A 72089-nucleotide genomic window follows, 5' to 3' on the forward strand; every position below is an offset into this window, starting at 1 on the left:
AGTTGAAAATGTCATCATTAACATGAGGTATTTTATTAATTAAAAAGTATTAATATAAGATCAAAATGGGTGCTTACGTTTATTTATCAAATACTGTATAAAGTTATTGGTCTCTGGTTTATGAGATTGAAAAATATTGATAGATGGTATAGCTTAATTACTATATTGATTTATATACGTAAGAAATATCTTTTTATCACATCGTTCACATTATTAGTAAACTTGTATATTAGCATATCTGCAAGTATGTTTGAAATCCATGAAATAATATGTTTTAAATCTGTTCCAATTCTATAAAACTATTTACTTATAAATCTGGATCTGATAAAAACGCAACATAGCCCCAGTGAAATACTCTGCAAGCCCCAAAAGTAGTTTACATGGAACCACTCTTATCGCAAACCGGATTGCGGGCTGACAACGGATCAGTTTTGGTTTTTCGGAAAATATCATCCCGGATGAATGGGAAAAGCCATTTTCCAAAACGCTTCAAACAGGAGTGAATCACTTTGTCAGGAAGATAAATCGTTCGGGTTTTTAATTCACGCGACAAAGGGTGAACAGGATTGCTGGGAATTGAATTAACAGGTTCGCGTAGTCGCCGGTAGGAGCGCTAGTGTCGCGGCGGGCGGTCCGGCAGTCAGTTAGTTGTGCGGTGTGGGGCGAGTGGTGCGCTATCTACTGGTGCGCCTTGCTATAACTGTTCAGTGCTGCTGTCGTTTTGTCGTGACGTAGTGTTCAGTGATTGGACTAATAGTGGTGAATCAAGGTAAGCTGCGTACCCATACTCAATTAGACATAATTTACTTATAATATGTGAATAATTGCAGATATAATTTTCATGGGTGTGGGTAAAAAATGTAATTTATTATGAGAATAACATAAGAAATATGAATGCTCGTATAATCTTTTTGCTTTTATAATGAACATTATTTTAGGGGTTTTGATTTAATTTTAAATCTGTGGGTACTGAGTTATGCAGTTTATTGATAGAGTAATAATGTACTTGATGTATAAGGAGTTCTTTAGTATTTCAATGAAACAGATGATGTTTTAAAATGTTATACTTTTAAAAGAAAAACATCCCAATAAATGACATTTAATTGTAGTTAAACTAAGGCGTGCGAAACACCCAGTTTCAATGTATATTTATTGTATTCTTTGTTGGGTGAGTGTAACAAAAATTAATAGCAGTCGCATTTAATTATTTATATAAGGTGTTTTGTGACATCTATATGTCAACTATTATTTATAATAATCAACTGAAATTACTATAATATGTATGTAAATTACCTATATTGGTCTTATTATTTAAGTAGTTAATTGTATATATAGTGGACAAAGATTTTTGGCTCTATATTTTTTATTGCCATACTTTAAATAATTTTAGTCTTCCATGGAAAAGGATTTCCGCCAACTGGATCCGTTTGCTATATAACCCCTATATTTTTTAATTTAATTTGACCGATATAATGCCGATACAATCCTTGATATGTATGTCTATTTCATTTTTAAATCCGTGATAATTTAATTATAACTAAGGTAAATCCTAGCATATAGTAACGATGTACCATCAGTATAATGTATAGTTATGCCTCTAGATTTGCGCCATAAGATAAAATGTAGGTTATAAAAAAATACAAATAAATGAAATTCTAGTTATATTTTAATTTTGTTTTTACATTTGTTATATCGTACGCAACTCGTAAAGAAACAATATTTTAGCATTTGTGGTTATGTTTTGATATAACAACAAAAACGATTAATAAAAGAATGCTTTAGAAAACATATTTTTAATTTTCTTGTAACGTTAAAATTTTTTCTTCTAGCAAAAATAAAAACATATTTTCTCTGACAATCATAATAGTCCAGCTCAATGTTTCTTGAACGCTAATGAAAGCTTACATTTAGAATTCAGAGTAAATAACATCCCACTCCATTTAAGCAGATTAACATGTAAATACGATGTGGTATTTCCACTGCTATCATAGAATAGCAAAATAAACATTATAATGCACGTTTCTGCTGCTACTAGACGTTCATATTTTAAAGTGTTTTGTCGAATTTTGTCAAGTATTTATAATTGCTTCAACAACATTGTATTGTGTATAGTGGAAGAACGTTCTGGTGTTATTTTGCACTTATGTGAATCTGTCACTTATACAGTTTTTATTATGTTATTCCAAATTCCAGGATAACAGATAAAATCAGCTTTTTATACCTGATATTTGGTTGTCGTAATGGTACACGTACATAACTAGAACAGAAAACTGGGAAGTTTATTTCATAATCTATTTACTGTTGTTTAAGTTATACAGTATCCCACTCAAAAAGCCGTTTGCCACTGAAAATACTGGCTACTTTCCATAAGAAGGCTTAAAAAACATTTCAATATATTAATATATGTTAATTGTGTTTAACTGTTTAAATTATTAGTGTAGCCGAAAGTTTAGAGCAATCACCTTCAAGTCTGGACATTGCGTGTTTGGATCTAAGCAAAATCGTTGCTGGACTGACATTTGTTATGGGGAAATCAATGCTATAGGGTGTCCCGTAACTCTCTGGACACATGTATATAGCGTTATTGCTTAGGTCAAGACAAACACATTTCACCGTAGGAACATGGGTCTGTGGTGTCTAGTTTACCAACTGTCGGCATTTATGTGTTTTTTACAAAAACATTAATAACTCCTAAACGGTTTAAGATACTGCTTTGATATATTGCAAACATGTTAATCTTATTAAGACCTATTATCGTTAGAAATTATTAAAAAAATCATTTACCTTTTCAAAATGGCCACCATTTAAAATATATGATGCCAAATTTCACGAAAACGGTTAACTTTACAAAGAATTTGCGAGAGACAAAAAAGTTTGTAAATTCTATGTTGTTGTCAATGATACCTTATTTGTTAAGATTGGATAAATAATAACACAGAAACGTGTTGTTTTCGTAATGTATGACCACTTTTCTCCATTTAAACAATGCTAAACAACGTTAAAGGATTATCAAAGTTGCATCTCAAACCGTTTAGGAGTTATTAGTTTTTTTAACACATTAATAGGCTACCGGCAGTCGGTAAACTAGACACCACAGACCCATGTTCCTACGGTGAAATGTGTTTGTCTTGACCTAAGCAATAACGCTGTATACAAGTGTCCAGGAAGTTACGGGACACCCTATAACAAAAGACCGACAGTGACCGAAAACAAGACTAGGATTTGTACAATCCCTTAAAAAAATAAAGGTACAAAATGTAAGACGTACAAACGCACTTATCTTAAACCTAAATAGGATGAAGAACTCACTATTTCGTCATATTCTGTAATATCATCACACAAGATATATTTTTCTTGTGAAAACAGAATGGCACACATGAAGATCTGGCTCTCCACGGTTTTTATCGTTCTCGATAAAGCTGAAAGACTAACATCAATCACAGAGTATCTCGATTACGGCATCACTGCTGGCTTCAGCGTTCTCGATTTGATTTGTTTTCTTCAAATAAAAATATATAACAGAAGTGAAACATGACTTAAATTTCAATAGGCTGTTTAGTTTTGTTGAAAATATTCTGTCTGTTATTGATAAAGCATTTTACCAATGGAACATCAAGTATAGGATGCTACAGTTGCCATCAACGATTTAATGGGGCAGCGTATGTTATATACTAATGACATTTTAAACTAACAGTAATTTTTTACAGGTAAACTATTTTTAATTTGAACCCTCAAAACCATGATGAATATGCTAAGGAAATAATTGTGATCAATGTTAAGTTAAGTTATAAAAAGAATGAAAATCTGAAATCTATATAATTATTGGACTAAAGGTAACATTTTGCGAAACTACTTTTTGTTCCCTTCCGTACAATAATAGTGGAAAGTTAGCTGGTCTAGTGGTACATCGAGGGACTTCGGTTCCTGAGGTCCCAGGTTCAAATCCTGCTAAATCACCAAAAGGTTTTATGTAAGTGATAACGCTGCAACCCCTAGGTCTAGTATTAAGTAATGTAAAAAAAACGATCCCCCGCCAAAGTCAAGCGTCCTCGGACAAAAGAATTATTGCACAACCATATTGTAAACCTTGGAAGAAGTGGTATATGTAAATATTTAGATGAAAAAATTGATTTCCTACAACTAAGTGTGTTAACTGTCCTAAGTGTATTATGAGGTAAAGAAGTTCCCCCCGTTTTACCTTACACAGTTACTCAAAATTTTACCATCCTCAAATGTATCACAATGCTCGATTCTATTGTCAATTTATTTTGAAACCCCCCCACACTCCAATTATAACGAAAAAAATTATGATATAAAGAATAGAAATGTATATGTTTATTTGTATATATTACTTTATAATAACTGCAACATACTTTATTTTTACTTTATAATAACTATATTAATACGACAGTTACATATTCAGTTCTTGAAGATGATTAAATATATCTCAATTATATGCAAGGAATTTGACTTTAAATGATAGGGTATCTGATTTCAGTGCATACACCCTTATAAAATTTGTGCGAGTTTTTATTTAAAGAAAGTTAATTTAAAGAAAGTTGAATTAGGAAATGATAGAAACTTACATAACTTATATGTGGAGACTATAAATAGATACATATTATTATATAAAATTAATTCCAAGGGTTTTAATTTAGAAAATAATAAACGTGCTATATATTTTATCACGCTATTACCTCTTTACCTTGCTACTTAACATTGAATCAATAACTTTCTTTACAATAAAACATTTCCAAGATACCTCTTTGTCTTGATTTTGGAGTAAACCTTAACACTTCTTCTCTTCTGCATTCTTCTCTAATGCATTTATTTACTAATAAATTGTTTATTTTACAGAAAAAATTAAAATAAAACAACTGTTCCTTATCTATGTGTCATGAGTAGGCTAAAGCGTTACTTCAAGTAAAGTAGTAGCAACTTACCGCAGAGTATATCTAGTGAAATACATCCAAGAAAAAGACAGTCCCCAACGCAATATCTGAAGCTAAACTTCTACATTTACTAAGTTATAGGAGATTACGAGGTAAACCACGATAAAGTGGAGTTTCCAAGGAGTTGAATATATCTTCTTTGTGCGAGTAAACTCAATTTTAACTTGAAGCAACATGGTTGTCAATTGTTTTGCACTAAAACCACAGTTTAAACGAGTTTCATAATTGATGCGATTGAGGATTAAACGATGCATATTGGAGTTCGTGCTTGAATTATGTTCTCCTGACATAGAAAATAGGTGAATACCAAAATAAAATTATTTTTTGAACAATTTTATTTATTGATTAATCGTAGAAAATTGTGGCATAATTATAACATGGTCAGATTATTTACTCAACTAACCGCTTTTTGTCAGTTATTAAATTAGGAAGTTGAATTCAAGCAAGCTACGAATTTAATGTGTAAAACTATCTTCATTTTTATTAAATATTTATTGCCCATGAAGGTACCTAAAAACTCATAACTATGATATAACTACATCGTGAAATTACTCAGATTTGATTAAAAAATTGTTTAATTACCTTCAGTCTCTAGTTCAAAATAACTCGGTTACTTCGACCTAGGTTTCAGCACAAAATTTTGCTATCAGGTGTTCTGTCTTATTTTGAACTAGAAACTGAAGGTAATTAAACCAATACATCTCGACCAGTTCAGGGGCAGTTATAATTTTCATGAAGTAGACGATATTTCTTTACTTTAGTTCGTGAATATTCGTGAGTATTGTAGTTGAACACTAAAGTGAAGCTGGAATTGTAGTAAAGTATTTTAGAAAGACAGATAAATACGTTTAAAACATCAAAATGTTAAATAGAAGTTGGCCATCTTGAAAACCACTCGGGGTACTTTTTGATAAACACGAGAAACTTTGGATAAGAATGACTGGAAATGGCTGAAGTCTGCAGATAACTTAATTTAGTACATTAAGGTTAACTTTCAAGACACTCCTGACAAGTTTTTACAACTCTGAACTACTTTTATTTACCTCTATCTATTACATTTTTAGAAGTAAACGACTTATCGTTTTATCTTTATAAAAAACCTGTGTTTTTTATACCATTTATAATATATTTTTTAAGTTCTTTTACCGGAATTATGTATTTTTAAATTTATTTTAAAGTGACCATTAAAAATCTAGATATATAAAAATGTTGGTTTCAATTCTATTATGTCTTTAGTATAAATGAATTAACCTAAAAATTTGTCCTGAATACACATTTTTATATACGATTTTTAAAAGACATTCACATATCTCCTAAAATACGGTATTTATAGCTTCATGATACATGTAACACGAAGACGATTCCCCAGAAATCCAAGAAACATGTTAGTAGTAACTTGCTTTTTTACAATCAATTATGGAGTCCAAAAATATAAATATGCTCCCTCCCATAGCTGCGATTTCATATTTTTAGTTTTCGATTGATTGGGGCTCACAACGTGAGAGATAGTGTTGATTTTGTATTTTTTTTTTATTCCCGGTACTTTCCTGTTAAAGGGAACATTCATTATTATCGATGATTTTCGTCTCGATATATCGATATTTTTGTTTACCGATCCATTACATATTTACAACTGATCTCGTTTAGGCTAAACTAGTCTATGGATTAAGAAATTAAACTGTTCTAAGCTAACCTAACATAACCAACCAAACTTGCTGTACTATTTAAAAATTCCTTTTGATAATGATAACGGAAAAGGCAAGTTAAACATGGAATGTTACACAGCAAGTTTGGTTAGTTATGTTAGGTTATTTTTTTTTATAGTTTCATTTCATTATTGTTTGTTGATACTGAACAATATTTATCGTAGTTGTCAGCTGATATGTTTCAATTTGTTAATATCGATATATCGAGACAAAAATCATCGATAATAATGAATGTTCCCTTTAACAGGAAAGTACCTTATTCCCTTTACCATTTATTATTGCCCGATCACTGGCAACGGTTATATTGAGTTTTTTGTTTCAAAATACAAAAAGATTATTAAAATGCAGTTAATAGTAACAATTAATAATTATTTTCCATCAATAATTTTTGCTATCAAAGAAGCAATACTGTATCAAAGAATAAAACGTATAGTTGTGATTGATTTGCACAGGGTGTTATTTTTGTATTAAACTGAAAAAGAAGAAGTACAGAAATTTGCCGTTTGGGGACAAAAGAAACTCATCAGTTGTCAACCTTGCTTCCTTCACTTCATTACCGGTCAGCTGATACACATTGTTGTGTACGCGGAGAAGTGCCTTTGTGATGTAATGATTTTATGGTGTGATAAGTCTCAACATAGATTTTATCTAAAACGCAATCCATGTTTAGGATTGCAAATCGTACAAACATGGAAATATAAGTTTTTTTTAGTTAATCTAAAGTATATAGCCTGCAGTTTATTTATTTGTAATCCAGTATTTCATCCAAAAATAAAATTTAAAAATATTTCTGAAGTATTTACTTTTAATGTATTATTTTATCATTTCTTGCTCATTAGCTTGCAAAAACACCATGTTGAGCTTTATTCACTATGAGTATCCAATAACACTGAACTCTAAGTATAATCTACGAGTATAAAATCAATACATATTAGCCCATACCCAATCAATTAAAGGAAGTAATTTCTTTCTTTACTTGTAATTTAAATGACATATTAATAAAATCCTGCATATCTTACAATCCACCTGTTTTACATAATTCCATTGTTGTAAAATAGCAATGCAAAACCTAAACTGTATCAACACCTATAAAATGGGCACCTTCCTCAATATTTAAACAATTTTTAAATTAACTAAGGTTGGTTAACCCATATCATATGAGTCACGCAGAATATTGTTCATTTATGTCATTGGTAAAAATGTTCACATCAAAATAAAGACTTTTTCATGAAATTAAAACACAACGTATTGCATCATTTGTGGTTATAAAACGTATTAGCAATATCTACCAAAAGATAGAAAATTTATGATTTTATTGCTTATTCACGTATGTAAACAGCTTATATACCTATCAATAACATAATTATGATGTATATGATTCCAAACACGTTACTTTTAGTGTGCCTGTTTTATTCGTTTCAAAACTGATATTTTCTCTCCAGAAAAACCTAATTTAAATCTCACAAAATAATATACATTAGCTTCTTCGTAATACTGTGATCTGCACACCTTCTTATTTTTTTAAAATCTTAGATTTACTCATAAACAAACAAAAATAGTTATTAATTAGTTCAAATTTTATACTCTATATTTAAAAATGTTACAAAACAATAAAGTACTAATTTAACTATAATTTATAAAGTAAAATTGATAAGGAAGGAAGATCCTTTAATCAAAATGATTTATTTCAGACATCTTCGAGGTAATTAGTCTGTTACGCCAGATGCCAGTCAAACTAAAGTTGAAACCGGATTGCTTTCTTTTTTCGTCTTTTCCACAATCTACCACCAAATAATTAAATAAAAATGATTAGCTTCTCAACATTAACCATAAATTAACTTAACTGATTTCGATGATATTAGCTTGCTGAATTTTATTAGTGGTTGACAGTCTTTTCAACGTTACTTTTGCTCGTCATAATAAGCCTAATAAGATCCCCCGTAGGTATTCACGTAAAAGCTTTTAAAAAAGCAAGTTGTTACATGATTATATAAATTTAATGTACTTTCAACAATTTAAGAGGATATCGAGAAACCAACCCAACACATCGCTGTCCTGGATTCACATTATATTATGTTATTTATTAAGCCATTTAAAATGATCAAACTGTATACAAAAAAACATAACCGTAGTAAAAAAAAACACATTATAAATTATGATAATCTGTATATGAAAAGTAATATAAATGTTTGAAATACAACTGGTTTTAGCGAATATCCCTATAGGGAAGTAGCTATTACCGTAAGTCTCATGGTAAGACCTAGGCCCGGGACCGATTTACTTTTTCATTTTGATGTCCCAGAGGCCAAAAACACCATTCGTACAAATTTATATATATATATATATATATATATATATATATATATGTGAGTCCATCCGCACGATAACTTGAGTAATTTTTTTCCGATTTTGATAAAATTTGGTTTGAAGGTGTAAGGCGGGATAAACTTGAATGAGTTCGCGAACCAGCATGATCGGACTATGGGAACGGGGGTTTATGGGGGGTTTTATGGGGTAAAAAAAGCTTTTTCCCATTTTCGACCCTAAAAACACAAAATTTCACAATTTTTTCTAAACCATTATGTAAAGCTTAAAAAGACAAATAATTTAGTATATTGGAGCGCTGTCGTATGCCTAACGGTCAGGGGGAAAGTGAAAAAATACTGTAATTTAAAATTCTCATGTTATTTTATGGAGAAAATGAAAATTGTTGTAGTTTGCTTGTTTATGAACATATTTTAATCAAATTTGGAAAATGCATTTATTTCATACTAAACTATTACATTTTACAAAAAAATACCTTTTTACCCTCCCTGTTGCAGCAAACCTAAGTACTCGTTAAACTAATTCTGTTTAAATAGGGAACAAATTTGATATTTTTAAGGAGACGTTTTAGTGTAAATCCAATCAGGCAAATGGAAATTCGCTAAGTCTGCAGGTTTGCTGCGGCAGGGGTATTTTAATACATCGTTGTAATGTGTATAAGATATGAACCCAATCGACTTAGTGAAAACATGTATTTGTGTCATACAAAAAGTAGCGAATGTCAGTATGAAATAGACTTAAGGAGCAATATTTGTTGGATGTTTCATGATCCCATCAGCATAAGTAAATTTCCAAAGCTAGGATGAAGTGTAAAAATTAACGATGGTGTATGCAAGAAAACGTATGATGATTGTATAAATACATAAATAACGATATTACAGAATGATATGATATGTATAAACTAGTTAAAGTTTTGTAAATTGTTGTCTTTTAATTTGGTTTACATGTTTTCCATCCATTTTACGCGTCAGGTAAAAAACATGTTATCTTTTGTAATGCCATTGAGCCATCATAAAATTTCATAAAGCAAATAAAATGAATTAGTTTTATGTTACAACGATAACTATAAGCCAATGAAAGATTCACACGTCTTTTGAAAAAACACGAACATGATTTCATCACAGGTTTGTCTGACGTAGATGTAATGTGAAGTAACTCAATCGAACACAATCCTTTTGAGCAATTCAGCAATGTTAACAGAACCTTGTACAGGCCTGGTAAGCAATGTTTAATGGCTTTGAAAGCTATTCACTGACTCATACACGCTTTGCATCACTAAATAGTTTATAAATACCATCTTTTTAATGCAGCATTGAATACCTACTTCTCATCTTTCTTAAACATTTCCATATTTTTAGATAATGGCTGAACAATTATCTTTATATTTTTACGCCAAGGATAACATAAATAAAAACAGGCCCGAATAGTTGTTAACTATAAGTTGTGTTAAACGTTGCCCCTTAGGCCTATATTTTAGTCGATAACTTGACTGCTTTTAAATCGTTTAGTTTTTATCTCTCAGCTAACTTGATTTCTTTTTCTATGACATTTTGACTCAACATGATTCATTATCATAACATATCTAGCAGCTTTTACTTTTAAGTTCCACAAGTTTAGTAAGAGTTATTGGTTTGCAATTCCGTGTAGGAAAATATTTATTGTTTGGCATATTATTTCAACGTCGTCTAAATCCCCACAATACTATGTAAACAATTTAATATTTAGCATTTACACTAGACCCATGAACTCTTTTAGTAACCTCTATACCAAAACAAATAAAAATTACTCATCATTATACTATACTCAATATTATAATATATTACTCTATATAGCAAGTACTATATTGATTATAATCGTTACTTTTCTCTCAAACATCGGCTAAAACGAATTAATATCAATGTGTTAAAATTACAGAATGATGTATAGTAAAATGTCCATCATAACCCTCTTTTTTGTAGACAATTGTTGTATACGCTTTTTTAATTAAATATACTCGTTGGGAGGATAAAATTAAGAAATACCTAGTATATAAATTATGTACGTTACCTACATTATTATACAGTGTGATTGGTTCTGACTGTGACAAAATTTATTTTGTGTAATTATAAAGTAAATGAAGTATGATGATGCATATAAGAGGTTCCAAGTCTTAAAATTGGCTTCGCAAATAATAATTTTATAAAAAAAACATGTTTTTAAACTTATTACAGCAATTTTTCAATTGACTGTAAAAGGATTCGAGTAGATAATGTCATTTTCGTGTTTACATAGAATTTAAATAAGAATAATAGAAAACGATGGAGGATGAATGGTAAAAACTCCATTGTAAATAGATCCAAAGATAAAAATTAAGGTGATGGTAAAAATAAAAATTTATAAAATATTAGTCTATTGCATTTTTCCACACCCTGTATACAAGAGGGTGGCCATATAATAAAAAAACTGAGCCATTTTAAAAACTTTCCAACCATATGCTATACTATTGAGCTTTTTACTACTCGTCCTCCGTCTTTTTATATTATTCTTATTTAAAATTTAATTTAGAAAACAAAAATGACATTGCCTACTCAAATCCATTTACAGGTAATTGAGAAACTGATGGTTAAAAATATTGTTATTTTTTAAAACTTAAAATATAATTCTTTGGGAAGCTAATTTTTAGACTTGGAACCTCTTATATGCATCATCACACTCCATTTACTTTGTACTTATGCCAAAAAAAATTTTTCACACTGAGTACCAATCATATCAATCATTGAGATTCCTGGAATATAAATTAACGCGGAATGACGTCAGGTTTAAAACACACGGTGACTGAACAGAAGCAATGTAATTGAACATGGCGCTTTGAACTTGGTCGATGTAACGCAGGTTGCTGTGATACGCCATAATGAACCGACCCTGTTGAACTTTGTTTACTGACAGATGCATTTAAAAAAAGTAATTCGAGTTTTTTTGTACAATTTTAATACCAGTGACGTAATTTTAGTTACCATTATAGATATATGTATCTACTTTATTTTGATCATTGACATATTTAAAGGGAAATTTTAAATAGTAGGAGCTGTAATCCCAACTAAAAAATGAATTGGTTTTCAATAATTTGTTATATATTGATATATATATATTAATGTATATATGTATATGCGTACAATATGTATATATAAATGAACGTACCAGCTTTCTTACCCGCAAGATTTCGTCATTAATCTAATAAAAACTAATTTCCCCGTTAATGGTATTTTCATTAATTGCTGTTAGCTTTCTATGTTTAAGAGGACGTTTTCTAAAAGATAAAATATCACCTGTAAACGATATCATAAATCTAATACGAATGCCAAATTTACCTGTTGATGAACGGTGGGTTTAGAAATTTGCTGTAGTGCCTTATGAGAGATACCATTTACGAGTAATAACAATTTAAATGAGTTTGATTTGAGTCAGGTTTGTAGATCCATTCGGATTCCTTCTGAAACAATATAGGAAACGAAATATCCTATCTACACCACACAGTCAAAAAGTACATGGATGAAATCAGAAGTTTAAGCAGATCATTTAAGCAGTTTTTATCAACTTTGCCACAATACCGCAACTTTTTACCTACTTACTTTACCTTAACTATGTTATAGGCTTTAACCTTTTGATATTTATTAGACTTAATTCATAAACAACGTGTTAATATTTTAGATTATTCAAACATACATAAATATCTAGTGAAATAAATCAACTGGTACATATAAAATCTGTTTAATGCAAAGGATTAATATCAACCTTTAATGAGTATTTCCGATGTAATAATTCGTATATTTTAAGCCCAAATAAAATAACTAAAAAAATACCACAGTAAAAATAATTAAAAACACAAAAAAAAAAAATATTTTGAAAATTATTGCTGACTAAGAAAAGAATGCTGAACTTGAATAATAGTCTTACGATTGTTACACATTGACTTAATTAATATTTTGCTTATATTTAAATATTATAATTAATATTGCATGGAAATATCACAACTTGTGTGACATTCTGTATGTACGGTTTGCCAATGTTTATGATCTCTGCTATATCTAAACAAATATGTATCCAAAAATACAATTTATGCAACCGATTTTATGTATTTCTAGTTTGGAATAGTACAGATTCTTTTATTATTGTGAAACAAAATCAAACTAAAGGACCCAACAACTTTAAGCACCGATTACATTTTATATTAAGAAGTGGAATATTTGAAGATTTCCTTCAAATGTTCAACACAACAAAACTCAATTAAAATCTTCAGCCTTTGATGTAAGTTGTATTTGCTGTCACATTTGCCCTTTCATGTTGATAAATGCGAAATGCAAATCTCTTTTCGAAGCCACTTCACAGCTTTACGTCCAAAAGCCAAATATGTTTATTTGCAGTGTTGTAGCTAAATCCCTTCATATTCGATATAAGTAAAGATGCATTAACTTTTTAGCAATTATTTTGTTTAATGGGTAGTTATTCCTTGTTAAAGAGAGGAGTTCAAACTATTGTGTTCGAAGTATCATTCATTGTTGAAAACCGGGTGTGTTCTATTTGTGCTTTCATACTATAAACATATTTATATTTTCTAATCGAATCTTCGATACAAATTTAAATTAATAACTTATACAAATGCAGGGAACAATTTTAAACATTTTAATTAATCTTTAGTAACATGCTATTGTAGGGAAATTGTTTTATATAATAATTGTTTTTTTATTAACAGTTAAATTGTTGTTTATTATGTGAAACAATTGGTCAACGTTTAATTTTACCTATTTTCAAATAAAAGGTGTTGCAGTGAATTGAATTGCTCCAAAAACATCTATTTTTAACATTTGCGTTATGTATTAATGAAGAAAATGTCATTGAAATAATGGTATTATTATGTGATAAAATTTGTTTTATTTCGGGCTTGGATATTGTAACAATCCTACTTCGAAGAGCTTAATCTCTTCTCATAACGTGTGGATATTAAACTGCCAGATAGAATGGAGAAAATTCTCAAATTCTATACCTTTATCTTACGAATTACCAATTTACGTTTCACGATGGAAACTAAAACGAAAGTAAAGTAGACAAATGTCAAAATCTCAATAACACTTGAAACCACTTTTTAAAATATCTTAAAAGTTTTTCTACGCTTAGCATTGTTTGGAAAGCTGGGTGAAAGTAGTGTTCTTGAAGTAATACGAGTTCATCCTTTGGCAATAAATTACATTAGTAAACAACGCAGGCAACTCTTTTTGAACGAGATTTATTTTCTTCGAATACATATTAAGTCATGTTTTAACTGCATAATACGATAACATAATTTAAACAGCAGCTCATCTTGTCTATTGACATGCCGTATTTTTAATCCTTTATAACTGGATTGAAAATGTATAAGTTTATTTCTTGGTTCATCCATATTTGACATTGGAAATATACGTAAAATGATAGACTTTCTACTGTATTTTGAAATGTTGAAGTGTTCTGTTATTACTTAACTAGTATATGAAAGCTTGGTTATTTTATTATGCAATACTTCAATCAACACTTAACAGCGGTATTGAATGATTTTAGTACTTAAATCCAGAAATAATTTCTCTGGTATAAATTAGATTTCATTGTTTGTTTACTTCCCCACTTGTAAAATATGATGTAAAAATTGCCTAGTCTGTCGTTAAAATCAGTTAAATATTACATTTGGATTCACATTTATACTCAACTTGTATATTATTTCTTGTGTGGATGTAGAAAAAAGATTATACCACAAAGCTAAAATCAGTTGGGTTGGTTTTTAAAAATTAATTTAATGAAGATTATCATAAGTAAGATAACCTAGTATTGAGCCTTTAAGGTTATAATCCGTTCAAGTACAAATCGCCTGGCATATGATATATTATACAGGGTATATAGTTGTAAAGAAAAAAAATACAAAACTGGGGTGGACTCATGGTCCAAGCACGTCAACCGAAGCTTATTGTGCATAAAGCTTATTGTGCTTTTAATCTTAGTTTTATATGATAAATAGTTAGAATACATGGTAAATCATGGATTTTTTAGCAGGTTTGGATCAATCAATTTGCTATGTTTTTTTGTGGCATTGCAATACCTATGGAAGTTTCAGTGTTATTTTAATATTCAGGTCAATCACATTCATTATAAGCCAAGTTAAATTAATCACCAACACTCTAGTGAGTCAAAAATTCCTTATAAAATATTGTAGTAGAAACTTTTTTAGAGCGTCTTAAGGTGAAAATACAAAATTTTTCTGTATACCTAGTTATAAAATTATAACAATCCTGTATTGGATCTCTTCAAATGGTACAAAAAAAAAAATTGTCTGGTATATTGCAAGAACGGTACATGCAAATATCTCATTTAACCTTTGTAGTGATCACCTAAATACTTACTGTTAATTGCTCTTTGCTCCATACAACTGAACTTTGTGTGCGAATCAAACAAAATGACATAAAACCGATTGAAATCTGTCCTTTGATGTGAAGTGAGTGTTTGACTGTCGCAAAGGTCATTTCATGTTTACAGTAAAATACGAATTTTCCCCAAAACGTTACTTCACAGCCTTCGTTTGGGTAAAATATTGTGTTTCTTTGCATTCTTTCTTGGATGAAAATAGTAAATAGTTTGAATGAAAACAAGTATTAAGATATTAAGTTACATTTAACGAGGTCTTCGTAAAAACAATGAGACAAGCATTAGACGTATAGAGACATATTTTGTTCAAATAATCCACTTGACGTGAAAAAGTATTGTAGTCATAATTTTAACATGTTTTTTTAAGATGTAGTCATAATGATTTGTACATAACAAGTAAAAAAAAACCCTTTAAGTAATGTTTAAAGCTCAAAGGTTGGTAGAACCTTTTCAGTAAATGTTGAGTAGTGAATGGTTCAAACATAATTACTTAGATTAACATACCTACATACATACCTACATCTAATTTTAGACTATACATACAGTTTACATAATATAAATATAATTTATTCTGAATCATTACGTTTCACATGTTTGGTGTGTAAGATATAAAATATGCATAAAAGTTCAGAGATTTCAACTATGCATAGTAGGCCATAACTACAAAAAATCCAAACTAATACTTGATGTATTTTATGTACTGTAATAATTGTAACTTACGGCTACGCAAATCTTTTACACTAATTGTAAAAAAAAGATGAAATAGCTTTATGGCAATAAATATCTAGCTTATATCACATGTTGTATTTACATTTAAAATAATAAGTCTGATTAATTCAATAATATTTACATAATCACATGGACATAAGGATATTGAAATACAGTATTGAGAAATTGAAGTCTAATTCTTATACTTTCACTTACTAGTTATGGTAATTATTATTTTATTACTTGCATAAAAAATAGTGAATATCATACATTATTGATACAATATTGATATTATTGAAATCTTTATATAAAATATAATAATATAATCATCAGTTATCCTCGAAACGAATGAAGAGAGCCTTGTTCAATATTATGCCCCGTGTAATGCCTAAGATAAGGTAATTTCTATTATTAAACGTAATGCAATTTCTAGGTATTCGTTTTGTCATAATATTAGTGACCTATTCTCACCCTGACATTAATCATTATCAAGTCAAATTGTGTTTGATCCCCTAAAAGAGGGTTCTCTAATGACACAGAAATTCCCTATCAGAAATACTGATGTATCCTTTAATGATTTTTGTCTAACCAATTTGGTAAAATATACTCCGGACCTCCAATGCATCACTGTTATAAGATATTTAAACATCAGTTATAAAAAATAGTGATTTTAATACGAGTCGAGATAGATATACCTTATTTCCTACAATTATACTGACTAATAAAAAAACATCTATAAACGCAAAAGTTTTTATAATTCATAAGAGATAGGTTTTATATATAGATATGTGTGTGTGTAACGAAAACGTATTATTGTCCTCAGGTGTTGAATGTGGAAACTGCGAAGGACATTATCCTGCCTCGAAGGACCTTGCGGAATGTGAGAGTTTATCACCAAGATGGAGTTAAGCGGGTTTGCAGCCCTTATTGTACTTACTGCCCTTTGCGCAGGTAGGTTGATATTACTTACCTTCTGTAAGTAGGCTGTAGCTTACAACTTTATCCTTTGTAATAATTACCTCTGTAATTGTGCCTGCATGGGTAATTCATCGGATATCCATATGTGTTTGCATAGTTAGTTAACAGTTGTGCAGAGATTTAAGAAAACTTTTTTGTCGTTTTGGATTTTTAAATATGTATTTTTACCTTGTTAAGTTCCTATGACTGGAAGTAGCAGCCAGAGAAAGAATGGAATTTGTAAGGAAGAAACAGTAGTAAATAAAACATAAAACATAAAACTAAACTATTAGACAACAAATGGAATGTACAATGCTTTTCTTTTCACAAATTGTGTTTTTTATTTATTTTTTATTTGGTTGGATAGCATTACAATCACAGTGAATTCTGATTAAATGCACTGATAGCATTACAAATAATGCGTTGTTCCTCTGATTTGTCGATGGAACAACCAGTTCCACTGTACAGGCGAATAATTGTTACACCGACAAAACTAGCAGCTCGTGTCATTGTTGATAGATATTAATTGAATGAGGGATACAAGCAATCTGAAAACCGGATTTGTCTGTCAAACTGATGTTTATGGTAGTGGAATATTGTGTTGTGATTGGAAAGATATCCGATTTTTCGACGTTCGTTAATATTTGATCATAACCGGTAATACACCAATATAATACAAGTAAGTTAAAAATCTGTCTAAATTGAACAGTTATAGAATTGCTTTTGTAATGTCACAAGTGGTGTTCTATCCTACAACGTAAGTGGTATTTTTCCGCTATTGATGTTTTAATTAATTACTGTATTACTAGAATTACAAGATAACAGGCACTGAAAGATGTAAATATGTAATCCAAGCTAATTAAAACTAGTGAAGCGAAAATAAATAATATGGTACTGTCAGTGATAACCGAAATCATACAAATATAAAAAATAATGCAACTAACAATAAATAACTGACCGAGACCTTAAGAAAAAAGATAAATTACAAGATAGACTATTCCTAGTAACAAATAGTGGACTTTAAAACAAGCAAAAAAAAAGTCATTAATACCAACAAAATATACGAAGGAAATTAAGACTTAAGTTTGATTGCAAATCAAAAGGAAGCTATTCAGTTGTGTAGTTTCTTTAATGTTATGTAGAATTGTGTCAACCATTCCGTTTGAACTAATTTTATTCAGTCCTGCCAAGAATGTCTGAAATTCAGAATATTGATAACATATTAAATGTTTCCTTTAATAGGAATTGTCCAGGTTTATACATCGATCTTTATCGATAGGTTTATATTTTCAAATAGGTTTTACCTATGTTTGATAGATACATGCATGTTCCTAGACCATTGACGGATTTAATTTTCATAATAATTTTTTTGTTCTCTAGACCGGTGGCATTTTCAGTTAGAGAAGAGAGAGTGTTAGCCAAATGCTTTTTGGGAATGTCGTCCAAACCCATAAGATTTGTATGATGTGCCTGAAATCGAACCCTTTCTTTCCGCACTGAAGTCTGAATCGCTAACCATTAGGCTAGCAACACACAGAAAATAGCATAGCATTTAATACAACATTCAAGTATATTTAAGTTCAATATCTATATTGGGCTCAAAACCTATTGCGATTTCTGAAACTTCTTGTAGTTGTTTACAAAAAAAACCTTGTTGCATTTTAATTTCTTTGGCAAGGATAATATATTTCCATATTATACATTCGCTATATTAGTTTTACGTTGGGAATGATGGGTAAATCTAGTTATAATAGATGAGGGGGTTGTGAGTGAGGGAGAGTATAGTAGAGATATAATCAGTAATCAGGGCGCTTCTGACAATCACTGACGTTTCCATCCCCTGTTATTGACAGCTTGTGGTGATGCCTCGTCAAATAATTGAAGCATAGGACCCCCATGTATATCTAGCTGTATGGCTTTTGAAATTACTATATTCGACAAAAACATAAACTTAAAAAGATCGTAAATAAAAAAACAACCTAATTTGAAGTCTTCATTTTCTTAGGGGTGTCATAAAATAAACTTACTATAAGTAAATGCAACTCAATTATTGGGAAATTAAACAAATCTGCTATTAGACCGGGTTAACTTGTGCAATTTATAAACAATATCATCACTGGTCCAAGAGCCAATGTAAAAATCGATATAAAATAACGTGGTAATCTGTAAGTTATCAAAACAATTTTATATATTTGTATAAATAAATAAAATTAATTATTAAAATATAACGATGTTACCATTAATCGTACAGTACTTTAGGGGTCAATATTTACTTCAATCAATGAAAATCAACTTTATCATAAAAATAAAAACATACCGGAAAATAAATGGAAAACTGCACTGATGTATGTCATAAATAAAAACTCATTTCACGTATTTTAATACAAATAAAACTGTTTCAAGGTGTTTTGAGTTCAGAATATGCCAGGCTGTTTAATCAAAACCACGCGTATATGATCCAGTGTTATTTATGCAGATCTTGTATAGTAGTTGGACCTCACGCTCCAGGGAATAATGCTGTATAATAGTAGGAATAATTCCCTATATCTCCGGAGGTGTATTGTTTTTGTATTCATACATTCACAATATAACAAATTGAACAATTTGAACTTATATAACATTTAGTTTATTGTAATTGCTAATTAAAGTGACATATTACTTCTAAATACAACTCATCTATAAAACTCTATACAAAACCTAAAGACAGGAAGTTAAGTTAACATCCTGATTATGATACTTTTAAATTTAATCAGTTGTCTTTATTATATATTCCATTTGATAATTTTATATTTATAATTACATATATGCTTTACAGTTACATAAAATCTTCTAAAATGTAATTTATATGCTTTAACATGGAACTAAATGTTAATACGATTATTTTCAAATTAAATAAAAGCCATTCGTAAAAAGGAGTCAAAATGAATTAATTTGAATCTCGCTTTTTGAAGATGGAAAGAGAAACTCACTGCCATCTACATTATGCAACTTTGAAGTGACAATTCGCACGTAGCTTGACTTTAAATTGTGTTACAAACTTTCAACTCCGCCTTTTACAGCCCTGCTATGTTCAGTTTTGGAACGCAGATTTGAATATGATTTATAACTCTATGCTTTATTCTTTTAAAGATATCTTAATGTTTAATAGTATACATTTTACAACGTGAATGGGCTTAGTCTTAATTCGTATGCAGGGTGTTAAAAAAAGGTGGGAACATAAATACGTAGTTCCTCTGGCTAAAATAAAAAAAAAAACATTATATAAACCTGTCGTATCTCGAAAATACTCGTTTTTAAGCACCTTTCTGAATAGATGTGTGAAAAAATCATTCTTAACTTCTTAACGATTTGAAATAAAGCATTGAATTTCTGCAAATATGATATTATTCCGGATTCATTTAAACAACAATCCACAAAATAGATATAGTCTATAACCTCGAAATAATGGTTAGTGTTAAAAAATACTTAAGGATATCTTACAAAATAGGGACAAACATATATGATAAATGTAGTCCACAAATGTATTAAGCATTTTAAACGAGCAAAAAAAAAAAAAAAAGGTTACAGCAGACATTATGGCCACATTAAGAATAATCGAATTTAAAAAAAGATCATTCATCAACATAAAATTAAAGTAAAAACTGCACAGTCCGGAAACCAAAAGTATCTTTACAAATATGTTTTTCATTATCAGATTCTATATCCAGAATCTTTTATGCGTATATTCTAATAACACGTGATAGGGAATTAATTTAGAATATGTTAGAATGTGTACTAAATATCCACCTACAAACATAAAATAATAGTAAATATTTTTTTATGCATAAAAAGACGGAAAAGGAGTATCTATTGAGCATCCTGCCGTCACTCTCTCTGGACGATGCTTTGTCAAGTTCAATGCCACTGTCGTCTGACCACAGTGTAGTGTTGAGTGTCTAATGTGTAGCTGTAAACTAGAGTTTACCTCAGTGACGTCACAAGATGTATGTCGTATATTACAAGTAATTACATCCTGATGTCACTGTCTCTGGACGATGCTTTGTCAAGTTCAATGTCACTGTCCTCTGACCACAGTGTAGTGTTGAGTGTCTAATATGTAGTTGTAGACTTAGAGTTTTACCACAGTGACGTCACAAGATGGATGTCGTCTGTTACAAGTAATTACATCCTGCCGTCACTCTCTCTGGACGATGCTTTGTCAAGTTCAATGCCACTGTCGTCTGACCACAGTGTAGTGTTGAGTGTCTAATGTGTAGCTGTAAACTAGAGTTTACCTCAGTGACGTCACAAGATGGATGTCGTATATTACAAGTAATTACATCCTGATGTCACTGTCTCTGGACGATGCTTTGTCAAGTTCAATGTCACTGTCCTCTGACCTCAGTGTTGTGTTGAGTGTCTAATGTGCAGTTGTAGGCTAGAGTTTAACCACAGTGACTTCACAAGATGGATGCCATTTATTACAAGTAATTACATCCTGCTGTCACTGTCTTTGGATGATGCTTTGTCAAGTTCAATGTCACTGTCCTCTGACCTCAGTGTAGTGTTGAGTGTCTAATGTGTAGTTGTAGACTAGAGTTTTACCACAGTGATGTCACAAGATGGATGTCGTCTATTACAAGTAATTACATCCTGCTGTCACTGTCTCTGGACGATACTTTGTCAAGATAATTGCCACTGTCCTCTGACTTCAGTGTGGTGTTAAGTGTCTAATAATGTGCAGTTGTAGACTAGAGTTTTACCAAAGTTAAGCCAGAAGATGAATGTCGTTTATTACAAGTAATTACAACCTACTGTCACTGTCTCTGGCCGATACTTTGTCAAGTTCAATGTCACTGTCCTCTGACCTTAGTGTAGTGATAAGTGTCCAATGTGAAAATTCATTAGTATAATCAATCATAGATGCGCTACAGATTTAATAACTTGTAACTGTAAATGCAGAATTAATTTTTAGCGACATGTATTCTCTATTGACTTTACAACTGGGCATGATTTAGTTACTATTTCAACAATACATTGTATCTAAAATATTTATTGCTTAACAATTTTATGCTTAACCAGTAACGAATTAAAAACAAAAAAGTTCAACATATCTAAAATGAAGGACAATGTTTTAACTATAAAAATAATAAATAAATAATAAAAGAGAAATTTAAAACATAAAACGTATAAAAATATAAAAATATATTTTTGTACTTGAAGTTCCTTTTTTAAAAACAAAAATGGCAGAAAACCGCTCCATGTGGGGACAAGGCAGATTCAAATTTCATGACGAAAGCAGGGGTCATGGTATTACCCAATTAATTCTTGGTTAATTTTGTATAGTACATTTTATTACAAATATCGACTATGCGGTGTGCTAGTCAGTTATAATTGAAACAATTAAAAATTAACTCTTGAATTTCACAGAATCATTCACTGTTGCGATGTGTCTTTGGAAAAATATGCTCAACTCTAACAATATGGAGCTAACACGTTTAGTTTCTGAAAACATGTTTATTCTATTGGTGGCTATGTATTTATAAAAATAACAATACCGTTAGCTTAGTTTTTGCCCCACAATTAAAATAATCTACCTATTTACAGGCTATGGAATATTTAAAATGCAGTACACTTATTCTGAAATTCAGTTTATTATTAGTGCAAACGACATAAACCAATACTCGATTCGTTGGGTTTGCGGTTGTATTTGAATGTCCTATTTCAAATCGGTCTATTAATCAGCTTCTCGCAAACCAAAATGCTATCACCGATGTTGATGGACATTAATTAAAAGAGGGACGCAACAGATCCTCTGATGGGATTGGTCCGTGACACACCACTATGGTCATTTATGGTTTATGGTTGTGTGATTGTTACAAACACAATACACGTCATTCACATCACCCTGTTTCTGGATTCCCTACAGCAACGCTGCCTTATTAGTTAACGTGAAGTTTTCATCAGCACAAAACAACTAGAATGCATATTTGTACTCTACGTGATTTAGATTTTACTCTTTTGCATATTAATACTTATTAAAAATAATATGTTTACGAGTTATTTTTTCATTTAGACATCAATATCGGATTTTTTGGGACCTAGTAATTATAAATGTGCAATTAACTTTACTTATTAAGTAACTTCCCTCATAGCATTAAAGCAATGTAGGACAACCAACACAGGGCCTTAAATTAATCTAAAGAAAAAAAATTTAAATCTGGTCAATATTTTAATCATAACCTCTTTGGTATGTACTCCAGGCAGTATAATAAGTAGGTTTGTTGAATGGAGTGAAGTCATGTGAACAGTACCTTACGTGCCCAATTGGGTCTAAGCGAGGGTCATTTATTAAAACCCCAATGAAAACTTGTGCTATTTTAGATCCATAAAAAGGTTTTTGAATTATCTAAGAATATATCCTGCTACCATCTGAATGTTTTAAAATATGCCAACTAAATGTCCAATTATGAACCCTTTAAAATGTAAGCATGCTGTTTTACAACATTATTCCTGAAACAATTAATTGCTGATGATGCGGTAGTAATAAATTTGTAGTGATCTAATTTTTAGGGCTGCCAAAACAATCAGCCTGAATCAGTGTAGATGCTGCTGGTATTGACACCAGCCAACTCCTCATCACCACCCACTTCCTTTAATTTATTATTAATTTATTTTTAATTTATTTTTATTAATTCTACTGTAATCATATTAGTAGACGTTTGTATCGTACAGGGTGAATAAAAGGTCAACACCCCCCTCTAATATTTTTCTAAGTGATATACAGAGATATCCTTTTGGTGTTCGTGCAATCTTAGCAGAAAGTTTCATTTTGTGATATTGATATTTTTGAGTGTCCCCAAAAAAGGAGGATTTTTAGGGTCAACTCAAAAATATTAAATGCAAACTCCCTTCAAGTGACACTTCATTTTAAAGTGTTTACAAAAACCTAAGGAATGGAGAAAACCAGAGCTCTTCTCTATCTAAAATGGCAGCCCGTCAAATTTTATGGAAAATCAATGGTAATTTTGGTTCGTAATGGTAATATTGGCCACCATTTCGGAAAGAGAAGAGATATTGAACTCTGGTTTTCACCATTCAAGTTTTTGTGAACACTTAAAAATGAGGTGTCACTTGAAGGGGGTTTACATTGATGTTGTTTGAGTTGCCCAAAAAATCCCACTCAAAATTTTTCAAAATCATAAAATGGAACTTCCTGGCAAGGTTGTCTGACCACCCAAAGGAGAACTCTGTAATATTTAATTAGGAACAAATTTGAGGTAGGGAAATTCCTTTTTATTACACAAGAAAATATATGTAACAGTAACGTCATTAAAATTTTGACAGGCTACCATTTTGGATAGAAAAGAGATAGCGAACTCTGGTTTTCACCATTCTTTAAGTTTTTGTACACACTTAAAAATGAGGTGTCACTTGATGGGGGTTTACGTTTAATATTTTTGAGTTGACCCCAAAATCCTCTCTTTTTAGTTGACACTCAAAAATTTCATAATCTTAAAATGAAACTGTCTGCTAAGATTGCATGAGAATCAAAAGGATATCTCTGTATATTTACTTAAAAAATATTAGAGGGGGGTCTTGACTTTTTATTCACCCTGTATGATACACACGTCTACTAACACGATTACAGTAAAATTAATTTTAAAATTAATAAATATGGGCTGTAAGATAAGAAACCCAATAGAATTAAATGCGCTATAAATGAGGTTATGGATGAATGTAATTGTTTGCAATACATAATATCCACTTTTCAGATTAACTCGTTACATAGTAACAAATCTTATCCAAACCATATCAAAATGAATATTTCGAATACTACCACCTAACATGATACTCAGTTAGTACTGTGTTATTTTCAAAGCTCTGACTCATCAAAGCCTGCCAAGGCGTTTCGTGTTAAGTGAGAGAGTAATTTGACTCATGAGTCAAAAGGATTAGTAAATTGGGCAATATACATCAATTAACTCCTCGCTATAGAAGCGGCGCCGCCATAAGACACCTACACTTTCCTTCGTGACACGTCATCAGTGAAACATCCACTCTTCTATGTTTGTTTGATGCTTGAATGAAGCTTGTTTTATCAAGTAGTTAATTAAATATAGTTTGTGATTCTTCATTAAGTGTTCGTTATAGGCATTTTAATGATTGTTTATTTATCACTATGTTTGAACAGTGGCGTTATTGAAACACTTGGCTTAAGTGAGTCTCTGGCTCAGACGTAGCGTATGTTACTTCAGGATCTTGTCGTGGGTTCGATTTTGGGTATATGCCACTAATAAGTACAGTTCACCCTTGTACTAGTTCCGGCACGTCACAGTTCAACCACATCAGACACGTCGCAGTAAAAAACAATATTTCTTATATAATTTTATTTTATGCTATGTACACTCACCCGGCGCAGTTCCGAGTCAGGTCCGTTAGTCACCTTATCGGTGTCCGTCAGCGACTTTCACATTTCTTCCCATCAATATTTTGTGATTGTTCAGAGTCCTGACGGTTGTATTATGTATTTGTTTGACATTAAAATATAGTTTTTTTTGTTATTTAAATAGTTATTGTGTTTACATTTCAAGGACTGTTGATAACTATTACAAGATAGGCGATTAAAAATGTTAAGAATATTGTGTTTAAGCAACGAAATTCTTGACTGTAACATCACTTGAACTGACGGAAGACTGACTGAAACCAACTAGTTGACTGAGGATGCAAGAATGGCGGATGCAACTGAGACTGAACTGTGACGGAAATGTGACTGGACTTGTGTGTGAAACTACCTTACTCGCTACATTTCTGGAATCGTTCCTCGCACAGGCCCCAGGCATATGTGGATGGTTAAAAGCTAGAAAAAGAGGCCGCCAACCTTTTAAAAATATTTGAACTATACATTAAGCAGATATGCTTTCGGTAACTACTAGCATTGCTTTTCATTAGCTGAAAAAAACACCGTCAACTAGTTTTATTTTGATTGGTATAGTACAGTTTCATATGATGTTATCATATCAAGGTTTTTTTATCATATGTAAGGTTTTTTCTACTGTTTTAATATTTTATTTATTTTTTAGATGTTGTCAACAACTTCTACAACAACTATATGTTCTTTATGATTTTCGAGCCATAAGACATTGATTATTTTTCACAACACCCTTGTATATTTGATTTAAAACATATTTTTATCCGAAAAAAAGATAATACAACTAACTTTAATCCTTATCGAAGTAAGTATTTAAAGAAATGTCCTATCCCATTGAATGTATTAAAAAAATGTATTTAATAAAAATTGTTATATTGTTGATTATTTTTTGTTTAATCAAATCATAATATAACTATTGAAGTATTAATATGGCAAATAAAGTAATTATCCCATGATACCACTTTTAGTAAATAATGTAATCTGTTTTAGTTAAATTTGTCAAACCGCTGAATTGTTTTTTCCAAGACCACAAAAAATTTACCATGAAACTATTTCATGTTTAAAAACTAGTTACTAACAAACACTCATTGGGAATTATATGCGTAAGCATTCCATACTTTGTAAAGTTAAAAACTTAAAATTCCTTCAATAAAAGCCCTTACTAAATTAGGTATTTCGTAATAGATGTATTCTACTTAAATTAAGTAGTCTTAGATGCAAGTAGAGCGAAATTTAGGTAGACAGCACTAGTTAACTTTTCACTTCGACGGTCTACTATTGTGACCTACAAACATGAAAGTACATTAACTCAACCTTAACTTAGTTCACTGAAATATTTCTTGCTGCATCCCTCAGTGCTTAGTGAATGTAACTATTTGATTCACATCCAAACTTTACTTTCTTGGCTAAAGTATATAGTTTTTTCGTGAATACAATGTCCGTGACGTGATATATATTTAAATACGTTTTACACTATATTATATTTATAGGTTTTAAAAACAATACGGTAGAAGATAATTTATTTTTAAGGCAAGCCTGTTAAGTACAATTGTATAGTGATCTAACTACTAACCATGAAAATATATATTCAAACGTTGCACCTTTCCATTTCTTACAAACGGAAAAAAATAAAAGAAATGTCTTATAACACTTAAAACATATATTTACGCTTATACTGTTACTCACAAGACGGTAAATATACAAAAAAAAGATGGTAAGTGGTAATCGATTTCAATTGGAGTGTCAAATCGAAATCAATCACCACTTACCAACTTTTTTGCATATTTACCGTATTGTAACAGTATAAGCGTAAATAAACATTGAAGTGTTGTAAGACGTTTCTTTTATTTACATTCCGTAAATTTAAATAACACGTACAATGCTGATCAAGAAGTTATTTCTTACAAACTAATATGACTTTTAAATGGGAACACGACATAAAGTTGAAGTTAATCTATTAAACATAATCAAGAAACTTTTATATTAGTATTGCCGAATGTAAGATGAAGGTATCTTTTCAATCTGTTGTATTTCAAGAGGTAAAAAAAATTAAACTACCCTTTTAATAATATTCGTAAAATATTGAAAAATGGAAACAAACAGTCTAGTATTCCTTTTCTCTTATGTTATTTTAGAAAATCTCTCTTTAGGACTTTTAAATCACAGTGGGAGGACAACATAGAAACTGGTAGAAGGCAAAAGTAATTCCGTTTAAGTATGTTATCTTATTTTGCTAAATTTCAGTCAATTCAGTGGCTTTCGAGATTTTAAATTACAGCCCTTCTTTTTAGTCATACAACACATGTATTGCAATCTTTCATAACTAGTCCCATACTTAGATTATGAATACAAATTCTAAGTTGTATTATTTTATGACTACACTTTACTTATTATGTCGTCATAATACTCTTTTATACAGTATACTCTGTGCTATTTTATTTCTATACACTCCAATAGAAAAACTACAAAATGCATTTGAAATTGTGTTGCTGCAGAAACAAATATTTATATTTCAAAGTGAACACCAATAATCCATTAGCCTGTCACAGGTTTTATCACCCTAATCAAAGCAAGTAAAGTTACTTAGATCTTCTTTACTACTAGCCACTAAAACCAGACCTTAAATAAATAATAAGATAAAGTTAGTTACTTCTCTCACGGGGTTTCAACTCACAAACTACTCTTTGGCAATATATATCCCTCCAGTAGACTATAACAATAGAATATTATTTTCACTTTTATCTTGAGTGCAAAGTTCTTTCCATAGTTGTTTGTTTCTTAAATTAACACCATAAAGAATTTTTTTGTTAGAAAGTGTGTTGGAAAATGAAAAGTTATTTAAAATGAAATAAAGACCAATTTAATTTATAAATACATACCCCGGAATAGGCATATGCCTATGTTAATTTCTTCACTAGTTTTAATAAAATGTCATCGCATTTTATTAACAATTTAGAATATAGATTGCCAAAAGCAGATATCAAGTATTGCAATAAATGAAAGTTGAACAGATAGTTACAAAGTGTCCTGCGTAGCAGGTATTTTATTGTTCGCTATGTATATATTATTATTATTAAAATACGGCTTACATTTTAAATTATCCAACAATTCCCATAGAAGCATCTGCATAGCATTAAGTAATCCTATATAAAATGTTTAAACTTAAAAAAAAATATCTTGAGTTAAAGGCAGATTCTTTAATACAAAATTAAATCAGGAAAAAGGTAATTACATAAGCAAACACTTGATAATGCCAATTAATTTGAATAACAAACTAGCTCTCGAATAATGTTTGCCTTATCATGATTGTTACAGACTTAATTAGATCTAAATGAATTGATTTTGTTTTTCTAGTTTAATCATTTAAAAATGCTACTATTAAAACATTCTAATTTTTTTATCCATTAAAACAGTTTTAAATAACAACTTATCATTTTTTATTTAAACGACTAGTACTCAATTCATAGTGTGTAAGTTTATTTTAAATTTGATTTCATTTAAGTGTATATAGTAAACAATTTTTAAATTGAATTTTACCGATAAAATAATATACAGAAAGTAAATAAAATAAACGTCTTATAACACTTAAAACATATATTTACGCTTATACTGTTACTCACAAGACGGTAAATATACAAAAAAGATGGTAAGTGGTAATCGATTTCAATTAGACACTCCAATCATCATCAGACCCAATAGGCGAATGACATAAATAATCTAAAAATAAAAATTAATAATCTAAACTTTTTTTGTTTTGACTGTTTTTTTTAAGTAAAGAAACAAGCTATTACATAATTAAACTCCCAATTTAGCTTTACTAGTAACAATAGTTTTAAAATAATAAGAAAACTCAGAAAATGTTTAAATACTAAGGGAGTTTATTGAAATACAGCTCTTGAGAAGTAAAAATATAACTACCAATTTTTTCATTTGATTTTTTTTAGTAAAGAAATATTTTATTTATATCAATACAGCTGATTTAGGCCTAATGTTTACCAAAATATTAACCTGGATTGTTACGTTCATCACGTTTATTTTAAAAGTGATCACATTACGAATTTTTAATTTGGTGTCAGTATTATGTCATATGTCAATAATTATTTACCTACCCAATGAAATTAATTGTAAGTTTTGAGCAAAAGTTTCATTTGAAGATGCACAAAACTATTACAAGAAAAAGAACTGTAAGGGAATATCCTTTGTTAGTAAGTTGAAGCAAGTTCGTTGCTGCTCTGACATATATAAAACACGTCAGAGGTGGTAGTTACGTGCTTGCAATGCAAATGCAAACTGGTTACTTCGCATTTACTTATTATACAAACGAATCTTTGACAGTGTAACCTAGTTTGTGGCTTACATTAACATAGAATAATACGGAATCGATGTTATTGTAAACAACTCAATCCAAATTTCTTAGTAAATTAATAAAAAAAAAAAAAATTTTGGGATTTATAAAAACTTAACTATTGAAACAATACCCTAAAATTGTGTTTATAAATTGTTTTAATCAGTCAAATAAACGAAAGTAAGAGACAAGAGAACCCAAACGTTATGTAATTTGTGCTAATTATATACCAGGACTACATTCCAAATGATATACGAAACGTGAACGTATACCAGTTGGTTGCAGCAATAGCCTTAAAATAAAAAGGTATCTGGATTTATTCTAAAAGATGTCCATTCAGAACCAATATGCCATTCGTAACTATCAATAAAGCTGTCAACCAAAAGGCCAACGTCCAGTACAGTTGTCTTAGGAAAAATTACATTCTAATAGTTTGGCTATGAACACGATATTAATATATATATAGTTGTTATTTTTATATACTCACCACTATTTTTTATATTATTTTCAGTAACTGGTGGACTACGTCAGGTAGAGCTCAGAGTACCGGCAGCTGTTACAACAGGCAGCACAGCCACATTGCTGTGTAACTATGACCTCGAGAACGACCCCTTGTATGTCGTCAAGTGGTACAAGGGTAGAAAGGAGTTTTTCAGGTTCATGCCTAAGGAGAAGCCAAAGACAAGCGTGTTTCCTCTTGACGGCGTCAACATTGATGTAAGTTGTGTAGTTTTACTTTTCATATGAGTAGGGGGAAGCGAGCTGAGTAGAGTATGAGCTCATAGCTTTAGTTCCCTGAGGTACTGGGTTCGAATCCCGCCAATCACTAATGGACTTTATTTAACTGATAATGCCGCGACTCCCTCTAAACCTAGCCTAAAAGTAATGCTTAAAGAAATTACGGGCCAGAACCCAGTGGAATAAAAAAAATTATAGGAGAAGTTGTAAAAACCTAAAGATTATTTGAAAAAAGTTAAAACAAAGAGTTTTGAAACAAAAAATTTGAGACTTCATACAGTTATTTTGCAGCTTATTTACACATTTTTATCAACGGTTAGAGCGTAAAAATATATGGAGTCCTATTTACGTGGATATAATGAATGATGTGTGATGTAATTAAACAACTTATTTTGGTATCAAGTGCTGAACTTTGAGGAAAAAATCCCGAACTGGTTGTCTATTTTTGTCATATATCATATTTATGTCTTATTTCGGTAACATTACACAATGCACAAATGTCTTGAAAGGAATTAGGGATATCATTGGCTATTTTCACAGTAAGGCATGTGAATATTATTTATTGTTAAACCTGGGTATTATATAAAAAAAAAAAAATAATATGCCGGTTGAATACTAGTCAGGCGACATTTTCCCCAACTGTCACGCTCCTTTGCATGACTGTTCTACCACTACCTGTTACTGAGTTTGTTAAGCTACATAAAACTCAATAAAATGTGTTACAATCTGCAGCAGAGCATGTCAGACGCCAAGAAGGTCGTGTTGAGAGAAGTGACCAAAGAGTTGACCGGCAAGTATCGGTGTGAGGTCTCGACGGACTTCCCTGACTTTCACACACAAGTAGTGTCAGCACACATGAACGTCGTTGGTGAGCTTATAATTCTACATTTATAATATTCTAACTTAAGTAATATATGCCCAGTTATAGGTCATCAACATCTTAACTCAGTGCTTGATTTACTGAAACACGACGAGGCTGTTAAAGACTTGATAACCTCTATGTTTGTTTTGAATGCACGTTAAATAATATTAGTACAGTAACTATTTATTAGACAGAACTTAAAAGGGGTATGCATAAAAATACTGTTTCTATTATTAAAAACAAGGTAAATATGTTCAAAATAAATGGAAACATCTTTACATGATCCAGTTTGCATCTACGTTGATTCTGCTGAGATATGGCAGTAAATAAGCTTCTTTGATAAAAGGGGATTATCTTTTAGAGATCTTTTATAAGTGATAAAAAAACCTTGTAACTGTAATGCCTTGTGGTTAAATGGGCATTATGAAAGTGTTGAAATAATGTGTTGAACTGTACAATCAACATTAAGGGTTATTCTCAATAGAGAATACTTGATGTCGTACTTCGTTATTGTTAATTAAGAAAGGGGGAGGCACAAATTGAGCCGATCTTGTATATTCTGTAGTTTTTATGTTTCCAAGTACAATTAAGATTGTTAGGCTGTAATATGCTCACGTAAGTAGTAATTGGCAAAAGATGACAGTGATTTCTACGAAGCAAAAAAAAAAAAAAATTCAAGTCTAGTACTTTTACAAATATTACATTTTATTTAGATACTGAATATTGCATACATCTTAAATTGCTAACAGTAATATTATTTTTTTTTCAACATTATTTTTCTAGATATAATCATAAAATATAATACAATTACTAAGTAATATGATTAAATTCCCTTGAAACCATTTAATTTGTTGCTAGAATTAAATGTAAGAATTTTAAAACCGAATACTGCATATATTTACACATTTAATACAAACATTACACATGTAAAAACCTTAGTAGTGACATTATTTTAATACCAGATGAATACAAGTTTATGCAAACGTACTTTTTATGCTAACGTAAATGCTTTGTGAGAAAGTAGTGTGTGTGACCACCGTTATTAAAAGCAATAATTTCCGCTTACAAAGCGCTAAACCAGCATATCTCACTGCCCGGGCCAGCTCCCCAGGGCTAGCTATAAGTTTCAAGAAAATTACCCCAGCGGTTGAAAATAATAGAAACTAATTACATTTGTGTTTTTTATAAAAAAATAAAATAGATATCCAACCATAATTCTGTTGGTTTTTAAGTATTTATAGTATGAGAGGAATATACATTATATACACGTTGTGTTAATCATCAAATGACAAATTGTAAGCAATTTAGATGTTTCTATTAGTACAGTCATAATGTTCTAAGCAATCATGTAAAATAGTAACCCTGCACTCGTTTACATTGAGTAATAATACTTTTTAGTGTAATGATGTTCCATAAATTGGTATGACACAAGAATCCCAAATGATCAACCTATTTTTTAACATAGTAGCAGTTAAGTGATGGCCGTATCAATATACTGATCCTGGATATTTTATAAACGTAGTTTTTTCCCTAAATACTTAGTTTTTGTAAGAACATATATCTTAGCAGTTAACTTGCAACCGTATTCGCAACTTTATGGGTTTTATTTTATATGATCTAATGTTTTGCCGTTTATAAATCCTCTGAAATACTCTATACATACAGGTCCACATATTAAATTTTATTAAATATGATTATTTGATTTTATTCGACACGATAACATTGTAAATTCAAGCAAACGTTGATGTTTAAGATGCAATTGAGTTATTTGCATAAACAACACGAATCACACAGAGAAACAAAAAACAGGAACAAATATTTGATTAAAATTGCTGGTGAAGTATAAAAAAATTTGTTTTAAACAAATATAGAGTTTACGTTTTAATCAGTATTAAAATTAAATATTTGTGTGCGTAGAAACTCTTTGTTTGAAAAGTTAAATGCCAGAAGACAATAAGAATCCCCCAGGCGCATATAAATTCCCTTTCAGACTTAATAACTTTTTGTTTCCAGTTTTAAACACGACCCCACATCTTTTCTCTTGGGATGACATTAATCCTACTCTTCAACTTAAAAACATTGTATCTGTTGTATAATGCGAATTGTATTGTCTTTGTTGGTTAAATAAGTTAAGGTTTGCTTTAGCGATTTACATCCAACAAATATCCGTAAGTAAGTTTAACTTTACTTTAGATATTTATATGTACTGAAAATAAATAATTAACCAGGCTGCAAAAAATCAACATGTCTTTTTGTGTATGGGAAACGTATATTTCATTGACGGTAGTATGTGCTATTTCTGAATGCAAGACCTTAAATAATGCAATTGCTTTGAAAACAAAAATATTAAAATAACACGTACGCTAAAAACTCTGTAAGAAGAAGAATGCATTATGTCTTTTCCATTTATTACCATACATTCACATTTCACTTTAGTGTTTAATCCATTATGGTTTTTGGCGTCAACATGTAACTTTCTGACAGACCTTTTATCCTCACTGTGAACAGACACATTCTTTGGCTTATCAAGTTTGTTGAACTGTGAAACTTTCTTTTAAGATAAATATGTCTAAGAATATCACAATCTCCCAACGCATTATTTTAAGCTTCACTTTTGAATTTACTAAGTTAGAGGAGAATATGAGGTGAACCAGAATAAAGAAGTGTTTAAAAAAAGTTGGATATAGGCTATCCAGGTTGGTCAATCCTTTTGCTCTCAAGGGTCCCACGACGAAGTTGACATTAAAACCAAGGATTCACATCAAATAGGCATCTGAAGCCTTCGTTTGAGGTCTCTTTAATGCGTTTGTGTGCATGTAAATCTTATCAGTATATTCCGAGTATCAATGCTAAATAATAATACGAAACGTTTCTTACGAAATTAACGGTGACTAATTTGTATGTTGACTTGTTAGTTTTCATTTTTGTTTGTTTCCAGATCCATTAAAGAAGGAACCAGTTCTGATGATGGAGAAGAGCAGTTATTCTGTTGGAGACACTTTGAGGGGTAACTGCACCACTCCCCCCTCCAACCCCACTGCTAACATCACTTGGCTGATCAACGGACAGAAGGTAAGTTACTATTGTAAACCTAGGACAAGATAACAGGTTCTAGCTTAAAGATTGTTTGTGTAAACTCTTTAGTAAAACAATATCAATAACAGAGCTAAGCATTTATGTTTGATGGCGATCCAAAAAGGTTTAAAACCTCAGATTTAAATTTAAGATTTACTGATCAATGTTTCCTAGACAACTTATTTCCTTAAAATACATATAAGTCCCGATACCAAAGCACGTTTTAATTGGTGAATTGGTGGGCCAGTTGGTCAGTTAGTAGCGCGACGAACTTTGGGTCCAAGGCAGCGATGTCCTGTACCTGTGTAGGAGTGGTTAATGTGTTCGCCTAGCAATTCAAAGGAAGCTGGTTAGATCCTGAGAAAAGTCAGTGTCTTTTTGACCGAGCTCTGCCCGGTCAATGGTTCCATGACAGATTTGTTACCTTAGCCTATGTAACAAACAAAATGTTAAAAGAAGCACCCAACCCCCTTAAAAATATTTGCTATTAATCACACCAAATAAAATACTGGAAAGGATATTTGGTTAATCAACTTAATACAAATTATTTTGTATGTTGCTTCCTAACAAATGATTATATCCTTATCACGACTACTGAAGTATAATTTCTCCATTAGTAGCATTGTGGTTACACAAACCTGGTATTTTATATTCACGTTACAACACACAGTTGATACTTCCCAAGAACTAAGTGTTTGAGGTCTAGCCTACGGTAATGTGAAAAATGATCCCCGGCTAGAGGCTAGCGTCCTAGGACAAAAAAACTATAAAAATAAATAAAAACTTTTTTCCGCAGGTGAACGCGTCATTCATAGTGCAGAGTGTGGTGGAAGGTCAAGACCCTGTGACCATCGCAGGGCTTAACCTAGGGGTCAACACGTTCCTGGGGGGCAAGCTGACCATCGTCTGTGTGGCAGACTTGTTCGGGGTGTACAGCAGTCGGGCAGAGGTCACCTTAGATGAGGAACGCCCTAGACTGGCCTCCGTACTGGGAAACCACCATCAGGCTCAAGGTCAGAGTGCTGCAAATTAACTTTTCCTACAGTTACCTAACAATGTACATGTTCTCTCACTGATTTGAGAAAGCAAAGTGGCCAATTCGCTCATCAGTGAGACAATGTTAACATTGTCTCACTCTAATTACTTTGTCTCACTCCAGATTTGCAACGTGAAGGCACGAAATAGTGAGCGCGTAACCTGCAGGTAACGTGTTATGCGCGCGAAATACGTTGGCAGCACTGGCTGTAAATCAGCTGGTCAGCTGTTGTACTGTTGTATTTGTCACTTCACATTAAATGTTATATTAAAAGTTCACTTTTGTGTAAAAATAGGTTATGTTTCTTCACAAATTTATTTGTTTTATGGTAACTGTAGGAAAAGTATAATGTGCAACTCGAAATCAAAGTACAATTGCCTCACTCGAGAAACCATTCCTCACTCGCCTACGGCTCGTGAGTAAGGATTTCTCTCGAGTGAGTCAATTGCTCACTTTTCTCACTAGTTGCACAAATAACTATTGTATATAGAAAGTTGAAATCAGCTGATAGCTCTATTACGTTCAGTAATTTTAAAACCAATAACATGTTTTAAGTCACTTAATTTTTTCGTTTACCTTATTGTTAAATGTATTACTTTGATTAATATTGAATTTGAAATGCCTACATTACTTGCTTAGTTATTGTACACTATTTTGTAAAATGTGTTTATTGTAACGGACATAAAGTAACACATGAAATGTCCGTCATAACATACAAAATAATTAATATTTTAGTACACATGAGGTGTTTAAATTTCAATACAGTAATCAATCTTTGTCTATAGGTGTCAATATATCCAACTTGAATGAGCTATGCTCTAATTTGACATAAAATAGCTACGTCACACCGAGTGTGGCATATAAGGTTGCATCGTTGATATCCTCAGTAATTCCGTCCAGCCATTCAATTATGATCGACGTGTGACTGAGGAATTTTAAAGTGTAATCGTGTTTACTGTCACTACAAAAAAACCACAATTAATTATTTACACTTCACTGTCCACGTTTCGTAACAAATATATGATTTTCATTTCGATTCATTTACCAAATAGGGTCATTGGTTGTAACGTAAAACTAAATCAACCACTAGTGTTTCAAAGTAATATTTTAACAATGTCATCCTATCAATGTAGCTAATTATGTATTTATAATAATAAAAATAAATTATTTTATCCTGATTACTTATCTTTGCAGGAGGTGCCAGCTGTTCACTAGCCTGCGCCCTTCTCTCCTCTACAGTAGTCATCTTGCTGTCGTTTTTCAGATAGCAGTAAATAGTCTACTTCACTTTGAATTTGTATTTGTACATGAAATAATTTATTATTTTAAAAACAGGGTAGTATGAAATTTAGTAGTTTAACTTAAATTTAGTAGTCGACAAACCACTGTAATAATGTCACCCTAACGCAAACCAACTGTGTGTATATTATAATAAATAATGAAATAATTTGATAAGTTAAATAAAATGTATGTAAAATAAATTGTTAATATAGCATAATTTCTTATATAAACATGTGTATATTAATTAATCATATGCAGTCGTGATTCCTGGTGCTTTTGTAAACAAACTAACTTATCACGTTGCTGGGTTTGTGATAGTAATCGCAAAACAGTTTTGAAATGTTGAAATGTTTGATGGATTTATTTTTGTATATGTAGTTTAAATATTTTGTAAAAGTAATATTTTCTTCCATATTACTTTTTTCTGTACAAATATGTTTCCCTATTTTAAACGTAAGCTTATATATTTTTGTAAGTGGTTAAGTAAACTCAATATATATTAGTTAATATTTTAAATTATGGATTCTTTATATCAATTTAAAATATATATACATAAATAATTATAGATTTATTTAGTGTAGTATGTTTACTTTTTTCGTGTACGTTTTCTGTTTACTAAGCATTATTAAAAATGTGTTTGTTGGTTATACATTTTATAATAAGTTTAAAGATTGAAAAACTAGATGAATAAATATCATCAACGCTTGTATTAATTTTCATCGTGACTCATGAACTCTTATACGTTAAAACTTACTGTTTCTTAGATTAATTACACCTGTATGTTTGAAGAGAAAAAATACTAAATTAAAACAAAACTGTTAACACTGTTAGCACCATAATACTCATAATCATGTTATCTTAATTTAATTTGTGAATCCATTGTACAGTTTGTGTTGTTTCATACGTTTACAATAAGCTGACCGGAAAAGATACATCAATGTATAGTCTTATAATACAACACATAATATGTAAATATATGATAACGTAGATCCCTGGTGTGAAAACCGACCTATCCTGTTAGTAAAGAGGTCTTTCATGTTACTGTTACCTTATATTTACCTTTGTAACTGTACTACGTTACCGACATTAATCGTAAGTGTTATAAGATATTATGTTAATGTTAGTTATGTTGATAAATAAAGATCTTTTATAGGATGTGAGAATTAATTTGAGGTTTTCCGCTCCAACCGATCAGCTTAATATTATAATAATATATAGGATTTTGAATTTCTAAATGGTTTATAGGCCTATACACCACCGAAAAAAAACACCGAATAAAACATGTCAACAGACTTTTTATCATAAAAACGTAAAATATATATATATTTCTGTAGGTAAAGAGAAAGTTTGTTTCAAAGGAAATATGTCTAACGATATCGCAATCCCCCAAAGCAATATTTAAAGTGAAAGTTTCAAATTTACTAAGTTATAGGAGATTACAAGGTAAACCAAAATAAAGTAGAGTTTCTAAAAAGTTCAATTTAGCTTACGTTTTTTATCTACGTTGTGCGAGCAAACTCAATTTTATCTCAACATTTTCTACAAAGGTTTGTCAATTTGGTCTAAGACTAAGGTTTTAAATAGTTTCCTAAATAAGTAGGCTGAAGTATAACCAACGCAAGTTCGAGTTCCATGCTTCGTATAAAAAATCTGATTTATTTACTGTATCTTTATTGCAAATATGTGTAGTATTAGCTAGTTATGATTTATTTTTGTTTTTCAGACGAAACGAATGGAAATGTATGGATTAGGTGCAAGTAAAGAATAGAGTTAATGACCTCCATTTGAATTCAAATTTCAAAATTCCTTTTTATAAGATTGAATTAAAATATGAACTGAAAAAGATTAACCTGTTCAATTAATGTCCATACAAAAAAATTACTTAGCCTACTTTAGCAAAATATGGTTAGCTTCATACTTCACGGGAATTACATCCAGAGGTACTGATTTAACGACACGAATAATTTTCGACAAAAGTATTATAATATTATATTGTCTTTAGTTGTTTTAGTTTGTTTTAGGTATGAGAATGAAATAATACCCCCGCCGCAGCAAACCTGCCGACTAAGCGAATTTCCATTTGTCTGAATTGATTTTCAGTTAAATATATTTTAATAACATTAGGTTTAACGAGTACCTAGGTTTGCTGCTACAAGGAAACTAATAAAGTGTGTTTTTGAGTAAAATATTGATAGCTTAGTAGAAAATAAATAAATTTGCCAAGTTTGATCAAAATATATCCATAAACAAGCAAACTACAACATTTGACAATATTCTCCATAAGAATAACATGGGAATTTTAAATTTACAATTTTTTTAATTTTCTCCGTTACTAATAATCGAACAAAAATACTTTTATATACTAAATTATTTGTTTTTTAAGCTCTTTAAAAAGGTCTAAAGATAAATCGGGAAATTTTGTGTTTTGAGGGTCAAAAGTGAGAAAAACCAATTTTTACCCCATAAAACCCCCATAAAGCCCCGTTCCCATGATCCGATCGTGCTGGTTCGCAAACTCATTCAAGTTTATCCCGCTTTACACCTTTAAACCAAATTTCATCAAAATCGGACAAAAATTACTCAAGTTATCGCGTTCACGGACGTATATATATATATATATATATAAGTCTATATATATATATATATATACATATATAAAAAATTGAACGAATGGTGTTTTTGGCCTCTGGGGACATCAAAATTAAAAAGTAAATCGGTCCCGGGTCTAGGTCTTACCGTGCCACCTACGGTAATAGCTACTTCCCTATAGGGAAATTCGCTAAAAAAGTAATTCTTAAAAAACCAGTTCGTGCCAATTATAAATTGTACTATTAGTTATTTAAAACAGTAACGAATTATACAGTATAAATTCCTAAGATAATATTGTTGGTTTGCTTCAATATAAAATATCATCCACTAATCGCACCTACTCAAATAATAAAAAACTGCTGTAGAAAGTTACAGTTACTTGAGTTTAAGTTCAGCTTAAAAAGTATGTTGTAAGGTTATATAAGTATTCATATAAAAACAAAATGTTCGTTTTAATAAAAGATTAATTAACCTTGAGTGAAAGTAAAATATTACATAAGAATATTGCTTAATCAAAATGATTTATTTCAGACAGTTTCAATGTCAGCCTAACCATTACTGTATTGCTTTTTCTGTCATCTTTCACAGGAAGTACCGCTATAATGTTAGCAAATTTCCATAAAATGTTAGTAAATGTTAGTAAAATGTAGTAAACTGTCTATGCAACAATCGGATAACATTTTACAAAAAAAAATTATGGAATATATCAAATTCAAAAAATATAGTTCTGTTACATCATTGAGCAGGCAATGATAACTTTTATTCTCTGCTCTGTGAGGTAGATACATCAGTGTTAATGTAAAGTGCTTACAGCTTACAACTTTTAGGCTTTCGATCATAATTACACATGAATAAACTAAAAAAAAACTAAAAAAAAAAAAAAAACTGAGATGGCAGAACTTATCGATACTGTATATAAAAAAAAAATATCACCTATGACAACCTACGGATGAAAGCTGCGTGAACCCTTTCAAGCAAAGACGAGCATAATTTAATTATAGGTTTGTTTGATGTAGAAGTAGTAAAGTAACTAGATCGGAAACAAAACCTTCCAGTATTATTAACAGGTAGTTGTACTTGGAAAATCGATGCTCACGGCGGTCTTTTGAAACGAATTACAGTGTTTTATTCGTATCCATCTTAAAATACGTATTCAAACGTCCTTTGTATGACATAGTTCAAAGCTGGAAATTGAGTATATACTAGTAAAATGTTTTTGAAAGCTTTTAAATTAATACCCAAACTTAACATTGTATTGTATGAGGCTAAGATCGGATGCAAGCATATTTGAAATAATATTTAACAGTGTCTTATCAAGTGTTTCAATTGTAAAAGAAAGTCTGGAGGTAACATAAATTAACAATTTGGCTCCTTATAACCTAACCATTGCCTTAAATGTAAACTGCATTGAAATTACCTAAAATAGTCACGAATTTGCATAAAGATTCTCATACCATCTAAACATGCCTTTTCCGGCATCCAAAGGAAATTGCCAATGTTATACAAGTTTGGTTAACTTAAGTTGGGCTCAGTTCAGTTAGCTGTAATACGCACTTTTAAAACATAGGCTACTTATTTAGATTCAAATACCCAGATAAAATCATTAAATGGACATAAAATTAACAAAATAGCTAGGTTTTTTGCCGCACCTAAAGTGTTTTCGGCAGCCTTAATACGTGAATTTCGGGGTGAAAATTAGGTTAACCCCAAAAGTGCCTGTCGAAAAAGTGCATAGAATTGTCTAATTTATCCAAATAAAAAATGGTTTTGTAAAAATTGCATAAGTAGTTTAAGTTCATAAATATTACCAAATAACCAGTATTTATGACAAAACATACTCTACATAAGGATAATATCAAGAAACCCTATCATATAAATAATGTGCGCAAGCTTCTTTATTACATATTCATAACGTTGATTCCTGGAATTCAAATTAATACGGAATTACTTCAAGTCTAAAACACACGGTGACTGAACATAAGCAATGTAATTGAACACGATGCTTTTGAGCTTCATTGACATGGCAACGTATGCTGCTGTGATATGCTATAATCAACCTGCGCTGTTGAACTTTGTGTACACATTGCTACGTGTTTATCTCAAACACCTGTTTATGAGGAGTTAGCTCATGTTTCGTTACGCAAACACAGAGCCCATAAAATGGTCGCCTTATAAAATTATAAAGTTTGATTCACTAACAGGGATTCAACAACTTTATTTTGTCCCGTTTACATTGTTAAATTACAAGGTTTCTTTGATTGCTAAAGTTCCTGGCATAGCAAATTTAGCAAATTTATTGTATTTAATATTATTTTTAATTTGATTGTGTATGTAATTATCGTTTGATGAAGAGACCTATTAGGATTCTAATGCGAAAGATTTTTACAATGAACTAATACAGGAAAATAAAACGTTAGCAACTAATTTATTGTATTTCACTCATACAATAACATTAAGCTTATAGAAAAATAAAATAGGAACCAAAAATCAACTACTAATTCGGTTACGCAATTCAGTTCCCCTTTAAGCAAATTCGTCTCTGGTATCGTAATACAATTTACCTCATACGAATTTCAAATTTGTATCCCGTAATGTTTGTGTATGATTTTATACATTGATTGGGGTTTAATTATAATTAAAAGTGTTTACTTACGAGAAATAAACTATTTTTAGCACCAAAAAATTTTAAGAAGTAGAATATAGCCTAGATTAAATGTGAATTTATTTTTTATTAATGCAAAATCTTTTATTAGTAATGTTATTTTATTTTCAAGTATAAAAACTACATAATTAACACGATGGATACACCAACAAGAATTACAAAGAAACTTTTTACAAAATAAATTCTTTTCCATCACACTCTTCTCGTGGTTACTAACGTAATTTATTGCCAAAGGAACATTTCCCTTATTTCGTTGAAATTCTATATTCCATAAATGGATGTAATGTAAAAAAAGGTAAATTAGTACGGAATATAAACTTAATAGTATATTTCGTACCTAGGGACGAAAATTAGGTTTTGCTGGCTCTAGTTAGACGATGTTGAGAGCTTAACACGATCGATGGCTGCAAAACTATTTCGGTCCGTGGTACGAACGCTATTTTTCACCACACGATACCTCATTACTACTATTTAGATGCACCTCATTAAAAATCTACACTCAGTCAACACAACTACTACTTTAAGTTTGTGTGAAGAAATAATTTGAGGAATCAGCAAAAATAATAATAAACAGTTGCTAGGCAGCGGTAACAAAAAACAAGTCTATTGCAATGCTATGGATACAGCTTGTGTATTTAAAACACATGATTATTTTAAGTAAATAAGCGAACAGCTCATTTTATGGCCCTAGGGATGCAAAAACCTGATCGGTCCCCGAAATGACGATGGCAGCTGGCATGGCCCGCAAAACGTAACTTTCAGCCACTAAATTAACGTATGTATAACAGCTAAAAACATCATAGTGTGGTGAAAAGTTTGTACATTTGACAACAGTTCTTACATACAAAAATGCAGTTAAATAACACTAAAACCAAACAAATTTGTTTCATGGACATGTGCATAATGTTTTTTTTATGATACTGCAACATTGTAGAATAGTAATATTTAGATTTTTAGTTTTTTAAACCATAAAATAATAATAAAAATACATATATACACTAATGATCCTTGAATGTCCATAAAAACACAGTTTAATAGAATTCTCCAGCCTTTGACTAACTTATGTTTGCCAGACGCAATTACCTTTTCATGTTGATGAATGAATGTGAAATGTCTCTTTTTAAAGTCACTTCACAGCTTTACATCCAAAAGCCAAACGTGCTAATTTGTTTAGAAGCTTTTTAGCTAATACTAATTTAATTTAATATGTTAGGTGTATTGGTTCTTAACAATGATCTGGAATCAAATAAACTGCTATGTTTCATCAAAGAGGTCTAAATAATTGTGTTTTAAAAGTCTTTACGAACAAAGATTTTTATACGTTTTCGTACTTTACCTTCTCTACAGTTGTTTCTGTATAGGTATGGTACCGTGTGTCTTAAAGGTCCCACCACCTCTTTTATTTTAATTAATAGAGAAAAAATTATAATATTCAGGGAATGTTTATATGATCAAAAAAGGAGGATTTTTATGTGGAATATCTCCCCTCCCCATCAAAAATGGTAGGGTGAAATTTTTAAATGTAAACCTCATTTGGTAATGCATAATTGTAAGGGTCACAGTAAAAGAAAAAGAATAGTGCATCTTAAAGGTATCTACATCAATCCTATCAACAGTTATGGCAGTTCAAAGTTTTAATTTTTTTTTCAACACGTTTATTTAACGACTTGTTTTAACATTAGATAACAATGTTTATTAGAAAAATAAATGAAGAATATTTAAAAACTCTAAACTTAAATCATTATTTAAAGTTTTTTCCTACGTTAAGACTTTTTAAAAATCTGTTTTAAAGCAGGGTTCTTAAAGTAATGAGAATTGAATATTCCTGATTGAGATTTATTATCCTCGAATATCGTTTTAGTTATATTTTAATTGAAGTACACAATAATATTAGTTGAACTGCAGTTCACTTATTTGTGGACATGTAATTTTTAAATACATTAAACCTGTAGTAAGAATTTACTAGTTGCTTCCATGGTTATTCTATCTTCCTTGTTGTTAACAAACTTAAAATAATAACTTTATTTTCGTTCTGCTATTGTATTGATTATGAATTTTTTTTTTACAGTAACTCATTAATTAGCCTTAATCATAAAAGGCTAGGTATATTTGTTCAATAAAATTTACATGTAATGATTACATTTCTATTTTACAGTAAAAGCTTGCAATCTGTTAGTTGCAGTTTGCTACAAACAATTGAATTGTGTGTGCAAATCAAACAAAACAAAATTACATGAAACCGATTAAAATCTGCCGTTTGAAGTGAAGGGTTTGTTTGCATGTCGCAAAGGTCTTTTCAAGCTTTAAATATTAAAAAGTCAAAATGTCCTCCAAATGGTTAAAGGTTTTATTTTGCTTGGAAAATTTGAATTATATATTTTTGAATTCCTTTGAAACTAAAGATATGTCATTGAAAATGAGTCTTGAATCCTGTCTAGGATTGAAGTATCACTCTATATTTTAATTACCCAATTACACTATGTACAACTAAGATGCACTGAAAAGTATTGCATTAATTCATTAATTTTTAGGTTATAAATGTTAAAGGTGCGAAGGACATGTCCTGCCTAGAAGGACCTTAACTGTGGAATGTGAGAGTTCATCACTAAGATGGGCGTTGGTTTGCAGCCCTTATCGTTCTGACTGCCCTTTGCGCAGGTAAGGTGATATTAATTGTCTGCTGTAAGGGTAATCACAACTTTATCCTTTGTAATATTTATATTTGTTAGTTAACCTGCGTCGGTCATTCATAATTGTATTCATATGGGTTGTAAAAATAATATTTGACAGTGTAATTTAATATTGGTTAAAGGACGATTTTAATTTGTATCATAAGTGGGTTTCAAAACACATTATAAACCCGTATTATGTATTTAAAACTATGTATGTCAAGCTAATAAATGACTAAAAGGTTTGAACCCCCGACCCTAAAAACAACATTCAAATATGAGAATTATGAAGTAGCAATGTTAACCAAATAAGTAAAAAAAATAGTTTAGTGGTAAATTGTTTTTTTTTCACGAAACATAGAATCATGTTTTTTTCACAAAACATAGAATCATATTTATATACAATATAAAATAATTTGTAAATAATTATATTGAATGTTTCAAATCAATATGATTAATCTCAATGGTAAATCTAGTTCTTAAATGATATTGTTTATAGAAATGTGAAAAAATAAATGGAAATATGTTTTGGTAAAATCATTTTTCGTTCCAACTTCTTTAAATTTTTTTTATGTAGCAAAAGGAGTAATTTCATGTAACACTTATGGGAAATTCAAATCTAAAATGGAAAATATATCGTGCTCAATTGCCAATAAAACATACATTCATGAATGATCATTGTTTTATAAGTGTCAGTCGCTCGATAATCCAAAGGCTATTGTAATTTAACAGTTCTTTAAAACATTTAACTTTCCTCGTAGATTTTTGCATCAATACATTTTGTATATTCTTAAATCGAGTTTCAGGCAATAGCGCAATGATTTGTGAGCTACCAAAAGCATACAAATCGTTACACTGCCAAAACTAGCAGCTTGTGTCATTGTTGATAGACATTAATTGAATGAGGAATACACGCAATCTGAAAACCGGATTTGTCTGTCAAACTGATGTTTATGGCAGTGGAATATTGTGTTGTGATTGGACACATATCCGATGTTTGGACGTTTGATCATATTTGATCAATACTAATGATATCTGATCCGATACTTAAGAGGCAAAAAGACCATAATATGTGTGATATCGTGACTTTTTTATTTTATTGATGTGATAATTGGCAACATATTGGCGGTATTGCATTTCTTTTCATTTGGCAATATGTGCTTATTTCCGGATTTGTTATGTCGAATCTAATGTTTAAATCTTGTTTAGAATAACATTTTAAGGTTTTGAAACTTCATTAGTATTCTATTTATCGCGAATTTCGTATACAGATAAAAATTGGTTTGCTTAAAGATATATCGTATCTTTATGTAATCAAAATTTAGTTGAAACTTTTATGAAATGATAAAACAGGTCAAAAATAAACTTTGGGAAGATTGTCTAAATGATTAAATATTATCCTAGACAGACCTAACTCTTTTACAGTTTTAAAAACGTATCGAAAGAATGTGCTGTACCGGCCATAAGTAATTGTTTAACTTATAATTTATGATTCCCTCAAAAGATTTGCAAATACTGCTGGAAGAAAAAAATCAATGCAAACGTAAGTTTATTTGCAGTTTAATGCAACTGAAATGTAAGATGTCTATGCAAGTATAAATTTTATACAACATAATTTAAATTCAAGTGTATTCAAACATTGTGCTCTCAAAAATTATATTTGTTGTGCTGTGATGTTCAAACTTAATCAAGTAGTATGTTAAACGTTTTCTAATATAAAGTAGGTGTTAGTGTACAAGTACGTGTTTAATAACATTCAGTTTGAACTATTTTAATTCAATACTGCCAAGGATGATTGCAACTTGCAACATAACTTTAGATGTAATATTTCCTTTAGTAGGAGTTCCCTGGTTTCAATTTGTACATATCAACGTACTACAATGTACTAAATAGATTTTTTCTTGTATTGACTTGTCTAATGCAGGTAAATTACTCATTGAGTTATTGTCAACACATATTATATCAGCATTCATTAGTGTATTACCGTTCTTAGACCCCATATATGATCACATTTACTTCACACATGTACGCCATACTCAAGTGTAATACATCAGTCAATTTATATATTGAATACAAATGTAAAACCCCTACAAGGATTGCCTGTACCAAAATGGTAATGAACCATTTTATTAAATTAATGTGAATCTAAGATCAATCAGAAATAAACACAACTGTTTGAGAGTGCTGCACTTTACCACACCAAAAGACCGAGAATAGACCAATAACACAAACACAAAGATAACTAAATCTTTTAAACACACATTGTCGTTGAAAATGTACATTTTCCTCACAAGCATTGCATTTATTGGGCATTTGTGCGACTAAATAAAACTCTAATGCATAGTTCAGGTACTAATAATGAGAAAATATTTCCATATTACACATAAGCTATATAACTGTGGTGTAGACAATAAGGAGTCAGTGTAGTTATAATAGATGAGGTGGCTAGTGAGGGAGTGAGTGAGGGTATGGGGATATAATCAGTAATCAGGGCACTTCTGACAATACTGACGTTTCCATCCCCTGTTATTGACAGCTTGTTGTGAAGCCTCGTCAAAATACGATACCATACAGTATAATGTACATTATATACCTATCAAACTAGAACAGTGTTAGATGGCAGCCTTAGAATAAAACCTGTACATTATTTGTCTTCTGTTGCATCCCCATTAGTTGTTAAGCTTGAAATGACCTAATTTTCAAAAAAAACTATTTGTAATGGGATTTTTAATACTACACGTTTTCTAAATAATGTAACTATATCATAGCTAAAAACTACACCTGCAATTTTATAAAGTGTGTTCATTTGTAAAATATTTGGTTAACTGACAAACGTATTTTTTTTTTAATAATGATATAGATTGATAAATAAAATATAATTTAACTTAACTCTTTTTTGTATGCTTTAAGAGCAAAAGTTGTGGGTTAAAGCATTTCTGTTGTGTAAGGATTCACATTCTCAAATAGTTGTTAGGCTATGTATTTGACATTATAAAGGAACAAATTTACAAAAATATAATTTGCAAACGAATGTAAACCTGCACAGTATTGGTTCACCAAAACGTATTTCACATAATTGAAGATAGTAATATGTTTTTCAATATGTTTCGAGTTGGTATAGGGTTTTGGTGATAGGGTGTTTAATTAAAAGCACGCTTATTCTATATAATATGCTGATCCTGTTTTGTGGTCGGAACTCACACTCCAGGGCTGTGTATATCTGGAGGTATATATTAACGTATAAATACTTTCAGTATAAAATAAATTTCATGAAAGTTTGTTGTGTTATATTTGGTTTTATTAAGTAATTACATAGAGGCACATAAAGCTCTGATATAAATTTAGATTAAAGAAGATCGTTTTATAATCTGTTGTATAACGAAACCATTGAAGTTGATCAGATTTATTAATTATCCTTTTGCTTGTACTTGGTACTTACTAAGTAATCATTTAGTGACCACGTTGCCGTGTTTGTGTTTATTTTAGGATGTGTTAATGCTGGACGAATGCGCAACAATTACTTGATAACGTGGAACTTCTAAGCAATATACAGATTTTTAAGTGCAAAGAAAAATCCTAATACATTAAGTATAGTCCTTACATTTTACATTAGCCTAAGATTTTATTTTGTGACCAAGCTTTGAATCATAGCAAAACCACGCATATATACGATTTTGACATTGCATATTTTGATGGTGTAACTGTTGTCCTATCTTAGATATCATTAAATCTTCTAATTATTACGTATAAATCATACTTTCGTTATTCAATATCGAATTGCGAATTATGAGATTGAACAAAGAGATGAATAAAACATACATTTGTGTACAATAAGAGCTGTTCATTAAACGAAATCAAACTAAAGTAAATACATTTGAAAAACTGCTATTGAAGACGAAAAGAGAAAATCACTGCCATCTACATTATGGAACTTTGAAGTGGAAAAATGCACGTAGCTTGACTTTAAATTGTGTCAGAACTCCTCAAATGTGTCGCTTTTGCAGCCTAGTTTTTCAGTTTTAAAATAAAGATTTAAATGTTTTATTATACCACTATGCTTCTATTAAAACTACTAACGTTATTACACTACTACGTTATTACTACTATGTTATTAAATACTAACGTCCATGCAAATATGCTATTCCACGATTAACGATGTAAAATTATTTTGAGGCCAAATAATATTTTAGTAGATCAATGTTTATATCATCATCTAATATGTATAGATTAAGTTAAATATATTGGTACTGCACAACAAAATGATTGTTTAGCCTGATACCAACAGCTGATCATTTTGTTAAATACACGGTTGATTTTTTCAATGTTGCAATGAAGCTAGATATTCATCCTTAGTGGTTGATCACGGTATGATAATCCACTTTTATAACTTTATACCAATTTGTAATCAGGGAATACCAAAACACATTCTTTCAACCGAAATATTCAATACTGTGTTCTAAAGGCTGCACATTAAAACAGGGTTTCCTCCTTTCTACACATACAAAATGCAAAAAAAAAAACAAAAAAAAAACGCTTTAATATAAGTATGGAGTTTAGTTGTAATTTAGGAAGTGTTGAATTTCCAATTTTTGCTAAAACTCTGAATGAGCATAAACTGTTGAATACATAAAACATATATAACAGCTTTAATTACAACTCGCAAAGATACATTATTAAGGAATATTTCATATTAATTTGTGGCAGATTAGTCCTGTAGAACATCTACAATCTACTATCTAAAAACTACACTGAGATCAGAAGACATCACAAGAAACTTGAAAAAACATCATCCAGAGACAGTGACAGCAGGATGTAATTACTTGTAATAAACGACATCCATCTTGTGAAGACACTGTGGTAAAACTCTAGTCTACAACTGCACATTAGACACTCAACACTACACTGTGGTCAGAGAACAGTGACATTGAACTTGACAAAGCATCGTCCAGACACAATGACAGTAGGATGTAATTACTTGTAATAGACGACATTCATCTTGTGACGTCACCGTGGTAAAACTCTAGTCTACAACTGCATATTAGACACTCAACACCACACTGAGGTCAGAGGACAGTGACATTGCACTTGGCAAAGCATCGTCCAAAGAAATTTTAATATTCTAAACAAAATTAAAACAAACTAGTTAAAAAAATACATTTCAAACTAATGCTGTCACAATACTAATAAAATCGTCACACCAAAAATATATTATATATGCTTTCCACAAGGCAATGAAGAAAATACTGTTAAACATGTGATCATATACCACAGTCACTGTCACTAGGATTTTATTACTTGCGACTTGACTCATGAGTCAAGAGGATTAGTAAATTGGGCAATATACATTAATTAACTTCTCACTATAGAAGCGGCGCCGCTATAAGACACCTACACTTTCCGTCATGACGCTTCATCAGTAAAATATTCACTGCATATCCAATGCATGTGTTGTGCGTAAACACAAGGTCGTGTTTTAATAAATAATTACATCAATTGACTTAAGAGTTCATGATTAAGTTTTTTGATACATATTAGGTTACAGAATAATTATTTTAGTTAATGTTAAGTGATCACTGTGTCTTAATTTGTACGTCAAATAATACGTGTAATAATATATTTACACTTATACTGTTTACTCACACTACGGTAAATACATATAAAATATGGTAAGTGGTGATCGATTTCGATTGGACACTAAAGTCATCATCAGACCCTATAAGAATAGGCGAATGACAAGAATCGCCTGTTCGTTAAAATACTACACCTATTCATTCTGTAGTATAAAAAAAATTAAGAATCGTGAAATAAATTTAAACAAATCTGGGATGTACGTTAAGGGCTGTAATCCGTTATTATTCTGCATAAAATTTAGAAGTCTTAAAAAGAAGTAGAGCAAAATGCAGGTAGACGGCACCAGGTAACTTTTCACTTCGACGGTCTGCTATTGTGACCTACAAACATGAAAGTGCATTAACTCAACCTTAACTTAGTTCACTGCAATATTTCTTGCAGCATCCCTCAGTGCTTAGTGAATGTAACTATTTGATTCACCTTCCAACTTTACTTTCTTGGCTAGAGGATATAGTTTCTGTACGCAAAGTCTGTGATTCAGTGTAAGAAATTAGTAGAATACGAAAACTATTAGAAACGGTTTCAAACAGCTTAAAGCTATGACTATTTGACACATTTCTATGACATAACTACCACCCCGGCCATGTACATAATATTGAATTGTTGTGCTTTCCTTATTCCTTATTAAAAGTCTGTGCCTGATATATTTCTAAACACTAATGCATGGGTTTTTTAAAGGGTGATAACACATAATTGCTGTTAATGGAAAAAATCTGTCTGTATTCTACAAGTATATTATACGTGATATTTAAAACCCGTATATATTCCATACGTTGTACTTTAGGAGCATAAAAATTTTGTATGTTAACAGATTTAATAATATAATATTTTATTGCAAATAATATCTTTTTGAACATACAAAAGTACTTGAGAAACGTAAATAAAGCGAAAATAACCGCTGAAATTTTTATTTTTGTCTTACGAATTGGTTTATATTATTTCAAACGTTTTTCTATAGCACATTGGAATCCCGGTGGCAGAATCTTTCGTCAACATGTGAATGGTCATATTATTCAAACTGCAAGAGTTATTTTGGTGGCTTTAGAGATATTGAAAATCAGGAGAACAGGATATTTTTTTAGTTATATAATACACATTATTTAATAAGAAATATAATAAATATTCAGAGCCTGCCTCATTAAAGTTTATTAAAATCTTTTTTACTGGTTTTATAGTACTTGGTTAAAAAAATGTGTTTTATTTATTAAATAAATCTGCGTTATCCCTCATACAAATCTCTACAATACAGTATAGCCTGTGTTGTATTATTTCTACTACTAATCTAGGAACAAAACAGAATACGTTGGCATATTGTTTTGCAGATGTTTCAGCTATAAGCCTCTTGCAGTTTTTTTATTAATAATACTAAGAAATATAGTTCATAACACTTCTTCACTACTCGTAACCAAAGCCTGACACTAAATAAGTAATAAGATAAAGTTAGCTACGGTACCTCTCATGAGGTTTAAACTTATAAACTTCTCCCTGACAATATAATTCCCCCCAGTCAACCGCAATAGAGTTTTCTTTAAAAAATTGTTACGGCCATTAGTATTTTTATAGTTGATGTAAAAAAGTACTATTCATATTTTTTCCTAGTAAAAGTGAAGCAATCCATATTAGTTGCTATTCTTGCGTTTAGCGTCTTGGACTTCGGTTTAAGAGGGATGAGTTCAATTCCTGGCACACCCCAAAAATCCCACGGGTTTTGACTACATTCATACAAAGTGTTTGTATACCTCAATTATACCCCATAAAATGCCTTAGCCATGTTTAGTAAAAGAATTGAATAGAGAAATATTTAGTACATAACTCAGAATAGGCATATGTGTATTATTTCCCTTTTCTTAACCTAATGTCCATTATTGAGCGGAGCGAGCGAAGCGAGCGAAGCTCTTATACGTCGACTTTTATGCATTTCGTAATACGCAAACTCCTCCTAGACGGCTGAATCAATCGTTTTCAAATTTTGCATGGTGATAAAGACCATATCGGTGAGTGCCAACATCTATATGGCGTTAAAAAAGTCTCTCAGGAATCCGCTCCACTGGGTCTCAAAGTTTCAATGTAATCCTTATGGAAGCAGTATTTGACACATAAACAAAGACATATGATCAGCTGTTGACTTTTGAATGAAGTAGATAAATAAATAGCTGATAGCATTATTCCACAGATATTAGAACATAAACGGTGGTATGGATCATAAATATAATCAATTGACGACACTAACTTGAGGTCCGTGACGTAGGAAGTGGTGAAGGAAGTAGTCAAGACGAGCTGCCCGGAGTGTGGGAACTGTATATGACGATTCAATTAAGGTATCTGCATTCCTAAAATTTTGTGGGAAGGTAGGAAAACGGGTCCGCGACGTAGGAAGTGGTGAAGGAAGTAGTCAAGGTGAGCTGTCCGGAGTGTGGAAACTGTTTATGACGATTAGATTTAGGTATCTGCATTCCTAAAATTCTATGGGAAGGGAGGAAAATGGGTCCGCGACGTAGTAAGTGGTGAAGGAAGGTTCAAGGCGAGCTGTCCGGAGTGTGGAAACTGTTTATGACAATTAGATTTAGGTATCTGCATTACTAAAATGCTATTGGAAGGGAAGGAAACAGGTCCGCGACGTAGGAAGTGGTGAAGGAAGTAGTAAAGGCGGGGTATGCGATCTGTTTATGACCATTAAGGTATTTTCAATCCTAAAATGCTATGGGAAGGGAGGAAAACAGGGCCGCGTCGTAGGAAGTGGTGAAGGAAATAGTCAAGGCGAGCTGTCCGTAGTGTGGAGACTGTTTATTAGATTAAGGTATCTACAATCCTAAAGTGCTATAAGACGGAAGGAAATAAGGTCCGCGATGTACGAAGTTGTGAAGGAAGTAGTCAAGGCGAGCTGACCGGATTGTGGGATCTGTTTATGACCAATAGAGTCCTTATTTGCATTCCAATAATGCTAAGGGAAGGGAGGTAAACAGGTCTGTGACGTAGGAAGTGACGAAGGAAGCAGTAAAGGCGAGCAGTCTGGAGTGTGGAAACTGTTTAAGACGATTAGATTTAGGTAGGTATCTGCATTCCTAAAATTCTATGGGGAGGAAGGAAAACGGGTCCGTGATGTAGGAAGTGGTGAAGGAAGTAGTCAAGGCGAGCTGCCCGGAGTGTGGAAACTGTTTATGACTATTAGATTAAGGTATCTACAGTTCTAAAATGCTTTGGGACAGAAGGAAAAAAGGTCCGCGATGTACGAAGTTGTGAAGGAAGTAGTCAAGGTGAGCTGTCCGGAGTGTGGGAACTGTTTATGACAATTAGATTAAGGTATCTGCAATCCTAAAATGCTATTGGAAGGGAAGGAAACAGGTCCGCGACGTAGGAAGTGGTGAAGGAAGTAGTAAAGGCGAGCTGTTCGGGGTATGGGATCTGTTTATGACCATTAGATTAAGGTATTTGCAATCCTAAAATGCTATGGGAAGGGAGGAAAACAGGCCCGCGACGTAGGAAGTGGTTAAGGAAATGGTCAAGGCGAGCTGTCCGGAGTGTGGGAACTGTTTATGACTATTAGATTAAGGTATCTACAATCCTAAAATGCTATGGGACGGGAGGAAAACAGGTCCGTGATGTACGAAGTGGTGAAGGAAGTAATCAAGGCGAGCTGTCCGGATTGTGGGATCTATTTATGACCAAAAGAGTCCTTATTTGCATTCCAATAATGCTAATGGAAGGGAGGTAAACAGGTCCGTGACGTAGGACGTGACGAAGGAAGCAGTAAAGGCGAGTTTTTCGGAGTGTGGGAACTGTTAATGACGATTAGATTAAGGTATCTCCAATCCTAAAATGCTATGGAAAGGGAGGGAAACTGGTCCATGACGTAGGAAGTGGTGGAGGAAGTAGTAAAGGCGAGTTTTCCGGAGTGAGGGATCTGTTTATGACCAATAGATTAAGGTATTTGCAATATAATAATGCTAAGGGAAGGGAGGTAAACATGTCCGTGACGTAGGAAGAGATGAAGGAAGTAGTAAAGGCGAGTTTTTCGGAGTGCGGGAACTGTTTATGACGATTAGGTTAAGGTATCTTGGTATCTACAATCTTCAAATTCTATGGGAAGAGAGGGAAACAGGTCTGCGACGTAAGAAGAGGTGAAGGAATTAGTTAGGCTTGCAGTGCAGAGTGTGGGAACTGTCTTTGGCAATAACATTAATGTATCTGCAATCGTAAAATGCTATGGGAAGAGAGGGAAACAGGTCCACGACGTAGGGGGTGGTGGAGGAAGTAGGAAGGTGGGCAGTGTTGAGTGTGGGAATGGATTAATGTATCTGCAATGCTAAAATGCTAAGGGAAGAGACTTTAGACTGTAGGTTAATCTATTATATTATTAAAGTGATACAATCAAATTTTATGTAAACGGTTAAGGCCATTTATCAAGTAAAAATATAGGCATATGGCATATCAAAATTAAGCTCAGAGTGTGTAGATTTGCCGAAAAGTATTGATATGGACGAACTCCCTAAGGGCTCTGCCCCACAGGCTGATTTCCAAAGGGCTACGCCATGCATGTTTTGTAAGTTATTCGATTAATTTAGTGAACAACAGCTGGCAAATGCAATTGACAATATAGTTTGTTTGTTTAGATTTTTGTTTACTTATTTTATTATTTAGTTTTGTGTTCTTAAAACAGGTTCGGTGAGTGAACAGCATCGATCTCTAGAGATCAATGGTGGACAGTGAAGCTTTTTCTAGCTGTTTGATACAAGTGGGTAATCATCCACTTTAATCAAAGATGATCGAAACACGATGCATATGAGATTAACAAACCATGTATGTTGTTCGTTCCAAGAGTTTGTCACCGATCTTTAACAGGTTGTAATTTCATTGAACAGTATTAAAGTATTGCTGACGTTGTGGAGGAGAGCGGCGAGTTCAGGTACAACCGTACCCACCTCGGTCACCTTAGGACGTAGTGTATGAAGGTTCCACTGCTTTTAACATCCTTTAAGACGACATTTTCGCGAGCTTGGGCCCTTTAAGTTAAATATAAAGTTGAAGTTGATGAAATTAATTTAATGGTGGCTTCTGTACACCCGTGAATTTGCGAGTAGAACCTCTTGTATGATTATAAAGCACGAAACGTTACATATTTCGATACGTATTCAATCGTTTACAATAGAAATTTACAACTGAGTTGACAACAGCTGAGTTTTACTCCATAGAGGCTAAAAACGAATTTTATTCCCTAGAGTAAAAATGCCACTTTAGACCCGCAACGCATGCATCAATGACGACTGTGTTTACTGCAGTATGACAAAAACAATATATGTAATGTTAACCTTCCGCTCAATTTTGTGGGTGCCTCTGCGAACGCCACCTAGTGTTAGTTTAGGTTACATTGATTGATTGATTGATTGACTTAGTCAGGGTAGACCTTTACTTGATGGACATATTCCACAAAGGGATTTTTCCTAGTGATGGTAGAGGGTAATTACGCCTGGACACAGCATGTTTTACTACGTATTTTTCAAAATATCTTTACTTTATTGTTACGATTTATAAATTTGTTACCTTTAACGATTAAAAATATTTGTAAACAATATGCACGCCATTTACTTATAAATAAGCTCTACCAAATAACAGTGGTTTAGAAATAATAATATAAATTACTCATAAACTTAAGCATAGTTTATTGCAAGCACATTAATAAATAATAATTTTAGGTTTTGAACAAAAGGTTCAGTCAAAAATTCACCGAACTATTCCAAGACCTTTTTATATCAAGAGTAAGTTGAAGCAAGTTCGTTGCTGCTCTGACATATATAAAACACATCAGACGCGGCAGTTACGTGCTTGCCATGTAAATGCAAACTGGTTACTTCACATTTACTTATTCTACAGGCGAATCTTAGCATTGTAACCGAGTTTGTTGATTACATTATTATAGAATAGCTCCGTTAGTGTCAATAATAATTTTAACTGCATGTTGCTATAGGCCTATATCGTAATCGATATATACCTATATTTTGCATTAAACATTTAACAATGCAAATGTTGCATAATTCACATGAACAAACAATATTTTTATTGAACTTACAATTAAGCTAAAATGTACAATTTAGTCACTACAGCATTTCTCCTTCATCCATTAATTACGAACGTTTTATTTTAATGGGAGAGTTATATATTATATAGATTTATACTAACATACCTTTGAACAAAGTATAAGGACGAAGTATTTTTTAGTTCAAGAAATTAGTGTTAAATTATAGTCAAATTTGTTGTTCTTTTTAAAAGGTGTTAAATAGAGGGGTAGAGTTTTCATATGTTTCTGCAAACATTTCTATTATTGAATGAAACAAGTTATATTCATCAGTATTAGTGCTGAGATTTCAGGGAACATTTTTTTTATTGAATGTATAGTTACGAAGTGTTAAGTTTGATATATTATTTTATATAGTTGTTGCTACTACTATTACACAATGTTTAACGCTCTAGGAATTAAATATAAAGACCATAAAGTAAACTTGTTTCATCAAGTTTAAGATAATAGATGTATAGTTTGCAAACACCCTACCCCTTCTTTACTTGTTATACAATATTTCGGGCTCTTAAGCTAGATACAAGTCAGTGAAAATCTCTGTGAATTTAAACAAAGCATGTCAGAGGCAAATAAGATTGTGTTAAAAGAGGTCACTAAACACTTGACTGGCAAGTACCATCTTGAAGTCTCGAAAGACTTCCCTGACTTCCACACTCAAGACTTATCAGCACATGTAAACGTTATTGGTAAATATATATAATTATATCATAATTTTCAATGTTGGACCGGAGATAAGTACAGTTTAGACACTTAATTGTAGCTTTATTCTTGTGTTTGATTACCCAAGACACTTTTTAATTATCAACCGTCTGTTTAGTTTTATATTCATGAAAGACACTGCTTATTTTTATTACTGTTTAAGAATAAAATATAAAGCAGAATTATGTATAACTTAAAAGTTTTTGGGAACTTCTTACCGATACAAGTGCATAAGAAGTATGGAAAACTCCTCACATGATCCCGTTTTTATGTGCGTAGACCCAAAGTGTTATCTGAGATTTGGTATTGAGTAGACGTCTATATAGAAACAGATTATCTTTTATAAAACTTAAGAATAGAAGGTGGAGCAAAAATGCAACAAATAATATGAAAACCCCTGAGGCCAAATCGGAATTATTATAAACGAATAACCCATCAATGATTAGTGTTTAAATAATAACTAGATATCTATAATATTAAAACGAAACAGGGTTTTTTTATTTCACGATTCTGAATCAACCACTTGACGGATTTTCATGGTTTTTGTGTTAAAAGAAAGATAATTTTGAGAACTAGGGAATGTTGAAGCCATAATTTTAGTTTAGGGTTTCAGTTTTTTAGAAATTAAGTTTTAATTTTTTAAAAGTCTAGCAGCCGACGCTAGCAATTTAAAGTATTTTCAAGGCTGGTTTAACTAACAGCTGGTTTATAACTGTCATTAAAATGTTTACGTTATGAGTTGTTTGTTTACAAAAATATTGTTCGTTGGTGTTTGCATACATACTATTTCACTTTAAAATGTAGGTAGTTTCCCCCTACCGTGAAGGATATGCGTTATCAGGAAATGTGTTATTTCCATCTCACACACTTGTGTTTAATCAAGTTTTGTCGTAAATGCAATCTGTGTAAGTACTTAGTTTATGCATTGCAAATTTCAACTCATATTTGGGAAATATTTTTTCAGCAGTTTATCGTTTAATTGTTTAAGATATAAGTGGTATACGTGTTGATACTTCTTTTTCTGTTTGTTTGAATGTGAGTATGTTGGCATACAAAAAATTTGGTTAGTAATGAAAGCGTAAATCGGTGTAGTAGGTCTCTATAAAACTGTCAAATAAACTGCAGGGTGCAGCAGAAACCAGAGTCGACTCATACCATACCAACTATCCCCGCAGTGCTGATGATTCAGAAACTTGGGCACTGACCAAAGAACCGAAAAACCTTAATGCTGGGTTAGATAACACAGTGCAGAGAAAATATACAGACCAGTTCATGATAAGGGCCCGGAGGTCGAAATAAAAAAGAACAGAGAGCTAAGAGAAATGTGTTAACACCCAAATATAGGGATGCTTTCCAGAAGTAGGTAAAGCTTGGATGGACAGGCTGTGCATAAACTTTTAAAAAGTATATTCCAAGGAGTACCACACGATAGACGGGAAATATCAAGTTATGAAATGCATCCTCAGACTGGGATTTAAGTTTTGAAGAGGCAGGTGATAGAAGAGAATCCTCATAAAAGTTTCATTGGTCACGGAGGTAAGATAAGGTACGGTAAGTACATAAGTAGTACAGTATGCAATTGGAGGTGGCATGAACTACTCTTCTCAAAACCAGTGTGAATAGGTCACCAATCTCACTTCAAGATTTTTCAAATCGACACAAATGCTGTTTTATGGTAAAATTATCGGGTTTAAAATGCATATCGCCATATTTTAGGTCTATATTCGAATGGATGAAATAGGTGGTCACGTTACATTTGTTTATAAGGTGATCTTCCCCATTAAAACTGCCAGAACTTGTGTCTATGCGTGTAAACTAGATGTTCTGAATTATTCCGTTTTAGTTGACAACTCGATTCCCGTACGTAGGACGGGCCACCAGCTCGTGTTATTTAAATAGATTTAATTGAAAATCCAACCAGGTAAATTAGCTTAGTTTGTAGGTTTACTGCGTCGAGAGTATATTATGACATACTATGGCTCCACAGCTCGGTTTGACCGGGATACTTTTCACTTATCAGTTTCGCGAGTTTCCGCAACACTTCACATGTTCCCCGTACTCCTCGTGTGTCATAGTGGGTGTGATAGCGCTTATCACTTATCAGGCAGGACAAAACAACGCGGGTGTTATCACAAAACTAACACAATACGCAGTTGCCTTACCGGAACTGATAACACGGTATCCTGTCCACTTATGGCAGGAAAATTCTCCGGCCTTAAAAGACAGAACAACTAAATACCCTATCACAATAAATTATCATCTTTACCACAGCTAAACTAGTTTAACATAATAATCATTTACGCCTAATTTTATATGAAAAAAATCACAAACTAGAAATGTTTTAAGGTCTGTTCGTCGATATTTAGCCATACCGTTTGACCACATTAGCCGATTTCTTGAGTGAGTAATAATCCTACTACTTTGTGTCGTGGGTAACTCTACAAAACGATATTAAGGGAAATAACTATGAGAAAAGTACCTTTCTTTGTGTAAGCTAATATTTGTCGCTTTATAATTCACACTGCTCACCTATGTCTACGCTGCGCTTTGAAATAAGAGGGATATCCGCCCTAGAAGTTGAACTGTAGATTACTTGTATTTTAATTTGATAATCAAAAAGTAGTTGTCACTCATTGTCACGGATCATTCATTGATAACCCTATGAATATAAATTTCCAAAATGGAAATCAGGCCTAAAATTTTCAAAACCAATATCTCTGTTTATCGCAAACACAAATACATTTATTTAATAAGTTAAAACTTCCTGCATGCGTTTGGTGCATAGATTAATTAAGAAGATGACGAAGTAATTCATATGAAAACAATTTAAAATAATTAACAACGTTTACTTTACTTGACTTTACTTTTTACTTTACAAATATGGTCTACAAGGAGAATCACATGAATATATAAACATTAACTAATCTGTTTCGATAACACATTTTAGGTTTATAAAGAAAGAATTAATTTATGAAATCCTATCACATTTTGACACTATTCATGTATATAAAATGTATAAAGTGATTAAAGATAATTTGATTTGATTTTAGAAAGTCTAATGCGTTTATCAATATAATAAACATATTCATATAAATGTAAAATACCCCCGCCGCAGCAAACCTGCCGACTAAGCGAATTTCCATTTGTCTGAATTGATTTTCAGTTAAATATATTTTAATAACATTAGGTTTAACGAGTACCTAGGTTTGCTGCTACAAGGAAACTAATAAAGTATGTTTTTAAGTAAAATATTGATAGCTTAGTACAAAATAAATAAATTTGCCAAGTTTGATCAAAATATATTCATAAACAAGCAAACTACAACATTTGACAATATTCTCCATAAGAATAACATGGGAATTTTAAATTTACAATTTTTTTAATTTTCTCCGTTACTAATAATCGAACAAAAATACTTTTATATACTAAATTATTTGTTTTTTTAAGCTCTTTAAAAAGGTCTAAAGAGAAATTGGGAAATTTTGTGTTTTGAGGGTCAAAAGTGAGAAAAACCAATTTTTACCCCATAAAACCCCCCGTAAAGCCCCGTTCCCATGGTCCGATCGTGCTGGTTCGCGAACTCATTCAAGTTTATCCCGCTTTACACCTTTAAACCAAATTTCATCAAAATCGGACAAAAATTACTCAAGTTATCGCGTTCACGGACGTATATATATATATATATATATATATAAGTCTATATATATATACATATATAAAAATTTGAACGAATAGTGTTTTTGGCCTCTGGGGACATCAAAATGAAAAAGTAAATCGGTCCCGGGTCTAGGTCTTACCGTGCCACCTACGGTAATAGCTACTTCCCTATAGGGAAATTCGCTAATATGCATATTTAAAACGATTCTTTGTAAGTGTGTGTGACCATCGTTATTAAAAGCAATAACTTCAGCTTACAAAGCGCAAAACCAGCATATCTTACTGCCCGGGCAACTCCCTTGGGCTGGTTATAATTTTAAAGAAAATTACCTTATACTAGTAACATATTTAAGTAAATAAATTTAAATTGTTTTCTTTCAATTTTTTTTCTTTTTATAAAGGAGTGATATGGACTTGATTTAAAATGTTTAAAATATTTAAGTGTGCGCTCAGTATTAAAATAAAGTCAAGTAAATACTGTACTTATGTATAATGGTTGGATACACATTTTTCACATGATAAATAGTTAATAAAAAAATATTTCTTTAATAACTATAAAAAAAACATTATTTGATATAACAGATTATACAGGCAATATTGATTCAGTTAAACCCCATTTATGCATACAAACTTTTTTCGTTTAAAAAGTGAAATGCCAAAAGACAATAAGAATCCTCCAGGCGCATATAAATTCCCTTTCAGACTTAATAACTTTTTGTTTCCAGTTTTAAACACGACCCCACATATTTTCCCTTGGGATGGCATTAATCCTACTCTTCAACTTTTATAAACATTGTAGCGGATTTTAATAAAAATTCAATTGTTCTCTTTGTTGGTCGAATAAGTCAGAGGGTTGCAAAAATTGATTACATTGAAAAAAGAAATATTTATTTATCGGATGTAATTGACTTCTTCATAGTTGTTTTTTTTGGTGGGCAAGTTTATACTGTTAATTAGATCGCCAAAAAAAACCTTTCGAAGCAAATAGAATAGCGAGCTATTATTGCAAATAAAAAAACATATAATTACACAAGATAATCTTATAAGTTTATAAATTTTCACACGAGTTGTGTAGCGTAATACGAATTTTCCTGAGAGAGTGGCTGAACCAATCACGTTTTTAGGGCTGCAAGTCCCTAATTCAAAATTTGGTAAAATGATTCCGCTGTATTTTGAGATATATATTACAGGCAGACAAACATTAGTCGCTCGTATTATAGTATAGGATATCTGGTATATTTTTTTCAGAACTTATTGATGCAATACTCCCGAGTCCCAGAGATAACTACAACCTGCAACTAAATTTAACTCTTATAGTTAATTATGGTTATTTTATAGTTAATTACACATTATTTAAGATGAGAATATACGTGGCATACAACTGGCATTGGTTAACTATCAATCCACTCAATATAAAAATAAACTATTTTAAATCTTGGTCTTAGAGTAAAACTGATGAAAACCTTCTGAAGTAGTCAAACCTCAAAGTAGTAGTGTTATTGAGTTCGCTCGCACAAGGTAGATGTATTTAACTTCTTGGAAACTCTACTTTTTTGGTTTACCTCGTTATTTCATATAACGTGATGAATGTAGAAGTTTAGCTTTAGATTTTGCGTTGGTGAATGTGATTCCAAGACATATCTATTTCAAGACAAAGTTGTTAAGTAAATAAACCTATAAGTTAAAATATGGAATGGGACGATTCCTTAATCAAAATGATTTATTTCAGAAAGTTTCAGGCTAATTAGTCTCTCAGGCCAGATGCTCTGGACTAACATAAACCATATTGCGTTTTTTCCACAATCCCCACGAAGTTCCGTTAAAAATTAAAATGAAATAATAATTTATACTGAATTATTAAATTTGTAATCGTCTTTCTTAGTTATTACATAATTCTTCGTAATTTCAATTTTCTAATTTTTGTTAACAAATTGTCCGTATGACTAATTATTTGTTTGTAAGATGACTTTAGTATACTATGTTTATTTGAATACTAGCTGTGTGCCCGTTCTACGCACGGGGATCTTATTGTAGTCAGTTATTGAAACCTTTTTATTAAGAACAGAATTTGGTTTGCATATTTTCAGATATGCTGGCAAAACTATTATACAGTATATAAACCTTCGCAAATACAGTATCTGACAGTTTCAAGCCAAAACAAATGCTTCGAAATTAAATGTAACCTGGGTCGTGTTGGTCCATATGTTAAATCCAATGATTAAACTAAAAAATGCTTTATAGATCTATGAGGCATAGCCCTAATGTAGGCCTATAATTGAAAGTTACCTTCCACAATGGTTAAAAGTATTTAAGGTACTACTTCAACCTCCCAATTTAACACTTTATTCGTGTTGACATTTTCATTATAAAGGTACTTTTGTCCTTTCCGTGAAACACTGAGAAATAAGGACATTAATGCTTTACTAACAGACATACACACAAAAATACAGAACTTAATTAGGGGGTTTGCTACGCTTTAAGCATAACAAAGTACTTGTAAAATTAGTATCTAAAATATTTTGTTAATGTCATCAAATTTTATCATAACAATGTATATTTGCTTGGACCGATGATGACCCGAAATGACGGCTTACTATATGAAATGAAGACGACTGGTCCAGGGTGGTCCAGCCACCCTGGTATAGACGATTGGTAATTTATAGTAAATATTACCAAAATAGGCCACGAACTATTGATACATAAACAACGTAAAGCGTTTAAACAATTCATTATGGTTCGCTGAATAAATGTTTTACTAAAGTGCGTTATCGTTTTCTTAGCATAAACTAACATTTTGGAATCAAGAAAGAAAAAGCAAAAATTGTACAGTTAAGACATCAATTAAATTGAATACGCCTGTAATAATAAATAAGGTGCAACACCAACGATAACTAATTTGTAAAGTACAGTGATGTGTTGGTACTTAAAAATGATTCTTGCTACTATAGTCCTCGCCACCCTAAGTTGAGGCAGCCAAAGGCCGCAATAGATATACACCGTGCGGCCTTTGGCTGCCTCAACTTAGGGTGGCGAGGACTATACCAACAGTACCAACGGTTCTAAGGAATAGAACCGGTACCAAAAACCAACGTTCACAGTTGAGAACTATAGTACAACCAATTATATGAGTTAATCAAGTCCCGAGGTTATTGATCTCTTGGTTTTTGATTTTCTCGTAAAACGTTTTAAAACGGCAATCAAAGTTATTTCCTAATAATTGCTTTATTTGTAAACAACTTTTAATGTAAACTTATCGGTGTCAGTTTAAAAAAAAAACAACTTCATACAAACAACTTTTTGTTATTTAATAGATTAGGCCCTACGTACCTATTCTCTAAACAATGATTGGTAAAGGCTATCTTAGAAGAAAATGTGACAAAAATCACACAACGTTGGGTTTTTGGACGTTTGTAATTTTATTTCTTAAGTAGGTAGGCCGTGTATTCTAGGGAAAAGTACCGGTATCAAGGATCGTCGTCGAACAGTTTGTTATGAATAATTGGGTAGGCGTACGTACCCAAGAGCATGGCTGTATGGTCCAGCGATTGCATCCCACGGTGAGTAGGTACTATTGACTATATATATATAGTCAATGGTAGGAACAGAAAATAACACATTAGAAAAGCGAGTTTAGCATCATCCGTAAACCTCTGTTACAACCACTGCAGTTGTGATTTTTTACTTACCACTTTACACAACCGCCATTGAAGCGCCGTGTCAATGAGTGGAAACCATATTTCTAAGCCATTGGCGACGATCATTATTAAATTTAAAGTTTCCCAGCCGTATACAACACTGATTCAAGGTCTTCTTTCTGGTTATCAAAACTCAAGAACAATTTATACACAAAGAATCTCTGGTTCCTGAACTGGATGATGCCTAGTTATTTAATTTCATTTACACGGTTACACTATTACACTATATTATTGCACTTTCGATTAATTAAATCCGTTATGTAAGAAAAACGTTTTTAATCACTTGGGATTTACATTCAAAACGTGATTGAAAAAGGTTGCGGTATTTGTAAACAACATTTGTAAACATATCAGTGACAGCTAGGAATAATAATCTTGATCCGAACAGCTGTTCGTTATTTCATAGATGATTATGCAATAAAAATTGGACGAAAACTTGACATAAATCGCACAAAACTACATTTTTGAACGTTCGTAATATTATTTACAAAGTAGTGAGGCCATATTTTAATGGCTAAAGACAATCTCGCCAATCCAGTGAATACATTAAAATGACTTGGATCTTGATAGGTACTCTCGTTTTCCAGGAGAAGATAGCGTAAAATGCCATCTTGAGTGTTACAGACAAAGGGAAAGACAGACAGACAGAAATTGAGATAAGACTCGTTTCTGCTTATTTAATGTATACGACGTAAAAATAACCTAAAAATATATAATTCTGAGCAATGTACAGACAAAACTCTAATTTTATTTATATAGATTTAGGTTTAATATGATCCCTATAATGTAATAAAGGTAATACAGGCTTTTTTAAAAAGTAATCTCAGGATCCACGAAATAGGTGAAAACAGAATACTTTATAAGTTCATAATTTCGTTCATGTGGAGAGGATTAACAAAGAATCAAGTTGGTTATACAATTATTCATTAAAATACATGTAAAAAACATTTAAAAATATACAATTTGTATTATATCAAAAGTCTTATCCATAGGATAGAATTTTTAGTTTTATTTTTATAAAACATTGAAAGGATAAAGTGTTTACATAACTTTAAAAGACAAACCAACCATGATTTCACTACTGGTTTGCTTTATGGTAGATAGAGTGAAGTAAGCCAATTGAACACAATCGTTTGAGCAAATCAGTAGCCTACAGTTAACAGACCCTTGTACATGTACATGCCTTGAAATCAATGCCTAAGGCAGTCTGTGGAAGTTGTTTACTTTCATAATACTCGTCTCCATCTCAAAACTGCGCATCAATGATATTCACTGTATGTTTACTAACTAAACGGGAAAATTCGCATTATTAATGTTATAAGTTAAATAATGTTTATTTATTTATTTATTTATCAACGGCAATACACCAATTTACAAAGATAATCAGTTTGACAGCTAGAACAGTGAATATTTGTGCTTATGACTAGATTAACAATAATAAAAACGAAATTGATAACAATAATATACAATGAAATGCGTAACAGTAATAATAAAGAAATGAACAACAATAATAAATATTAAATTAACAACAATAATAAATAATTAATCAACAACAATAATAATGACTTGAGATAACATGCAATATATATCGATAACATAAAAAACAAAAAGAAATTATCATTGTTCGACTCGCTCCTCTGCTGCCACTCGCCTAACAGCCACCAAACTAAAAGCGAAGAAGTCGACCGACGAACATATTTCGTTCCCGGAGCGCATCAGACGTGGTATGGGGCAGAAGCGTAGATAGCTGGTCGAAGCATGGTCCAGCTCAAACAAGCGTTGATGCCTGGTGCTTCTGGGAACGTGCAGATTGATCCTCTCGAGCAGTAAAGGGCTGCTGATCTGGTTGTTTAGCAGCTTGAAGAGGAAGGTAACATCAGCAACTCTTCTTCTACACTCCAAGCTTTGAAGACCATATGCTGCAGATATTGCCTCAACTGGGACGTCCATGAAATTGACCCCAGCGCGGCAACCCATATGTCTCACGAAGCGTCTCTGGACTGATTCAAGATGGTTGATTTGGCCGATGAGATATGGCGACCAGACCACAGAGGCGTACTCGAGCAGCTGACGAACTAAGGCCTTGAACAGGATCGTTGAGGAGTTGGCACTTAACCCATGTCTTGACGTTCGAGAGATCAATCCCAGCATGCGTGACGCCCTGGTACATATATGACTTATGTGCGGTCCAAAGTCAAACGATGCATCAATCAGAACGCCCAGGTCCTTGATGTTGTCACACCTTTCCACCCTGTTCCCGTCAAGGAAATAGTCAGCTTCCAAGTTGTTCTTCTTTCTACTGAACGTTATGCATTTTGTTTTAGCAGGATTCGCTGACATATCATTCACTAAACACCAACTAACGACGTTGTCGAGAGCTTCTTGAAGTAGTTGACAGTCAGAGTGAGAGTTGACTTCAGCGAACAACTTGATGTCATCAGCAAACAGTAGAAAAGGCACCTTTATATTATCTTTAATGTCGTTGATGAAGATCGAGAACAAAAGTGGGCCAAGATGAGAACCTTGCGGGACGCCAGAACTCGCGACGAAGCTAGCAGAGACGTGGGACTGGAAGACAACAGCCAGACGTCGATTAGAAAGATAGCTCTCAAACCATCGAAGCATCGTGCCAACAACGCCATAGCCCTCCAGCTTAGCAAGAAGATGACGGTGACTAATCTTGTCAAAGGATTTGCTGAAATCTATGTAAATAGCATCAACTTGGCTTCGTCGGCTGAAGGCATCCATAACTTGGCACTGAAGCGTGAGGAGATTGGTCACAGTAGAGCGGCCAGAGGTGAATCCATGTTGCTCGTCTATCAACACTTGTCTGAACAAGGGCTGTACGATATCCAATATTAGGCCTTCAAAAACTTTGCTTATAACCGACAGAAGGACAATTGGCCTATAGTTCATAACGTCACGGTTGTCTCCCGACTTAAATATGGGAACGACAAAACCATTCTTCAGAACCGATGGAAAAGTGCCAGAGGACAGACTACGGTTGAACAAGTATTGAAGTAGAAATGCTAGTTCAGAGTGGCAGAACTTGAGCACTCCTGGAGTTATATCATCAGGCCCGTTTCCCTTGGTTGCGTCCAAAGCCAACAGCTTCCTGTTGACATCGTGAACTGAGACGGAACATTCGGAGATAATAAAGGGGGTGTTGAACACACGCACAGGCAGTTCACCATGGTGAGCGGGAGAGTAGACGGACGATAAGAAGTCAGCGAAGAGTTGACATCACTCCACATTATTAGCAGCTTCATACGAACCAAATATGATATTTCCAGGAATAGGAGGCGTACAATTGCGGTCTTTAACAAAGCTCCAGAACACCTTGACATTGGAGGTGATGGTTGAGTTGACGTGGTTGATGAACCTTGATCGGCAGTCTCTGGAGATAGTCTTGCATTGGTCACGAATTCTGCAAAATGATTGGTAGTCCCGCCAATCAAGAGATGTTTTGTATTGCCTGTGGAGTGTCTTCTTAAGAATGACGAGATGTTTAAGTTCCACTGAGAACCACCTAGGAAAGTGAGAGTGAGTCTTGATTAGGTCACTGAGCTGATTGCAGAACGATCTATGTTGTAAAATAGATTGGTATCCATACTTACGCCTACAATGTTATAATCCTAACTACAATATATTATATAATGTGGCTACACCATATTTAAGGAAAATTAATAAGTTTCCTCAATAATATTTGTTAATAACATCCACAAACAACACACATGAATAAATTACACTTCTATACACTATAGTAAGCTGTGTTATAATTAGCTATAAATTTAAAAATATACATATAAGACTTTGTAAATCTTCTAAACGTGTTACCACTCTGTTCAAAATTCAAAATTAAGGCTTAAAAAAATATAACTTAAAATTCATAATCTTGTTTAACAGCTAAACATGGACGGGGCTTGTATAAAACATACATCATTAACGCTCAAAGTATCCAATCGTTATCATCAAAGTATGACAAGCCTGATACACAAACAGACAATGTTGGTAAACATGACTAAATCATCAGAAATAAAACTCATGAACTCGAGATTCTCTCTGATGTGCATAAATTGGATGCTCTCTGCGTTTCTGAACACTGGCTACTGAATGAAGAGACAAACTTTTACTCAAATATCTCGTGCCTTAATCTTGTTTCTAGCTATTGTCGTGTTACTCCCTGGGGTGGTGTTTCTATTTATCTTCATAGAAATTGGTAATACTTACCACTGGATTTGAGTATGTACTGTGAAGAATTGCATGGTGAGTTTACAGGTATCATAATCCCTGATCTAAGCCTTATAATAGTCACAATGTATCGCTCGCCTAATGGTAGTTTTGAGAGGTTTTTCTACTTATTTGAATTATGCTTGACTTATCTAGTCACGTTGAACTTCTCTCTCATAATTGGTACTGATCACAATGTAAATCCCCGCTACTACCCCAACGAGGTAAAAGACTTTACAAACATTCTGAGAAGCTTTAACCTTTTTTTAGTGTGGATGAGGCAACCAGGGGAGAATCTCCATTGGACACTGTCATAACTAATATTGACAGCTGGAATTACAGTGCCTGTGTTAGCTCTGACCAAATATCTGATCATAAGCATGTGTTTTTTAGACTAGACTTGACCAAATTAAGCCCAAAACCTGAGCAAGTGGTTAAACCTACTAGAACTGTCTCTTTCAGGGTACTTAATGACACGAACACAGACAGGTTTTTGGAGTACTTAACAAATCAGGCCATAGTATGGTATGATGATATATTATCACAAAGTTTTACTTTGACTTTTGACAGCTTCTTTAAAAGCCTTAAAGATATTTTTGACTTTTGCTTTCCTCTTGTCTATAAAACATCCAAATCCAAGCCTATAGGTGTAAGTAGAGGTGTTCCTAAGTCAAAGAACTGGTACAACCCTGAACTTGCCCAGTTTAAGAACATCATTTTAGCTATTGCTGACTGGTCCAAAAGCATGCCCCACCTACTGCCTGAACTCCGGAGATTGAGAAGGGAGTACCGTACCAGGGTAAAGGAAGCCAAGCAGGTAGCAGTGGCCACTTCCATCTGTGAGTCACCCAATCCCTGTAAGGCTGCGTGGGATCACATACGAAGGTTAAAAGGTCCTACTCCTGACCCACCCAGAGATTTTTCTAGTGCAGATGAATTTAATCATTTTTTTGTAGAGTTTGTTGATGATATGGTTAAAAACTGTATACCTTCCAGACCAAATGACACCAATCCTGCTAGCCTTGATTCTATACCCATTTCCCAAGCTTCCTTCACCTGGCATCCTGTGAGTCCTGAGACTGTAATTAAGATTGTGAAACGTTTTAAAAGCTCAAAGAGTGTAGATTATTATGATATGAATGTTGAGCTCTTAAAGAAAATTGTATATGTCATTGCTCCTATGATAGCTCATTTTGTTAACACATCTTTTGCAAAAGGTGTTTTTCCTGAAACTCTTAAAATTAGCCGAACAGTCCCCATCTACAAAAAGGGCCCAAAAGATGATCTCAAAAGCTATAGACCAATATCCATAATTCCTATCTTTGCCAAAATGTTTGAGGCTATTATGCTTGAGCAGCTGTATACCTACTTTGAGGAGCATAACCTTCTCACCCCTGCTCAATTTGGTTTTAGAAAGGGAAAGTCTACTGTCCAGGCAGTAGACTTCCTTGTACAAACTATTCTGAACGCCTTTGAAGCTAAGAAATCTCTATCTGTAATGTGTGTGATCTGTCTCGTGCGTTCGATTGTGTGTCCCACAATCTTTTACTGTCTAAATTTGAAAAATATGGAGTGAGGGGTATGCTCTTTCAATCCTCAGATCTTACTTATCTGATAGAACGCAAACTGTCTCTTGGAATGGAAGCAACTCAGGCCAGCTTAATGTTAAGTATGGGGTACCACAGGGCTCTATACTCGGTCCTTTTCTTTTCATTGTTTCAATGAACGATCTATATCTCAGAGTTGCTGGTAATGTACTGTTGTATGCTGACGATACTACTCTCTTTTCTGGTGACAGTGATTTCGGCGTTTCCAGGGCTGCAGTCCAGCAGTTTTTGGAAACTGCCTCTGTTTGGTTCAGAGAGAACAAACTGACTCTAAATGAAGCAAAAACTCAAACCATTACATTTAGTCTGTCTAAGAATAAGCCTAATGCTTTTGATCAGCCTGCCAAGCTGCTGGGCTTTGTACTTGACAAAAACTTGTACTTGAGCTAAATTGGACAAACCATATCGAACAAATTTGTAACAAACTTAGTAGAGTAATATACCTACTCCGACGTCTAAAAGCTGACATGCCCCAGGAGTTTGTACGTCTCGCTTATATGGCCTTTTTCCAATCCCACCTACAGTATGGCACTAGACTCTGGGGACATGCGCCTGCTGTAGAAAAAGTTCTGCTTTTGCAAAAAACAGCTGTCAGAGTCCTCTGCGGAGCCCAGCAGCTTGCGCATTGCAAACCCTTGTTAATGGAAAACTGTATAATGTCTGTACATAATGTATATATTTATCAATGTTTATTAGAAATTAAGGCTCAGGAAGACACAATGTGTCTGAACAGTAGTGTACATAGCCATGCAACCAGGAGCTCTTCTAATGTACATAGACATAGGGTTAGGCTAACCAAAACTTTGAATTCTTTTCCTGTTGCAGGTATAGCCTTTTTTAACACCATACCTCTGCAAGTAAGAAGGAAACCTGCAAAAGCTTTTGCTAGGTGTGTTAAAGATTGGTTGGTGGCAAACCCATTTTACTCCTTGCAGGAGTTTTGGAATTCAGATACCCACACAATGAATTAGAAAGAAACAAAGAAAACAAAAATACATACATATATTTATATTACCTAAACCTTGCCTACAGGTATGAGTGTGGTTTTTTAAGTTTTCCTTTTTGCTTTTTCTCTGCTTTGTTAATCTCTATATTTTTTTCTCCGCTGCATGTTTTACAGTTTTGTTTTGCAGTTTTTTTTTTAATTTATTTATCTATTATGCATGGTGTGCTCTTTGGACATTTGTATGTGCTCTTTGGACACTGTTTTGTAAATCAAGAGGAATGCATCTCTGTTTTGTATTTTAGTTTAGTGTTAGTGACTTGGCCAATTGTTATAAACTGAACGGCTCAATAAATCTTGAATCTTGAATCTTGAATCTTGAATCTTAAATCACCTCAGGGGATGATCAATACGTGTTTACAGGGATCTTTTATTTCACCTGCTTAGCCTAAATACACTGTGTTGTGCATTCTGAACTGTACACAAACAACGTTTGTATTAAGGGTTCCATAGATTTACACTCACAGCTAACACAAGCAGGTGTATATTCATAAAACTTAATTTTAATTATTTTTGTTTTCTCAAAAGCAGCTGATGGTTTTAACATAAAGCATCGCAACGAACGTTAATTGTAGTCACAAGTGATACTTAGTCTTAACAACATTCATTTGTCTTAGTTGTTATAAATACAATTATTTGTGCAACTAGTGAGAAAGGCTTGCGAACGAGCCGCAGACGAGCGTGGAAAGTTTCTCAAGTGCAGCAAAGGCACTTTGCACTCATAAAGCATATAAAAAAAGTCTTTCAAACAATATACAA

The 72089-nt window shown here is 32.1% G+C and overlaps 1 protein-coding gene across 1 annotated transcript; it reads left to right on the forward strand.

Moving 5' to 3' along the window:
* The first annotated feature begins 633 nt into the window (after nucleotides 1-633).
* LOC128986256 (uncharacterized) lies at nucleotides 634-37971 on the forward strand. The gene is made up of 7 exons (XM_054406519.1): nucleotides 634-769; nucleotides 16938-17065; nucleotides 30338-30543; nucleotides 31297-31432; nucleotides 34365-34498; nucleotides 35298-35514; nucleotides 36732-37971. Exons 2-7 carry the CDS (start codon nucleotides 17014-17016, stop codon nucleotides 36803-36805), a joined length of 819 nt encoding a protein of 272 aa, XP_054262494.1. The 5' UTR covers nucleotides 634-769; nucleotides 16938-17013; the 3' UTR covers nucleotides 36806-37971.
* Nucleotides 37972-72089: the final 34118 nt, after the last annotated feature.

The sequence above is a fragment of the Macrosteles quadrilineatus genome, unplaced genomic scaffold (assembly GCF_028750875.1).
Source record: "Macrosteles quadrilineatus isolate MER2022 unplaced genomic scaffold, UCM_ALF_1.0 Scaffold_2__2_contigs__length_208266976, whole genome shotgun sequence".
NCBI lineage: Eukaryota > Metazoa > Arthropoda > Insecta > Hemiptera > Cicadellidae > Macrosteles > Macrosteles quadrilineatus.

Bases quoted from the DNA above. Each gene is read 5' to 3' on its own strand.
- LOC128986256 (XM_054406519.1), top strand. From the start codon at position 17,014: ATGGAGTTAAGCGGGTTTGCAGCCCTTATTGTACTTACTGCCCTTTGC. The intron at 17,066-30,337 runs GTAGGTTGATAT...TATTATTTTCAG, and splicing joins ACTTACTGCCCTTTGCGCAG to TAACTGGTGGACTACGTCAG. The intron at 30,544-31,296 runs GTAAGTTGTGTA...TACAATCTGCAG, and splicing joins TTGACGGCGTCAACATTGAT to CAGAGCATGTCAGACGCCAA.